Source organism: Fistularia commersonii, chromosome 20 (assembly GCF_037954325.1).
Source record: "Fistularia commersonii isolate RoL2024-O1a breed Wild chromosome 20, RoL_Fcom_v1.0, whole genome shotgun sequence".
Taxonomy (NCBI): Eukaryota; Metazoa; Chordata; class Actinopteri; order Syngnathiformes; family Fistulariidae; genus Fistularia; species Fistularia commersonii.
In genome coordinates, this window is record NC_141303.1 from 2677670 (window position 1) to 2732939 (window position 55270).

The window sequence follows — 55270 nt, forward strand, 5'->3', positions numbered from 1 at the left end:
GGGGGGGGAGGAGAAAAGAAGAAGGTCGGGTGGGTGGATGGATGAGGGGGGCGGGAGGAGGAGAGGCTGCGCCCCGGGGAGTCGAACCCCACCTCCCCCTTCCGCCTTTAAGTTCCGCGTGGATACCCCTTTAAAAGCCTCACCATGTTGCCATCACATGCCTCGGCGCTGAAGTAGGATGTGCATGTTATGTAAAAAAAAAAAAAAAAAAAAAAAAAATTGAAGAACCGTGCAAATTCAGGGGGAGACTTTTTTTTTTTTTTTTTGCAGCGGATTTCTCAACTTGCAGCAGAAAAAAAGGGGGCGGAGGTGTCCGGAGGGGAGGAGGCTCCGCTCGGCTCGGCTCGGCTCGGCTCTGCAGCCAAACGGCCGCCTTGAGCCGCTAGTTGTTGTTCGGCGCGCCGACGGGTGCGCAAAGTGAAAGCGGCGCGCAGTTTCCCCTTCGCACAGAGGAGGCGGGGAGGGAGGGAGGAAGAAGAGGAGGAGGAGGTACCGGATACACCGGAGAAGAGAGGATCGCCGCGGACGGACGGACGGGCCGGGGGCTGTGGATGGGATAGAAAGAGAGGAAGAGGAAGAGAGAGGAAGGAGGGCTGCCTCCGCCCGCGTCAACAGAGTTGTTGGCCGCTCCGTCGCTTTCCCCCCTCGACGATTTCTTTCTTTTTTTTAAAAAAAAAAAAAAAAAAAAAAAGGGGGGAGGAGGAGGAGGAGGAGAAGCGAAACATCGGCGACGGCCGTGCTCGTTTCCTGCGTCGGGATAATCGGACGTAACCGTTCCGGAGGAGCCCGGGGGGGGCGCAGAGGGGGAGGGGGGGGGGAGGGGGGACAAGGTGTAACACCGGAGCTCCGCCGCGCCGCGCCGGGACTACGTGACGGTGAGTAGCGGCCGCTCCACATTCTCCGCCCCGCAGAGCCGCCGCCGCTTCCCCGCAGATTCCCCGCAGATTCCCCGCAGATTCCCCGCCGCCGCCGCGTTTCCTTTATTTTGATTTCACGTCAGAAAAAAAAAACACGGCGGCTGCGGTGATGAAGGAGATTCCCAGGGAGTGGTACTCCGTCCTCTTCTTCGGAGGACTGCGTGTGTGTGTGTGTGTGTGTGTGTGTGTGTGTGTGTGTGTGCGTTATCTCACCCCCCCCTCCTTCCCTCCCAGCCACGTTCTCGGCCGCGCACGCAGCTGCGGCCGATAAAGTGGCAACGCAACACCGCGATAATAGCCCCCCCCCCCCCCGTGCACACACACACACACACACAAACACACACACACACACACACACACACCCATCCCCCCCCACGTCCGTGGAGAAGACCGGAACAAGGTCAACAAGAGGGGACACGGCGGCCCGGGAGCTCGTTACTGCCATGATTGGCTGGATGGAGGCACGGTGTGTTCACCTGTGTGTGTGTGTGAGTGTGTGTGTGTGTGTGTGTGTTTCACAATTGCATTATAAACTTTATAGCTCATCCGTCTTCCATCTCCCTCCTTTCTCTCTCCATCCTTCCCCACCTCGGCTCAGCCCGTGATTCTTTGGCCGCCTCTTTGGGTTCGAGAGTCGGGATTAATCCCGGTTTAATCCCGGTTTAATCCCGGGAGGCGCTGGGGTCGGGGGTCACCTGCACCTCCAGGAGCTCCTCAATCAGGGCGTGTCTAAACACTAAATGAACCTCGACTTCTCCAACGCCGGGCTGTCTGTGTCAGACGGTCGTTTTTCCACGTCCTAAAGTCGCTCTGTAATCTCAAAACTCTTTTCCTGCCCGTTTTAACTCATAAATCCAGATGCTGTTATTTTATTATTCCCACATCGAGAGGCGGGGATACTTGCATTTGCTGCAAAAAGCAAACTGATAATTTTTGTGTCATAATTGAGCACCGGTTATCTTGTAGATAGCGGGACGAACAGCGGTTCAGTGAAGCGGCCTGTGAATATATTGACTTCCCCTTTTCTTCTGTGTTGCCCCGTTTTAAATTCTAATTAAAGTGATCCCTCGCTATAACGCGATTTACTTTTCACGGTTTCGCTACTTCACGGATTTGCATCGTGCGTTGTGTTCTGCATTCCGATTGGCTAAAAAGTCACTCCGCTTTTTCTCTACCTGTGCGTCAATAACGTCGCAGTTTAATATGTACACGTACGTAAAACAGCTCGCCGAATTTACATGACGTACCTGCAAATTCTCTTGCAATTTCGAGTTTCTCTAAAACCCAAAATGCTCTGGACCGACAAAAGCACCTTGCAGGGCCCAAAAGGCAGCGGAAGATGCTATCTATCGCCGATAAAGTTAAACTTCTGGACATGCTAAGGGAAGGTAAAAGCTATGCGGCTGTAGGTCGACATTACGGAATGAATGAATCTTCCGTTCGTTCCGTAAAGAAGGAAGAAAAAAACATAAGGACGACAGCAGCGATGTATAATAGAGTATTTAATTGTATGATAATTGTAAAAAAAAAAAAAAAAAAAGATTTCTACCTCACGGATTTTGCCTATCACGGGTTCTTTTTGGAACGTAACCCCCGCGAAAAACAAGGGTTTACTGTATATGTGAAGAAGCTCCCCTTTTCCTCGGTTAACAAACGCCAGAACGCTGAAACGCCCGTCGCAATTCGCCACCCAGGGAATGAGCTCATAAGGGATGATGCCATCGTGACATCACGGATGAACCCCCGTCCCCGAGCACGGGTTATCGCAAAATGATCTGCAGCACATGTGTGTTTTTTCTTTTCTTTTTTTTTTTTAAAGCTATAGACTGTGCAAGTAGCGCAGATTGAGATGAAACAGAATGCTACGCGGTATTTTAAAATAGCCCTGCGTAAACACAGCTCCCCGTTTGTGTAGAGATTCCGCTTGAAAATTGAAATTGAAATCGCAAAAATGTGGATTTATTTGATGCAGGCAGTGATAAGAGAAAGCGTGTAAACAAGGGGTGTCCAAACTTTTTTTTGCAAAGAGGGACGCATTTGTTGAGGTCAAAATATCCGAGCCATTCAGACTGACATTCTTCGAGACATTAACATTAAATGCAAATAAAACTATTTCATGATTTATTTATTTATTTATTTTTTATTGCAAATGGCATAATTTTCCAGAATGATATTTAGATACCACATAAAATGAGGAAAAAGTGTGTTTGGGAAAAAAAAAAAAAAAAATCAAAAAGATGAAACATATCCAGGTTTTTTGGAAACATTACATATTATTCACAATTAAACACTCATCATGAACTTCAAAATTCAAAACGTGAACAGGAAAATAACACTAAAAGTAATATTATTCAGAAGTACAAAACATTGAGGGCCGTGTAAATCCTTCTATTACTGCAAATCAAAAAGGAGAAATGCAGTGTTTTTCATTATTTCAATTTTAGACTCAGATGAAAAATATGAAATAGAAGAACGGAGTGAGTTAGATTTTATTACTAATTTTACGACACAGGCTGCGGGCCCAGACTTTGGACACGCCCGACGTAAACGTTGATTTGGGCGATGTAATGTTGTTAAACATACTCGGCGTTGCCGCTGCGTTTGACGTGTCGTGACAAAAAGGACGACACGACTCGCGCCTCGACGCTTCTCATCTTAAAGCGAGCGGAGGTCGTAATTCTTTCGATTTAAAAAAAGCACGGCGTTTGCAGGCTTTTTTGCACAACGGTGACGGGAAAAGTTTTCATAAACCGCTTTCAGCGTCTCGGTTTCCGTCTCGCCAACTCGGAGTGTGATTGTTACTAGTTTGTGAATGTTGATGGCTTTTAGATGAAGTTAGTTTTCTATTATATGAAGCACCGGGAGTTGCTTGGAAAGCGACAGCAGACGTCGCTTTAACCTTTTATTATCATTATCGCTTTTTTACTTTCTGCGGCCGGATAACGCTCACGGCTCGGACTCGATCAGAAAAAGCAGCCGGCCGTTACATCGAGATCGACGGTCGCGAAATAATATAAAGAAACAGGCGGAGAAAAATAAAGGAATTCAAAAATTGGGATCGCATACATAAATACAAAACTTGAATAGGAATGGAATTGAATATTCTCCTGTAATTTGCACCTTGCAGCATATGTTTCTAGAAGGCTTCTGAACGCTGTTGATTTCTACAAATATTTAAAGAAAAGTTTGGCCGCGCTCTTCCTCAGAACTCCTGAGTAATGAGATGAGATGAGAACAACTTTATTTATCCCGAAGGAAATTGTTGTATTTTTATTTTTTTTAATTAATCCGTGTTTAGCGTTCGCCGTGACGCTTCGCACTTTGGCGGATATTGTGACACACGTCAGTATTTTCAGGCCAGCGCTCCTGGATATCATCGCCCCCCGGCCCTCTGACAGGTTTTCACCTTCCTCCGGAGAAAACGCTCGTCGCTCTCGGGGTGATAATAGATGCGGCATAAAAAAAATAAAAAAAAAACAAAGAAAAAAAAGAAGCGCCGCTAAGCAAATGTCTTTTTTTTTTTTTTTTTAAGCCCTGAGTCTGAAGCTCTTCTGGTTACACCTATTATTAATGTTGCATTACTGTTAATAACGGATCATTTCAGCTCGCGGTCGCGCGAGTGTTGCGAGCCGGCTGCAACAACACTTTTCTGTCAGAGGTCAGAGGTCAGAGGTCAGAGGTCAAGAGCCTGTCCTTTTGTTTTATTCCGTAATAGTGATCCACTGATTGTAAACAGGAGTAAATACAGAATCGTACGGGAGGAGTTGCTGGTTTACGTTTAAGCGGTTCATTTAAGAAATTTCTCGGAAGTCTCGCCTTTTTTTTTTTTTTTTTTTAATCCATTAATCTTTCTTCGCCTGTTGATACGCACCCTCCGCTAACAGCCACCTTTAGCCCGAGCGTAACTCTTCCTCCTCCTCCGCTGTCATAAATGACCCGCCTCGGTTTTCTGCCAAGTGTCGTATTTGTAGGCGGCCGCGAGGGTGATCCGGAGTGTAAAAGAGGGAGGAAAGAAAGAGAAAAAAAAAAGAAAAAGAAAAGAAAACAAATGCGCCGAGCCATTCTTTGACACTTTATTGTAGTTGAACATTAATCTTGCGCAGTTTCCCGAGCGCTCTCACATCTCGCCGCGTGTCTCCTCGACACATTTTCTCCTCCTTGATCTGGCAAATGGTTGCTCACGCCCCATCGCGCCGTCAGAACTGCCATCCGTTCAAATATGAACGATTTAATGACTGGCGTCTGATTTTTCTATTTCTTATTTTTTTTAATGACTCGCACCTTTCGATAAGTTTCCGCGCAGGACTGCAAAGCGTCGTAAAGGCAATTAAGCGATGAATTTCCCGCCACGCATTGATTTTAATGCTTAAATAATGCACATATTCAAAGCTATTACGGTTGATTGTTATCGCCGCACTTTGAGTTTGGATCGCCAAAGATGTATATTCTCAATAACGTTGACATATTTTGCACGTCAGTTATTCCGTCCGTCCCACCTTTTCCTCACATTGCACTAAAATACCGCATTGTTATTTATTTTTTTTTTTTTTGGTGATAAAACAGGGCATTCACAAAAGTTGAATTCCACAAATATTCCCATTTTTTTTTCTTTCTTTTATTTGGCCGATCCCGACCAACATCTCCATAAAGAATGCGGGAGAAAAACATGTTAATGGGGCTTGAAGTTCCCGTAGGGATTGATGGTTTTGAAAACGCAATTTAGCGCAAGGGCGGCACGTTAGCGCTTCCGCTTCACAGCAAGAAAGTCCCTGTTTGGATAATGACGGGGAGTTTTTCGGTGCGTCGCCGTCTGAAAAAACACAAGAGGTCGATGGCAGACCCTTAAATGTCCAGATATACGAGAGAGGCTGCATGTGTCTGTATAACGTGGGAGCCGTCCTTGTTTCTCCAGCACTAAAATCTACCGTTGTACCTGTGTGTTAAATCCGGTTGTCATTTTAGGCAGAAACAGAAGCTCTTAAAAGATGAGTCGCTTTTCATCGTTGGTTCGCCGCCGCCGTCGTCGTCTTCCCGGAGAAACCCGGGTTTCAGTTTCCCAAAAGAAGTTGACTTTGCTGTTTGAAAGAGCAGCGCTGAGGACATTTTACACCCGCTTGTAACTCTCAGCGTGTCAGCAGGACTGCAGAATATACAGCGGACGCGTGTGGAAAATAATGAGATTTTTTTTTGGCGGGGGTTTTCACATGACCCAAGTTTATCCACATGCAAAAGTGACAATAACAGTAAATCTTAATATGTAGGGCTGTGTCCTATCCCGAACGCGATGTATTTAATTCCGCTATTAACCTCTGGCGTCCAATAAGGCGGCGAGCCCCGACTACTGAATGCATTTTCTACGTCGCGCTTTCTCAGCAATCATTGCGCGCGGTGCTTTTCGTATCAGCTGTCAGATTCAGATTGCAATCGGGGGAAAGAGAAACCGAATTAAATATCGGCGGCGGAATTAATTGAACCGTTGCTACGAATCTTCAGCTCGGTCCCGTCGCGGTTCATACATTCACGGGCGATATTAGTATTCGTTTTCATAAGCGTCTTCTTTGACCTCATGTTATCTGATACGGCTCCCGCGCTATCTATGTAAATACACGAGTACATTAATAATCAGAATAACTGTATTCGCTAAGCTCATTGCAAAACGACGGCTGCGATGCGCAGAAAGGTTAACTGATGAACAAGAAATGTTGTCGCATAATTTGGTTGAATCTCAAGCACGGCATAACGGTGGGAAGAAAAAATAAAAACCCGTAAGTGACTGAGATTAAAATGTCTTTTGAAAGCGAAGCCAGAACACATTTCCGGTGCTTTTTAGCAGCAATTCACTCATGTCAAGTTAAAAGAAGAGAATGTCGGGTTGTGGATTAATTATGTCAGAAAGAAAACAGGGAGGGACGTTAGCGAAGCGTCTCCTCGCCGGCCCTTGCAAGGGAAACTGACCAAGATACATAGATGAGCACGTTGATATCATAATAAGGTAGATATCGATGAGCCCGATGTTTGTTTCGGATGGTCGAATTCGTCAGGCGCCAGTGCAGTCAATACTCTTTGTGAATCTCCGCAAGGGAATTCGATCGGGCCCGCAGGATAATTTGAAAGGGAAAAAATGCTTAAAAGACAAGGACTTATTTTTTTTAATTAAGTGCAATTCGAACAATCCGCGACAATCCGCATCACTGAGACGGACCAATCGGCAGACGTTATCAATGCACCACCTGTTGCTTGTTATGACGTTGTTTCTACCCTGTTCTCCACCTCCCCGCTACGCCCTCATTAGCCAAAATGTGGTTATCAAAATAGAGAAAAGTAGTTAAAGAGTGTAGAATTTTCAAACAAAAATTGACTACGTCCTATTTATTTACGGAGACGCACGGGAAACCTTTGTGCTTGGCGTGTTTGCAACAAGTTTCGGTATTTTAGGAATATAATATACGGCGCCGCTACGAGACTCATCAGAGCGAAAAATATGACAGCTTGTAAAGACGACTGAGAAGAGATAAGATCAACGAATTACTGTCGGGTCTGAGGAAACAGCGTCCACTTTCACCCTGAGCCGAGAAATCAGTGAAGCAGCGGTAAAAGCCAGCTAGCTAATTGCTAGCGAAAATGTGCAATTTAAAGTTAAGTCACCAGCTTCACTACAAACTAGTATGATGGAATTCTACTGTTCATGCAACTCCATACATTTTCAGTATGTATTGTATGTGTTTGCATGTTTCATGGATGACGTTTACACATTTACAGGACAGGTGAATACTCCAATCCTTACACATTTAATAGCACCCTTTTTAGTTTGGAGGGTGAAGGCAGGGATTCAATTTAGATTTTATATGCACATGTGTAAATAGTTTAAAAATCCCTTTCTTTATAAGTCTCATTTAATCTTAAAGTGCATTACTATATTTTTCAATACCAATTACTTGTTAAAGTTTTGTGCCTTTGTACGATCAGTGGGATCTCATGATCACATGATTGCAATTCATCCATGTGAATGATAAAAGTAAATTGCACTTTTGTCTAAGGAAATATGAGGTGTTTCATGAAATGTTTTGTAAAGGGATTGGTCACTAAATTCCAAGATTTTCTAATGCCCTTGTACTTCTTTACACCAAAAAAGAGGAAAGACATGATATTTTGTTTATTTATTGTTGCATATGCTATTATTTTAACGGTCCGGCCCACTTGACATCTACCTAGGCCGTATGTGGCCCGCCATGAGAAATGAGTTTGACACCCCTGCTTTAGACGCTTCAGAACTCGATCCGTGAAGAAAAACTGACAAACCGCCGTCGCCCTCAGAGCGCCGGTTTGAGTTGCGGCAACGATCACGGCTCCCGATCGCTTCAGATCTCGGATAGAAAAGTCGAAGACGACTCCTTCTGGATCGAGAATGAGACGTTTTCCGGCAACTTCTGCCACGTCCGTTTTGCTTTCACGAAAGCCGACTGCTGTAGTCTACACAGCGCTCCAGGCATCTGGATGTTTAGGGCTACGGTCTCTTGTCAAGGACACTTTAACATGAGGCAGAAATTATCACCAGGTCAGAGGAGGCCCTCTTTGTTTTGAGACGGCCAGATTTAGGACCAAATGCGTGTGCGGGAATCGCGTTTTACGAGTCAAACGTGTGTTTATCCGCAGCACATGCCTGTGTGGAAATTTCAGGGTGACAGTAAATCCCAGTTTGCCTCCGCTGGTTTCTTCAGTGAGTCACTGCCTGAGCGAGCTAAATCTCCAAACCATGAAATGATTTTTTTTAATTTTATTTTTTTCTTCTCTCAGCTTGAAGGTAGATTCCTCCCGGCAGAGACCGAAGCTGCAGGTTCTCTGGACAACCGATTCAATTGTAGATGCTAATATCAGAGCAACCGCAGAAACCTCTCAAGCAACTCCGTCGCTAATAACTCATTAACGTCAATGACAAAACCAAAAAAAACGCAGCCGCTTTACCGGTTAGCATTAAAAGTCGCGTACCTGTGGTTCGTTTTAATGAAATAAATCCAGTAAATTTAAGTTCCGGTGCAGTTAGAGAGCAGATACAAAAGCCAATAAGTGACATTAAACCGTCTCCGCCGATTCACGGCGACCGATTCGCCGGACTGCTCACGTTGAGGTCTTCAGATTATCCGGAGCTGCTTTCTAGAAAGAAACCGTTTTAATATCCCTTTGTTGACGTTCCAGATGGGAGAAATTAACCACCTTTTTTTTTTTTTTTTTTTTTGGAGACTGTTTTCAAGGCCGTGAACGCAGCGGCGTCCAACTTCGCCGGCTTCTTGTGAGAGAGGTTTTCCTTTTGTTCTTTGCATCTTGTATCCTGCGTGAGATAGTAGGAGTTTTTCTTTTCACCTCTGCGAAATTGATCAAGGGAAACCAGAACGGCCCGATCCGGGTTTTTAAACCGTTACGCTCAAAAAACAGTCGGGGAAAAGTGAGGCGCAACACATTGAGTGAAATACAAAAGGTAGTAAAATGAAACATAAAGAAGCTCCAACCCGATGAGCAGACCTCAACGGGGAGTTCTCAAAGTTCAGAGAGAGTGGTAAGCCTCTTCGGTTTAATCATTCGAAAACAATAACATTTCAGAATCAATTCCGGGATGACCGGGGAGCCGGCGAATAGAGCTCGCACGGGGGAAATACGGTTCCGCTTGTGTTTGCCGTCGCAGATCACGCTGTTTCGTTCTAGTCCAACAGCAGGCGTGAGAGGGGGAACCGGCTAACGCCGACAGAGGACGTTACAGCGGTCGAACAAGGAAGTCGCTTTCAGATTCGTTCTGGGAGACGAGGACGACTTGGTCTCTGACAAAACGTCCGAAATGGACAAACCGGAGGAGGCAGTCATGGCGGGGAGTTGGAAAGCAGAAATTCCCCTCGTGTTCTGAAGAAAGATAACAACGCTTGCGGTTTTTGTTTTCATTTTTTTTCGCTTATAAAACCATTCATTCAGAGCAGTGAAGATCTATAAAGACCGATAAGTGGTATCGATAGCGGCTTTGGTATCGATAGCATCCCTGGTTTTCCAGTCGGAATAATCTGATTGGATGAATCCACACTTCACAATGAAGGGAGGGTGAGTTTTAAGTCCGAAAGCATCGTCTCCCGCTGGTCTCTGTTGCGCTTCTTCCAGTTTGGGCCGTAACGCATCGATAATATTCTGGCGCTGTCCACAACGACCGGTCCGTCTCGAGTATCTAGGCCTCCTCCGGTTGTTTGCCGGCCTTTTTTCCTCTTTCGTCTCGTCCGCTCGAGGTCCGATTGGGTGATTCGCGAGCTGTTCGCTGGTATTTTGGACGCGGCTTAATCTCTGAGGCGAGATCTCGGCGACCGCCGTCGGAGCAGAGCTCGTCGTCTTGAAATGGTTCCAAGCCAGAAGATACGCCGAGGGGGATCTTTCACTGACAGCTGTTAAGTCATGTACAACAAAACTGGCCCGGCCAAGAGTTAAATCAGCGATCTGGGTTCTGAGAGCGGAGTCCAGATGTTACGGGTTCTCGCGTGGATGTCGTAAACTTCCCCCGAGCCTCTCAAAGCTCGATCCGAGCTCTTTTGCGTCCCATTTTGCCGGATTGTCAGACCTCCCTCGCGTAAAGTTGCCGTCGATGTCGATCGGCTCGTATTCGATCGCGACGTTTTCTATAAGTCGCGTTATCGTGCGTCGCTTGGGCTTTTGCCGCGTGGCTGACGAAGCCCGTTTATTGCGCATACTTTGCAAGTATCGCTTTTTTTTCATGCAGATGTTTTAAATTTGCGGAGAGGACAGCAATATCCTCTCCCAAGTTTTGATCTTGGCATACCTAATAATTTGCCGGTATGAGGAAATCTTTGGCCTTACCTCCAAATTCTTACCTTCTATCCCCAAACTGCACTCGTGCTGTACTGCAGACCAGCTGCTGCAGGATTGCCTGAGAAACTAATGCAACTACTGTGGACACTTTGACTAATGGAGAAGCCGGAGAGGTGAGAATTTGTGTGAGGATGTGCGTATTTTGGCAAAGTCATGCCCAAAGAGCAAGGGTGTGTTGAGTATTCAAACCACCAAATGAATCCCCGTCACAGCCTTCATTCATCAGGAGGAAGCAAAATAACTCCTTCCTGCCATTACTTCAAATTCAATATGTCTCTTCTTTAAACAAACAATCGTTGGCACCCCTGTGATGCCTATTTAGGCGCCGGTCTTGCATGTAAATGCTCAAAAATGGAGGTTAAAAAAGACATGGGACAAACATATCATCACCTTTTATTGGAACAATAGAACTGTATCTTGATGAAATGAAATGGGTAAATGTAAAAGTTTCTGAAAATGTATTCACCGGGAACTTTTGTGGCCCAAAATGAAAAACAAAAAAAAAGGGCGTGATTTGTTTTTGTTTTTTTTTTTCTTCCCCCTCGTATTTGTCCATAATGGATATTTTCGTTTGGATTTTTGGATAAGTCACGTACAGAGACCGTTCCCTTCCCTCGGTAACGGTGGAGCCAGATGGTATTTGTCTTCTATTGCCCACCACCCAAAGATTTCATTTGATAAACTTAGCAGACCCTGTCGTGAGCGCTTTCACGCGGATGATTGGGTTTATAGTTCGGTTAATCGACACATGAGAAATTCCGTTGGTTCCCATTGTATTACAGAAAAAGCTTACACCTCTACAACTACTATCTCCCAATTTCATCAACTCCCTCCAGAATGAGCCGGGCGAGAGCGCCGAGCGCGAGCCGTGCCTCCCCTGGGACGCTCCAGACGCTTCCAGGAGAATCGAAGTAAAAGAATAGTTACTTATCAAAGGACATCCTGTCAAAGTGCCTTAACATGTGGGATTTTCCTCTGGAAGTTCTCCGCAATGGGGGGGGGGGGGGGAACTTTGCCCTTTTTTTTTACACCGTGCCGGATTGGGGACGCTAAACCGGCGACGCTGCTCGCCTTCGAAAACGGTCGTCGGACTTTAACAACGTTGTGTTTTTGCGGGACGTTTTTGATGCCGCGGTGACGTCGGCCTTCGGCCCTTTGTAAATGACGACATCCCATCGAAATGTCGTGATGATTACTGAGTGAATTTTCCAAGGCGAGAGCACATCTTTAATGTTCACCTTGACCTTTGACAAAGCTACAACCGGTCGGCTGGCGCCAGATGTAATGAATTGGACGCCTGACCTTCCATCAGTTCAGATTGATCTTTGCTCCGCGACCGAGCTCAAGGTTTACCCTTCGGTCCAAGGGTCAATTTTTTTTCATGAGATTCCTGGTAACAACACATAACAACACAGAAACCCTGTTACTGTTTATCTCCAAAAAAAAAAAAAAAAAAGCTTCTTTAAACATTTTACATCATCTGAAAATATGAAACGGCCATACTGGTTTCATCGTTGAGTGTCTAATAACTTAAGGACGATACCATGAGCGTCCAGATATCCGAGTGCTTTTTCCGAATGTTTGCGGTGGAAGCTTAACCATCTCTAACTTTGAGAAACCCTGATTTAGATGGATAAATAATAGCTCTTCAGAAACTAGGAAAATGTGATTTTTTTTTTTTTTTTTTTTCAAGTTAATTATTATGACTATTATTTTGGGGTGAATGGTCCCTACAGCATGCTGTGCAGCTAAGACCCTTGTGGTTCTCCTTCCGTCCAACCTTCTAACTTTCCTGTTTTCCACATGCACGTGTCACGTTCGGGCCAAAAATAACCAGTTCAACGGGTTCGGCTGTAAACGGGGAACGATATTTTTCTCTTTAGGCGAAACTCGTCGTCGCCGGCGACGCCGGTCGATGTAAAACGCGGCCACCGGCAAGCACCTGAAGTCTGGGATGTTGAAAGGATAGTTAAAGCATTTTTAATCAGCTCTATTAAGTAGCAGTCAGACATGAAACATGTCTTTATTAGAGTGGGAGTACGCGGGTGTCTGCAGCCCCGAGGACCCGTCCATCCCACGGGAGACACCCACCGTCTCTCCTTAGTCTAATAAATGCTTTATATTGAAAACATGAGCAGCTGCGCCTTATTAAATACTCTTCTGTAACCATGTGCTCCGGACCCCATCGCCGCAGATCCCGCGTCAATCGCTCGCTCAGCCCGTCGGGGGGCTCCGTCTCCGCTCCCGCCAAGCGTTGATTCACGCCGATGAACGCGCCGTCGTCCGAACGGGGAAGCAGGCGCCCGCTAAACCGGGCGAGAGGTTCAACGGGGCCGTTACTGCCGCGCTTTTGATGGAGTTCCCAAAATACCGTTTTCTAAGAGAGGCCTCTTGCAAAACAAGATGGTTAAGTTGGCGCTGAAAAAATAACACCTGCTAAGGGGAACAGAGGGGCGCGGGGTCGGACTTAGTCACGATTTTTGCACAAATAGTATTCGATCATTGCAAATTGCAGACCGTTGCTTTGCTGAAATATTCAACTAAAATGACATCTAAACGACAACTAAAGTGATATCACAACAATAGCACTTTCAACTTGCAAAAGACATATTTTATTGCCTGTTTGTATATTGTAATCTGTATATTTTATATATATTGTCTATTTTATACAGTTTTATATTTGTATTGTACAGGACTACAGATGGAAATTAGCTATGAGCTATAATCTGGTACAAACATCTCTGCCTCTGTGCTTAATGCATTTGTACACTGTCCTAATAAACTTCTAAACAAACAAAAGATGTAACAGTTCAGATACATTGTTCTTACTCATGACAGTTTATTACCTTTTATGGTTTGGCATAAAATGCTTTGTAATAGCTTTTCAACCAAAAGGGAATCAAGTGGATTTTTTTGGATAGTTTGAGATAAATGACCAAAGTCTGTTGATCCAATTCAGGCTGTTTTATTTATCAACCTAAATCGAGGCAAAGTAGAAGCTCACGTAAGGTAAACATCACATTCATTTACCGCGCGGAACGGACAGTGTGAGCTGGGTGAATTTGACAAAGTGGAGTCACGTTTTCTTCGGTTTCGTACCGTAGACGTTGTTTTTAAAGAGACACGCGCTCACGCAATAGGCTAAAAGGTTCGTTTACTTTTGATGTGTTTTAAATCCGCTAACTTAATCTCCAAAGCTCGGTAAAGGAGGCAGAATAGATTGTTTAATGAGGCTTTACTTTTGTCAGGCGGGTATTTTTTCGGACGATTCGAGAGTTGTGGCCCGCTCGGCGTTAATCCGAAGATCCGAATCGCTCCGTTCTGTGTTTTCGGTCGTCCGAACGTCGTCCCCCGAGTCCGATCGGGCGAGTACCCGTCACGCTTATGGAATATCGTTAAATTATTAATTCATGAAGTCACAGCAGTTCTGAGAGACGCTGCCCTCTCATTTACATTCTGTTTCCTCGGTCCCTGAAGTAGCTCCGGTTTGGTTTTTGGTCAGCCTCTTTGTGATGCAGTGGTCTTTTAGTCTGTTTTCCAGGGTTTATATCGGCCTGTTTGTAATCAGTTGATTGACTCTAAAAATGCATATGAGGTTTGGATACAAGCCAAGCGTTCTGGAGGTAGCCTGGGAACCGGACAAAGTTGCTAGCTCATGTTTTATTTTCTCTGGCAAATTTGGTCGGGCCCAATTGAAAGCTGAGTGAGAAGTGGATTATGATTAATGCGGACTAGAAATAACGGACTCAAATGAAAACGCACCCACCGCCAAAGTACTTAATAACAGTAATCGGAGTATTTGTAATGTGCTCCGACGCGCTCCGCTAGCCGAACGGGGGTTTCCTGGCCCGTTCACCGGCCCACCTGCCTGCAGACTCACCCTGTCGATGCAATCTCATTTCCTGATTCGCGACCACCGCAAGTCGCTGGTTAGGTTCCCGCTAACACCGCCCCGTATTTAGGATGAAATTCACAAAGACAATGCCTTTTTTGGTCGGGTCCGCTGCTTCATGAACGATATTGACCCTTTAGCGCTTGCATCTGTGTTGACATTTATGTCGGCCGGCACGAAAATCTCCCCCGATTAACGCGTTACGCTGAAACCGCCGAAGACTTAGTTGTGTATTCCCTTCCAGCAGGCACCCAGCTGGACATCATCACTGCCGAGATGATGATAATTGGTCGAATGTAGGTTGCGAAGTCAACGCCAGGGCAACCGAGGCTCTTCTTATTCAGTCGGTCGTAAGTCTCACCCTTTTACGTGCAACAGAAATCTTATGTCTTTCTGGAGGAAAGAGGTGAACGGCTGTCCGGTGCAGCTGCCGGTTGCAGACTACTCAAGTGTGGCGTGCACTTTAAATGCAACCAAAACATCCCCGCTACCCGATATAACCGAACGACCCGCTAAAATCGAGGTACTTTTTCTCCTCTGTGCCGGAAATACAGACTGAACCACATTGATTCGACGACCACCGCGACCGCTTACTCTGCATGTAATTTAGGGTACATACAGAATACATGAAGGGCCGCGCTATAATTGAGATCACCGAGGTCACGTCCTTGATATTCATATTAAGAATTGATGTTTTAACAGCCGGGGGGAGTTTACTTTTTTATTCTTATTTTTTTTTTTCTAATCAAAATTCACACCGTGAACCCTTTACAAGTTTGATCCGAGTATTAAATATGAAAATACATTTAAATTTGATTGACATGGCGGCTTTAAGCGGCCACCGAATGCTACAGAATCTGCCAGCTCCGCATGAAACCGCAGACTATTAACGACATATTCAATAATTAGTTTCACTTTTCGACTAAACTGCAGCCCATGTGATGTTAAACGACGAACCCGAGTGCATTGTGTCGATAGCACTCCTGCACCTTCGCATATAACTCTTATCTGGCCAGAGTATTTAGCGTGGTACCTGAGTCTGAGCACTTCCTGCAGCCGTCAGTACGTTTATTATAATTACACACTATCAAACCCGCTCTCTCCCATTTAGATATTCAAGTAATTGCTGCAGTTATTAGTTCATCATGCTTATAATTGCTGTCAGTAATGGCGAGTTAAATAAAAACAAATGTAACGGCTGCTTCCATTTAGGGAGTACAGTAACAGACTAAATATATACCTGGGTAATTATTTTAGAAAATGTTCCCAGATTATTTCATTTCGGCTGCTCTTAATCATATCGTCTGTATAATTGCACGTCTGTCCGTCAACCGGGAGGATTAAGCCGAGACCACCTGGCTCATTTTCATGAAACCTGTTGGAGGGTTAGAGTGTGAACCCATTAAATTTGAGGGCAAATGTGGATGCGGCAAAAAAAACGGCGGGGGGTATGAGTGTTTGTGTGTGTGTGTGTGTGTGTGTGTCGATGGAGGGTGGACAGTGCAAGATCAGGTATTTTTTAATGAGTTCATTCATTATCCGGTTTATATAAGACGAGTGTATTTACCATGATTTGATCCATCAGTGTGTAGGGTTTCGCCCGAATCCTGACCGCGTGCTGATAGCGCTGCAGACCAGATGTGTGGTTTCCAGTGACAAATCTGCCTTTTGAATGCGCGGAGCTCATTTGTGCTTACGCGTCGTTTTACCGAAAAGTCGTGCTCGTTAATCATTTCAAAGCATTTGAAATTATTCCCGAATTTCCCTCCGCTCGTCCTTTCCTTCGTGCGAAATTTTCATTTTTTCGATACCGGTATTTGAGAAAATCACTTTTTCATGCCATCACGTGACACAGTTGAAATGTGAACATACGGGTATTAGTGATCTTCTCGGACACCGGTTTACAAGAGAGGCGTGGATTTAACGTCACGGCTTCAGTCGATCGGCGTTTTATCTCGAACCGATGCAGCGCACGCTGATTCTAAGAGCTGTGACAGGCCAACGGGCCGTGGTTTCAACAAACCAAACACATTTTCCAAACGTCGTACGGCAGCACTTTTGCAGTGACGGATTTTATGAGTGAAACAGTGCACATTGGTACTTTGTTGGTTTCATATCCTGCGTTGGCATTGAAAGTCATAACGATTATTTATATTTTATTTTATCGATATAACGAGACTTTCGTGTGGATTTTTACCTTTTTTTATCTAATTTTGCCAGACACCTTATCAGGACACTTCCTACCTTGTTGGATTATTTTTATTCGTGTATTTTTTTTTTCCTGCTAAGTGACTGCTTGTATGTATGCAGATGTGATCAATATGTTTGATCAGTGCAATGTGTATTCCGTGCATGCTTCGCCTTCATTTCCTTCGGGATCAATAAAGTATCTGTACTACTATTTTGCGGGAAAAAAAGTATTTTATGTTTATCATTTCAATTCATTTTGGTGGACAATAAGCATTTCCTTGGGTGGCGACCAACATGTTCTTTACCGTAGCTTACGTTCGGCATTTGTCCTCGTTCGTTTCGCATCAACGTGCGATCGCCACTCGTAGTGTTACTCTGCGCTGTTGTGTTTGTGTTAATTTGTCTGTGAAAATTTTTAAATTAATTTCAACCCCTGCTGTGATGCAGAAACGTTCGCCACCTTCCAAGGTACGCTAACCAGGGAAGAAAAATTGCAACTTCTCGACAGTCATATAGGAATTGCTTATAAGAGTAGGGGAAAGGTCGATTAGAGTGTGGGGGAGGGTCATAAAGCTTTAAAATATATCTAAATGATAACATAAAAATAGCGACGGCTAATTCCTGGATTTTCTTTTACGGCAGCTCGTTCTGGAACATAACCCCGGCGATAAATGAGGAACCACTGCGTATATATTTTATTATTATAGAGTGCGTCCGCCTCGCTGCGTGAAGGTTCCCAGTTTGATTCCAAAGGGGGACGTTTCTGTGTTTTTGCGTTTTGTGAAAACGTGGGTCTCCTCAGGGCTCTCCGGTTTCCTCCCACAATCCAAAAAACATGCCGATGATTGAGCGAACGGTTGGATATCTCTTTGTGTGGCCCCCGTGATGGACAGGTGAGCGGTCCAGGATGAACCCCACCTGTCCCCACCCCCAGTGACAGCTGGGATAGGCTCCGACGCCCCCGCCAGTGCGGGATAAGCGGTAAAGAGAACGGAGGATTGAATGACATGACAAAACGCAGCCGCCTGCAGGACTGACCAGAAGCGGAAAGGCAGCCGGAGGAACCGGGGCTGTCTTTGCGCCTTCTAAGGACCAGAAAATTCAAATTTAATGAGCAGAAGCGCCGCTCACACGTGACCTGACTGTCAGAACAGCTCGTGGAAAAAATAAAAAAAGCAAACTTTTTGAAATTGGCACTTGATTTACCCGGCCTCTGTGCAGGTGGAGTTGCAAGCTGCCCACCGGGTGCATGGAGGTGTCCGGCCTCAGGGGAGGACCTGCTCTTCTGGATTTTTTTTTTTTTTTTTTTTTCATCCTTTAAGTGAATTTGCGGGACACTGATGGTGCCTTATCACGCCTTTCAGCGGCGTGACGGCCTGGTTTGGTCACAGGGTGAGGCTGCCATGCATGCGTTTGCAGAGGAGGTGGAGGTGGAGGTGGGGTCGCTCGGTCCCTCATCCACCGACCGCGATGGGAGTTTTCACCCCGCATTCCGCGCGCGTTATCCGGTCTCCCTCCGCGGCCCCCGCGGCCGCCGGACAGCTGTGGGCCCGTCATTGGCGGACGGCGGCGTCGAGCGAGGGCCGGCCCGGCGTGCCAATTGGTTCGGGCCAAGTCCCCCCCCCCCTCCGCGAATCGGTGGAAGCCTCAACCAGGAAGGGTTGAGGCTTCGCCAACCGCCGTCCGCTCCTCCCCGGCTCTCCCAGTTACGGAGCTCCGCCGCCGCCGCCGCCGCCGCACCAGTCCTCCCCCCACCTCCGCCCTTCTCCTCCTCCGACACCTCCTCCTCCTTCCTCCCCCCTCCCGCGGCCGCTTCGCTCGACGGTTCCCGGCTGGCAGGAGGAAGTGTGTCGGCGAGTCGTAAGTTACCAGCTCCATTTTCGCGGTCGCGACGTCGCGCCGAATGTTTGAAGTTGTTCCGGCCGCCCGGCCGTCCAGAGCCGGCGGGGTGGAGGGGGAAGGGGGCGGACAGGAGCCCGTCCTCCGCCGCTCCCCCCGCACCCTTCCACACACCTCCCTCTCCCCCCTCAGCCGCCCTCCCTCTCCCTCCCCTCGGTTCCGTGCGGCGGCGATAGACGGACGACCGACCGTCCGTCCGTCCGTCCGTCCGTCCGGCCGCCCGACCCTCCCGAGCTCCCCCTCCGCCGGCACCGGGATCGCGATCAGCCGCGGCGAGGAATCCTGTTCGTGGAAGGGGGACCGCGGAGGGTGACTGCCCTTTTATTCCGCTCGGCGTTCGGGTGGCCCCTTCCTTCCTCCTCCTCTTCCTCCCCAGCCCCATATTTAGAGCCTGGCTCGGCTCCTTCGGATGGCCGGGCTACGTCAGCCTCCGCCGAATCCCATCCCGCCGTCTCCCTCGGTCGGCGGATCCGCCGGGGAGCGTCGAGGCGCGGGGAGGCGGAGGTGGTTGGAGGTGGAGGTTGTGGAGAGAAACCCGACAACTTAATGTTTCACATTCTTGCGGTCCTTTATCCTTCGGCGGAGCCCGTCGTGCCCGCGCCGCGTGTTCGCTTGTCTGTCACCGCCGCTGACGGACAGGCGAGCCGGGGGGGAGCCGGGGGGGCTCCGCCGCCCGAAGCCGCCCTTTACCGGCTCAATCTCCCCTCCGACGGCCCGGGCTCTCCGCGGCTCCCTGGAAGTTGGAGGTAGAAACGCAAATAGATGATGTGTACAGGTGTAACACATAGCTGCTTTGTGTGTGTGCGTGTGTGTGTGTGTGTGTGTGTGGGGGGGGGGGATTCTTGAAGCTCATGTGAGCATTAATGTGTCAAAAAGACAAAGTATTTTTTTGATTGATTTATTGATTGGTTTTATGTTTGGCTCATTTGTGTTTTTTTTTATAATCACTGAGGCAAAACTTCTCTCTTTTTTTCCTTTTTTGCCCATTGTGTCTTGAAAAAGTGTTAAAGTGTGAGCTGGGAGATTGTTCCAGAATTAGAGGATTGATGTGCTTGCCCAGGGGGGGTCTGCACAGGTTTGGTGTGTGTGTGTTTGTGTGTGTGTGGTTCCTGAAGCTCATGTTTGTTTTAGAGTGGTTCTATGAGTTAAAAGGATCTCAATGAAACCAAGTGTTTTTTTAAATGTATTCATTCATTGATCGGTTGATGGGTTTCATAATTGGCTGTTTGCTTTTTCTTTTTCCTCCTTTTCAACTTGAAAAAGTGGCAGATGAGAGAGTGCTCGTGAATTAGCGGATGGATGTGTGCTCAGGGTTTGGGTCCGCTCAGGTTTAGTTTGTTTGTTGTGTGATCCCCGATCCCCGATCAGACACTCTGTAGTTTCCTGGAGCGTAACCTGTTTTTTAATAGAACACTGTTTTTCATTGCGGATTTGTGCGTCGACCGGACGAGGAAATAACAGAAGACGTTGGCCGGGGTTTCCTGAAGCCCAAGATAGTGCCCAAAGATATTAAAATTACCTCTGTGATCAATGAACTGAAAGCAGAGGGTTGTAACCTTTAGTTTCTCAAAACGTGATTTAAACTGATGAATCGATTGCTGGCTATTTTATTAACGTAATCACACGCTGATAATAAAACCCTTTTATTATTGCAGTTCAAGCAGATGCTGAATATTTAAGAGTGTAGGAGATTTAATATTGGCGGTTGACATTCAAGGCTCATACTCGGAGAAAACATGACACCAAGGTTGACATTAACGCATTGAAGGCTGCCTCTGAGGTGACACGAGTTTGACAGAATCTCCGTCTGAATATTTGAAAGAAATGATAAGGACAGCTCATTGTGAAACAAAAGCTTAATTTTCCTTTGTTAAGTGTCTTAAATTTTAATGTGAAAAACCAGAGTATTGGAGACGGACGAGATGTTTTAAAACTTAAAAAAAAAAAAATCTCAACATTTGTCACAGATATACTACGGTCTCCAAAAACAGCTGTGAGCCCCCCACGTGGACGTTGAGCTGCCCGTAAAAAGGCTCGGCAAAACAAACGGACATTTTTTTTTCCAGTTATTATGTATTCATTATCACCTGCAGGAACAGCAGGAATGAAACGAATGGCGGCGAGACCGGAGATGTTGTCTGGTTTAGAAACGTAGAGGAAAAGACTGGAGGCAGAGCTGGAGGCGGCGGAGATGAGGATGTCGAGGTTCTCCTCGGGGGTGAGGAGGACCGAAAGGATCGGGAATGAGTCTGTCAGAGGTTCAGCCACTGTTTCGGGGATAAAGTCGGACCGAGATGGTTTGGATGTGTGCAGGAAGATCTGGGTAGAGGGATGCCGTGGTTGGAACTGCCAGGCAGGAGGTCTAGAAGACGGCCAGAAAGGAGATTTAATGATGGAGCAAAAGCGGACATGAAGTTAGCGGGTCTCAGAGGAGAGGGTTGGATGGAGGCAGATGATTGGCTGCGGAGACCCCTGAAAGGAGCGGCTGAAACACACACACACACACACACACTCACTAATGTGCTAGGATTTGCAATGTAACCCCTGTGGAGGAAAAAAAACAACAAAAACACAGAAAATATACCTATCTGCAGTAGTTGTTCCATTACTTAAAACTTGACTTGCTATATCACACAAAAAAGTTATGAAAGAAACAAAATAATTGAATAATTTATAAGGCAGTTTAAGATGACCAAAAAAAAGGAAAAGAGGAAATGTTCATATCTCTAAAGAGGGGGGAAAAAAAAAAGTCTTTTAAAGTGCAAATGTACTCATCGGATGAAAAGTTCCTATCGTGCGGAGGATATGTAATGTTTCATGACCGCTCTAATGGGAAGGAAATGTGTCCCACCAGTTGCTGCCTCAATAAATGACTTTTCTGAGTTCACGCTGGAAATCCAGGGCGACCTTTGCCGACCCGCCGCTCGGCAGGATCGACCCGTCCGTCCTGTGATGCGGAGATGGCGCAACTGTTTATCAACAGTCAATCTCTTCTTTATAATACTTTGATAAATCGGTGTAAAGATTCACCGGCATCTATCAGGAGGCGTAAGCGGAGGGGCCCTTTTACTGGAAAGAAAACAAATCCGCAGGAAACGGTGTTTATGTTCTTCGAAATACTGAAGGTGTAAATTCCTGCGGTTTCCCAGCAGTTTACACTCGAACATTTCTGGATCCTAAATGACTCATCGCTGCTTGTATGACCTTCCTCTAAAAGCGTAATAGGAAGCACTGAATTAAACAGAATCGCAGCCGCACAATCGTTGTAATCGCCCATTGCGCCGTTGATTTGACCGTAGCGCACTAAAGCCCGTGGTTTGTGGTTTATTAATAAATATTCATGGAATACTTGAAAGTGAACTTCATCTGCCTCTGAATTTCCCCGCGTTGCGCGTCGAGCGATTGTGTTGCACGTGTACATTTGGTCAGGATCTATGAGGAAGATCGCCAGGTGCGGTTCTAAGAACTCCCTTTTTAAAAGCGCTATTCAGCTCTGGTTTCGTTCCAGGAGCTTCCCACCTCCGGGGGAACTTTTTCAGTTTTGCATTCTCAGTGGTACCAACCGGTGTGTGCAGCACGCTCAAAAACAAACCGCCCCAAAGGGGAGGAAGACGACACGGACGATGTAGAGAGCGAAGTTGCCATAGCGTCCGTGTCCATGCATTGCGGGAGTAATAACCGTGGATGTGTTTTTATTTTCTCCCTGCACCGCTTTGCCGTTTGAAGAAAACGCGGCAGTTCGCTAACTCCAGTGCTTATTTTGGCCAAAATGTTAATGTTCCGCCGCGACCCCTGGAGCCTCGTCCGTGGCGGAGCAGGCATGAAGCGCTTGGACCTCCTCTTGTTCCATTCCTGGTTGTGTCCATTATGTCGCAAGAGAACAGCTGACCGGTGACCACAATGTTTTTTTTTTTTTTGTTTTTTTTTCTAAAAGCCAGTCCGCAAGATGTATCTGGTAATGGATGTGGTTTATGAGTCCCTATGGAATTGTAAAAGAGCAACCGAGGTCCACGATCCCTGTCCGAGTGCACGCAGAAGCGGCGTCGCCGGCGGAAAAGGTTCTGGTATCTGCGAAAGATCCGACGGTGCCAAAGCGTCTGTCGAGTTTGTACGGCAAACCTGTTTAGTTTGTTTCACAACCCCCCCACGCTTTCAGCTGAGAAATATTCGAAATGACCTAAAGACTGCGGTTAAATTGGAGCTGGATGTTTGTTTTGATTCGTGTGAGTCATTATTCAAATGCACGCTTCTCTTTTTTTTTTTTTTTCTTTTACGCGCTCCGTCCCCGGAGTCTTTTGCGAGCAGTCGGATTGGGAAAAAAAGCACCGATGTTTGATGATGGGAGAGGAGCCGATGATCTGTTTCCTAACCAATTAGAGATGAAGCAAAGGGTCATTGGTCTTACTGTAAATGTGAAATTACTTCCTGAGGAACACAAGGCCTAACTGTGTTTAAAGAGCCAAATTGCTGCTTCGCCAGAACGCTGCCCGTGTGAGATAATAATCTCGCAGGTTAAACCTCCTCATCTCTTTTCCATCTGAAACGCGCTCCTCAGCGCTGACCCGCAGCTGCTGAAAAATGGTTCTTTGTGTTCTTTCGTGAAAAAAAAAAAAAAAAAAAAATAGATTAGAGCAAAGCCTCCCCTAAAGCAGATTGGAGCCGATATTAGACTCCTGAATAAAGAAGGGCATATTGGCCAAATTTTGCGGAGTGCTGCAAAACCTCTCGATTTACACTTGGATTATCCGAGCCATCGAAAACAAATTGTGAAAGCGCATTAACTGCTTTTATTGAATTCAAACTCGGACGAGGTGAAACATTTTGGATGTGGAGTGTGCGACTACCAATATTGAGTTTTAGTTTCAAGCTGCAGGAAATTGTCCTTTAATTGTTCTCTGGGGGGCAGTACAGGGAGAAGGGGTGTGTGCAAGGGGTATTAAAACATAATAGTAAATGCCTAATGTGGGAGGGGGGGGTTTATTGTGATGTATTTTCATCGGGTCCAAATATTCCAACCGCACCCCCGGTCGTTCTTTTCCCGGAGCCATATTGGCTGAGTACGACCGGCAGAATCCGACATGTTTGGAAAACCGTGTGGCGTTTTGACTGCAAAGACGTCCTGAGTTCACGTTACAGTGGCGTTCTTCCGTCAGCTATCAGGCTTGTCTTTGTTTGCGTGCACACACACACACACACACACACGCACATACGCGCTTGTCTGAACGAATGACACCGCTTGTAATTCTCAAGCCTCAGCTCTGGACAAAATGAATGGCAAAAAGACCCGAGGTCTATTCTTTTTCTGCTCTGAAACAGATAGTATTTTTCTGTTAGGAAGCTAATTCATCTTACAACTTGTTGCAGACAAGCTTAGGCCGTAAATCTTCATGCTTTCGTGTCTCTGCAGGCACCGGGCACCTCGGCTCGCTTTAGACATCGACGTTTGCGCGAATGGAGGTTGCTGTGTCAATGTCTTAAGGTCTACCAGCCGCCATTTGATTTATAATATAACAATGACAACGGCTGATGTTGATGTTGTTCATAACCTGTCCGTCCAGTGTCCTTCTGATCTGTTAGTAAACGTACGACAATGTAAAAGCCCCTATACTTTGTTTTAAAATGCAGTTTCTTTAATTCCAACTATCAGCTCAAAATATCTGTTATCAGTCAAGCTGTAATTTAATGAAGACATAAGGACGCCCATAATTGATGGAAAAATATCATGCCACGTTTTAATTATAGTCGCACGTTGAACGATTCTAAATGCGGCACATTTTATTTGTAATGGAGCCTTTTTAGATGATATCCCACGGTGACAAAGCTGCCGGTTCATTAACTCGACGCCGCGTCGGTTTCATCTCCTCTTTCTTTAGAACGTAACTAACAACCGTTATTAGTGTCATTGTTGTCGGACCGAACGCGACGACGCCCGGGTAGCCGCTGGTGTTTAAAGCGTGCCGAAGAGGTCCTCTCTTCGGAGCCGGAGATTCACGGCTGGCTTGGTTCGGCGTGGCCGTCGTGGCTTTTGCTGCTCGTGAGAAACAACTGGCTTTAAGACTCCTGTGTGCAGTAAACACATCACATTACATGAAAGACTATAACTTGATTGGCTGCAGGCTTGTTCTGCATCAGGGCCTATTTTATGTACATATACCATGAATCTCCCTTGCCGCTGCTCAAATACATCCTCTTGAAGTGACTTCTTCTAAACACATGTATTCCCATCCCGTCACATGCTTGAGATACTTGCATTATCCTACAGTTGTTCTCGTTTTCATTTTCAAAATGAACTCTTTGTGTTCACCGAGTCAATTGTTTGTTTCTAAATGAATGTCATGCTTAGTGATTTCGCAATGGACGCGAGGAACTTTTCGCAGTGCCCAGAACCTTTTCAGGAACTAGACTGTTTCCGCGTGCACCGGGACGGCATAGGAACCACGGAGTTTGTCGCTACGACAATTTTAGCTCCTACTCCGAGGCAATGTCATTGACGGTTCAATAGCAGCTCTTACGACATAGGCGTTTGGAAATTTGTGGGACTCGTAGAGCCACGCCCATTCCCAGATACTTCTCGCAGACTGCAGATCACCATTTTAGAAATCTATTGTGGTCACTGGTCAGCTGTGTTTTCTTGCGACAAAATGGACCAGAGAGAAATGGACCGACAAAGAGGTTCAAGCTCTTCTGGCCTGCCGGGATTTCCAGGGCTCGCAGCGGAACATCAACATTTTGGCCGAAATCAGTGTGGCGTTAGCTAACAGCGGGGCTATTCACACGGCGAAGGGAGAAAATAAGATCACTTCATTTTATAGTCAATGGTTATTTATCCCGCCGTGGAGAACATGAACGCTATGGCAACGGTGTCGCTGTCCCTGCCGTGGTCCTCGCCAATGCAAAAGTAAAAAAATGTTCTCCTGGAGGAGGAAATTCAAGCCGGACAGTTCTTAGACCCGAGTTTTGACGTATCGTTGCATGGATCTCGTTGGTTTTGTCATACGGTCAGGCGTATGTCATAAGGAGACACTAAATTGATGGAGAACCATGTGTGGGTTTAAATAGCAACTTCGGGTGCCAGTTAATGATCCGTATCTTTTAAAATTTTCAAACTTCCCCAACAGACTCAAGTTCCACTCTAAAAAAAAAACAAAATTGGCTCTAACAAGCTGTTATTTGTATTCTGCATACGCACTACCCGATGCAGAGCGCGAATGATTCAACGTAAATGCACGCCGACGCGCGGACAACAAAAATAATAGCTTTGAGCGGGGACTCAGAATCTGTGTTCCAGACTTCGTTTCAGGCTTACATTATACCCATAGGTCAATACCTATTTTGGTCAGCGCTTTCTTTGTGCCAGAGATCTTCTCGCATTAGCGTACCGTAGCTCCTCCAGCCTTTCTGGAGCATAAATCAGGAAAGAAATGTGTTACATAATGCTAATGGTCCCTGCTCAATACTTTGTGCACCTCACATCATTTCCCCACTGTCTTCACTAATCACCAATCCTGCTCTGATTGGCCTGGTGCCTGCTGATCTTAACATCTGCTGTGTGACTAAGAGAGCCATGAGTAAAGATATTATGAGATTTTAAGGCCGGAACAAGACCGCTACTGTGTCGATTAATTGTTGTTGTAAAAGCGCTAAGCCTTAATTTTTACTGCTTGTCGGTCTATCTTGTCTCCAGGCCCTGTGAAGAAGCATGTGATGACTCACGCAAGGCAGAAGGGTTCCCCCAGGCAGAGCCACGCTAGCGGCGAGTGGCGGGACAACTGTCCTCTTTGGCCACATGGTGGCACGATGGGCAGCGGCTGGCTTGAGCGCTCGCTTCGATTCGGCAGGACAAAGAAGATAAGCGAGGTCGGCAAACAGGCGAAAGGCAAGGCCAAGAAGATGAGCGAGAAGAGGCCGACGGAAAACTGCAATCAGAGCAAGAGCCTGGACGGAAGGCGGGAAAAGAAATGGGACAGGAAGCTGTATCCCTTGCGAAGGAGGCCCGGGATCAGCGATGGCGAGGGGCTCAGCTGCCACGTCCTCCTCACAAGGTTGGAGGAAAGCCTTCGCGATCAGAGCACTTCGGCGGAAAACGACAAAAAGGTATCCGTCAAACAGAAACCCAGGAAAGGCAAAGGCGCCGTAAAAACGGAGACAAAATTAATACCCAAAGCAAAATCAAAGTCAATCAGCTCGGCTCAAAGCGAGTGCGTCCACGCCCCGCAACCACGGAAGCGGCGGCTCGCCTCTCTGAACGCCGAGGCGGTGAATAGCTTGCTGCTCGAAAGAGCCACCGACGCTCAACCGGCCGCCAAGCAGGCTAAGAGACAGGAGGAGCCTGCCAACGGCGGAGCTTCCCCGGAAGCCGATCCCCCGAGGAGCGGCGTCCCCGGGGGTGCGAAGGTGTTGCGCGGGAACGTCGGTAAAGCTTCCACAACACTGAAACTTGAACAGTGCCAAAACTCCAAGCAGGCCAGGAAGGCCAAAGCCGCCCGAGTAGACAAAACCAGCGGCGTGAGTCTGGAGATTTTGGACGCCCCGACCCCGAGACGATTGGCCGGGCTTAACGCCGCAGCGCTGCTGAAGTTAACCAGCTCATCTGCCGCGAGTAAGCAGCGAGCGAAGACCGCGTCCGCGGCCGTCGTCTCGACGCACGCCAAGTCCTCCGCCGCCGCCGCCGCCTCCTCGACCCCCAAACAGCACTGTAGAGTCAACCTCAAACACAAAGGGCAATGGCAAAAAGAGAAGGGGAATAAGAGCTCTCCCATCCACAGAGGTTGCGCCGCTTGCAAGAAGAAGGCAGACTTTGAACCCAAAGTGGAGTGGGAGAACGGCAGCTGCACACACAGACTGACCAAACCGGGCTACCAGCCGCGTAGCATGCTGGGCTATTCTCTAAACCACGTGAAAGAGGAGCAGCTAGAAACCGAACTGAGCCCGTACTACTGCTGTCCCCCCGAGGGCTCGATGGAATACTGCCACCGCGTGGCGTTCTTTGTGGGCCAGCAGCCTTACAGAGAGTCCGAAGATCAGCCGCTCAACACAGCTTTGACCCCCGTGAAGCGCGAGTGCCTCGTAACCTCACCGTCCCTGACGCATTCCCACCCGCACACCGCTCTGACCCTCAGCCCCCACCCCTGCCTCTGCACCGCCGACCACTGCTTCTCCAGCTACTACGTTCACATCGCCCACCCGACACACACTGGAACCACGTCGGCGGCTCTCACTTCGCGACCTCTGAACTTTGCGCCCTCCGGCTTGTGTCCTAATCGGATGACCGGCTCCAAGCTGCTGGGTCCGCAGATGGGGCAGGGGCTGCCCCACCCGACCTGCTGCAACTCCGTCACGTCGCCTTGTTACGGGGAAGCCTGCGGGCTCGGCGGTTACACCTACAGAGCGATGCCCCCCGTTAACAGCAGGGGGTGTTCGTTCAGTACGGGATGCACCGGCTGCACGCACGGCATCAAAACAGGTTTGTCGAACCTTTTTCAGCTCTCGGTGTTTCCGCCAATCCAAGGCGTACGTTTGATCCAGTCATATTTCCCGTACCGAGGGCGCAAAGAATAGGTTCCGCGATTGTAAATCTCTGCTACATGCTACGCTCACTTCTTTTGCTTTCTTTACGTATTCTCTTTTAGGAATAAAACAACTCACTGATCCTAGAATCCAGTTAGTGATTGCAGACCGAAAAACATCCTTTGTTGTTTAACATGTGCCTGGAGCTCTGTCCCAGCAAGTGTGAACGTTTCTGTTGTTTTGTTTTTGTTGTTGTTGTTTTTTTTTTTAGCAAAAGCTTTGGATCTGCGTTTAGCTCCAGGCGCAGATTTAGATCTCCCTCGATAAGGAGGGTTCAAGTTCAACTATTGTATTCTTTAACAATTGCGTTGCGTGTAGTTAAACTGATAAAAAGATAAAAGTAGCAAGTCCATACGGGGGCCGTGGAAATTGCCCATTTTTTTAAGTTCCAGTTGTATTTTATGCAACATGGACGCAGAGCATCCTTCCTAATATCGTTTCCGTAATAGCCACCTTTTTACAGCAACAGCAAAATAATATTGCATTAATTCACAGACACTTTTGTTTTAATTCAGCCCCTAGCAGAACTTTAAATGGGCAACACCAGCTCAAAAACTGAAAGTTTCCTCTGAATATCTGGCCTGGGTATATTTAAAAGACTGATTTTGTGGGGGGAAAAAAACACCAAGAAGTATAAGTCATGGACTTATCTGATCCAAATGATTAACCAGATTCTGTATTTTCACTTTTATATTTACAAGCATGATTCGCGTGGCGAATCTGAACCTGCAGGCATCCACGCCCTGCAACCAGCTGATCTCTGCAAAGCATAGAATTTATCGAGCTTCACTTGCACATCAGCTGTCCTTAACTTGTCGGGATAAACTTTTTTTTTTTTTTTTTTTTAAATCACATCACTCCCGCTTCCCACAACACACACCCACACACACACACACACACGTACGTCTCGCGCCCAGCAGACGAAGTCCCCTCCACTGTAACTGCTCTTCTACCTCATTGAGTCTACATGAAATGTCCTCGCCGCGTTGCTTCAAACCCTAATTTTGTCTTTTTATTCCAGAGGGTTATTCCTCCCCCCAGAGTGACCCCTCCCTCCTGGGTCCTCCCCCCTTACCCATCTCCAGCTGCCCTTTATCCAGCGTCCCCTCGTCCACCCAAGCCAGTCCCCACCTGCTGACCCCCCTGTCGGGTCGAGACCAGCCCCAGCCCAGGTTGAAGCTGGGTACAGAATGCCCGCAGAGCGCCAAACCCGCCAACGGCTCCATGTCCATGGGCCGCACGCGCCTGTCTCAGGAGCAGCCCTCACCTGTGTCCAGCCTCGGCAGCCCCAAACAGAAGAGAGTCAGCCGCAGACGAGCCACTAACGGCTGGCGGCCCGTCGGATTTCCCGCAGAGAGGGAGGTTTTTATTGCGGTGGGTTGTTTTTTTTTTTTTTTTGTGTGAGTGTTCCTGAATAGCAGTCGTTGAGTAAGAGATTAGAGAGATTTGCGATTGTCTCTCTGCCGAGACTTACTCTGCCGTACGAAACTCTGTCTGATAACGCTCTCGGAGCAGAAATCTCCACATCCAGGCAGCGAAAAGAAAAAAGGAAAACGTCAGCTCTCGTGTTCGGACCACACGGCATCATGCGATAGATTCCCCTTTTTTTTTTTTTTTGTTTTTTTTTGTAACGACAACTCCGTCCCTCTCCGGTAAACCCAGGGAGAGGAAGAGACGGCCCTGCGGCAGTGTTACGAAGGGGTGGAGAGGGACGGCGAAGTGATTCGTGTCAGAGACACCGTGCTGCTGCGATCCGGCCCCAGGAAGAAGTCCCTCCCGTACGTCGCCAAGATATCCGCGCTCTGGGAAGACCCGAAAACAGGTACGCGGGATCGAAATGACCTAGGTTGTTTACATTACATTACATTACATTACATTGCATTTGGCAGACGCTTTTATCCAAAACGACGCACAATAGAGGACATAGGGACTGCAAATACACTTGCAAATACACGATGCACAGGAATATACAGGACAGTAAGCTTTACGTGTGTGTGTGTGGGGGGGGGGGGGGGGTATATCGTGTGCTCACATGTCTCTTTTCCCCGCTTCAGGAGAGCTGATGATGAGTCTTTTCTGGTACTACCGACCTGAACACACCCAGGGAGGCCGAGATCCCAGCACACACTGTAAGGTGAGGATTTCACAAACACACACCTGCGGCCGCGAGTCCGTCTGCCAATAACGGAACACACACCGAGCTGATTCCACACGGATGCGCGCAGTTAATTCGGAAACGATTGTCTGGCACGCTTACAGACGACGACGTAAAAAAAAAAAAATGAATTATCACGGTTCGTCTAACGAGTGTTTTTTTTGATGGTCTCGCTTCTGTTTTGTAATGGATTCGCTTGCATGATGTTTGCATTTCATTTCAGCATAAACTGGACCAGTCCGACGTTGGCCTTGAAATGATAATGACGCTTAACCCGTCGGATGCCGTTATCGCACATTCCCGGATACATTTATAATTTCCATTTCACCCGAAGGGTCATTGTCTCAATTTGAGACTCGCAAGTTTGGCAAATAAACGCAACGATTATTGGACCAGGATTAGCTTTTTACAATGTTCGGTGATTTCGGTCCCACGGGCCGATACAAGCTCTCCTAATTCAAAAGAATGATCGCAGTCATCGACTGCCTGCAGAACGAGTCTTTTGATTTACTGCTGCAGTGTTTTGACCCGCAGAAACCCCAAATGAACCCAAGGTCTTGACAGATGTATTTTTCTTCTGAAAAATCACAACAATGACTTCATTCATCGCTGCCACGGGCTCTGAAAAAAAAAAGAAAACAGAGCAAAAACAACACATTGTCTGACTTTTGACTTTCCGATGAGTCACTCATGTGCAAAATGTGCCGGGGAATCGAACCGGGACCCGAACAGTGATATTTCAACGCTCACTCTATTTCTGATTTTTTATTTATTTTTTTTTTTTTAAATTGCCAAAAATAAATATGTTCTCTGGCAACATCTTTTTAACCATCATGCACACGTCAGTGCGACGTAGTAATATGACTCAGTGGGTTTTCTCACCAAAGTGGAAATGTTTTAATTCAGTCAATGCCTTTCCATGTTATCAGAGTAGTTTTTTATTAAGTTTATTATATTCGGCATAATTACCCGTCTTCTACCAAACAACAGACGTGCGTTTCCTCTTGGAATTTCACACCATTCTTTTGCGGTTTCCATCGAGTTCCGGGACTTGAAATGTGACAGAAAAAACACAACAGCCAAAAATTGATGGGACCTCAGAGAGCGTCGACGCACGGCGGCGGCGGCGGCGGTGGCGCCGTGGTTGGCGCTTCTTCCTCAAAGCAAGAAGATCCCCGGTTGGATTCAGACAGGCCTTTCTGAGCCGAGTCTCCTCCAATTTCCTCCAAAACATTCAGGAGTTTCATTGGACGCCCTAAATTTCCCAAAGTGAATGCTTGTACGGCTTCATATGTAGCGCCGGGATCGGCCAATGACAGCTGAGATAGCCCCCTTTCGCCTCCACAAACACACACACACACACACAACCCTTAAAGCAGTCTCGCTAATGAATGAGTCTAAATACACAAGCGCCGAAAACGTATTTGATTTTTCTCATTTTGTTTTGATAAAGACTATCTCTAGTTGCGTCTCAGACTAACCGCCCGCCGTCACGCTCCAGGTCACGCTGAATGCGGACGGACAGGTTCTGGAGCGTTCTAGTTCATTTCACGTCCGCCGCGGCGCACACGTTGGCGGACGCGGTGTTGTGGGCGTCCTGATGTCCGACGCGTACGGGGGAGGAACACAAACGGCGAGGCGTTCTAACCGCCGGAGACGTTATCTCGCTCCCGGCAGCTTTGGGACTGTTGAAAAACTGTTGCTTTCTGAAATAACCACAGCACCCGACTGATGCTATCTCCGCCACCTCCTCCTTCGGCGAACTAAGAATAAGAGAGGCGGCGGCGTCGAGCCGAGCCCGAGTCCTCTCGCCAGAGAGCTGAAGCGCAAACGCAACTCTCTCTTGCGCACGAACGATTACAGCTCCCTTTTGTGCTCGTCGGACAAAAAAAAAAAACAAAAAACTGTTATTTTCTTCGGGCCGGCGGCCCGCGCAATACGACAACGCGTGCGCCGATGTGACACTGTGCACCCTCTTCCCGTTTCAGAATGAGGTTTTCGCCTCTCGGCATCAGGACGAGAACAGCGTGGCCTGCATTGAAGACAGATGCTACGTTCTCCCATTAGCCCAGTACTGTAGGTGAGTACACACACACACACACACTTAATGAAACCGATGGACAATCATTGCCAGAAAATCCTTTCAGAGCCTCTCCTTTTTAATTAACACCTTGGTCTGTGAGATAGTGTGTGTGCAGGCGCGCTTCTTCAGAGTTTCCCAGCACACGCTGGTGACACTTCCACCGTTAATGAATTCCACTGACTCCCCGGCCACAAGTGTTTGCCTCGCCGCCGGTTTGTAAATATCTTCTCGGAGCTCGGTAGCTGGCTTTTTTAACTCTTCCCTCCACCAGCTGCTTTGAAAAATAACCCCCCCCCCCCCCCAGACATGAATATATAAATATGTAATCACGCATTATTAGCATAGACGGAACAAAGTCTTCGAATATCGTCAGTGAGCGGGGTTGTCAGTTTTTTTATTATTTTTTTTCAATTGCTGCAATTTAAGTGTTCAATGACTAATTCTGCCCTCCTGAGTATTCACCAAATTTATTTATTTTTTTTTCATTTTACTTTTTGTCGGATTTGTTTTAATTCACATAGACACTTAAATATCGGGGGACAATGTCGTGTTCTTTCCCAAAAGTATGGGTTGGGTTCATGTTATTGTTCAAGAGGTTAATATTTCCAACAAAATCATTTTGAAAATGAGGATTTTTCTAAGAGGAAAAAATATGAAATAAATATAAAATAAAAATAAAAGTACAAAACAAGCTCTGGTTTTAATCAATATGACTGCCCTTTCATTTATTCTGTTTATTTTCCCTTTGAATGATATTTTCTTCTGCCTATTGATGGAACAGTAAGTGATTTATTTGACAATAACAATCCCCGATAGAGACTTCCTTGCTCTTACAAGCAGAGAAAGATATTAGACAAAATACAGGACTGTCTCAGAAAATTAGAATATTGTGATAAAGTTTTTTATCTTCTGTGAAGCAATTAAAAAAACAAAAATTACTTTTTCATGATATTCTAATATTTTGAGATAGGATTTTTGAGTTTTCTTAAGACGTAAGCCACAATCAGCAATGTTAAAATAATAAAAGGCTTGCAATATTTCAGTTGATGAATCCAGAACATTTTTTGTTTTTGAAATTGCATGACAGAAAATAAAGAACTGTATCACAATATTCTAATTTTTCTGAGACAGTCCTGTATAAAAAAAAAATAAATAAAAAAAAACGCTGGCATGGGAAAAAATCATAAACAATTGTAACTAATTTTTTTTTTTTTTTTTTTTTTTTTTCCCCCCCCTCTCTCCCGTGTCTAGATTTTGTGCCTTGGTGAAGCGGCGTGCCGAAGGCGCCCCACCTGGCAGCGCCAGCATGGTGCCCTGCTGCCCGGACTTCGCCCCCCCCTCTCACCGCTGTGTGCCCACCGACGTCGACCCCGAGCTGGTGTATCTGTGCCGGCACGTCTATGACTTCCGCTACGGCCGCATCCTGAAGAACCTGCAGTAGGAGGAAGTCGGCGTTCGTACCCGTGAACAAATCGCCACATAATCTCCCTCCTACTCTGGGAAAGGGGGAGCAGAAGGACCCGACGCCTTCGTCCCGTCCGGCGGGGGGATCGAAGGAGGGTTTTAGTCGGCGGGCAGGGGCGGGGGGGGCAAAATTTGCAAATTTGTGACGAAGTTTGTGACGAAGCACAGATCCCTTTAGGTGAGCGAGGAGGCGCCGCGAGGTGACGGACGCGTCCGTCTCAGTCTCTTCCTCTTCTGGTTCGGAGGCGCGAGGATGCGCATGAATCGGCTCTGGTTTTAGTCTGGATGCGTCCCGTCCCGTCCCGAACCCCCGTCCCCCCCCCTTTGCCTACCGGGAACGCCAGCGCCCCCCTCCCCTCAAAAGCATCTTAGCACAACAATCACGTTTGTTCCATTTGTAAGCCGACGGCTTTAGGTCGGCGCGACGCTAAGGTGCTTCTGGGGGGGAAGCGCGAGTCTCCGCTGTCGGCCCGATGGAAGCGGTGTTCCAAGAAGCCAGGGTAAAGAAGCAGCTAATGGAGAGTGTCGTCTTATTTCTCCCGGTTTGTTGCGCTTATTCGTGTGCGTGTCTGTCCGAAGGAGCGAGTGGGAGAGCGAGTGTTGTCGGTGCGGATAAAAGCGGGGACGTGTGACGTGTTTTTAGGAGGCTTTCAGGCAATCAAACCAAAAAAAAAAAAAAAAAAAAAAAAAAAAAAAAGCAGCTTTAGAGGAAGCGGAGCTCTCTTTTCTGTCTGCCTCTTCTCTTTCTCCCCGTCCGACGTGGCACGGCGCACACACACACACACACACAGACACACACACCGACGGGAAGGTTTTCAACTGGAGCATCGCTCCGCACAATCTCAAATACTGTACGTGGAAAAGTGGCGGGGAGGGAATTCGTCCGACGCATCTCGTCCGAACCAAAGTGGACTCCGGAGCGGGGCTTCTGTAACTTCTGTTCAGGAAAAAAAAAAAAAAAAGAGGCTTTAAACATCTTGTATTCGTGAAACACACACAAAGTCCCGTCCTGGTTTGAAGACGCCTGGTTCTAGAGAGGCTTTTTGAATGCGCCGCCTCACAATGGTCGGCCGTTTTGTTTATATCTATATTTATCCGCTTCGGTTTCCTGTGATTTGCCTTATGACCTGCAGGTAGAGCTTTAGGCAGCTAGCGGTACCTCACCCAACCAGGAAGCAGTAGATCCCCCGTTCCGTCGTGCCGAGATCGATGCCGACCGACCGACGGATGTGACGCGATGACGTTTTAATAGCGTCCGTTGTTCCCCCGCGGAGGAAATGAGCATCGTCACGTCTGCAGAGAAGAAGCGGTGTTTGCCCTCCGCCGTCTAAATATTAACAGTTGGCATTTCAATAAATGCGCCAATGCTACGGTTAGCTGTGACTTGACATAAATAAAATAAAATAAAAATGACATTAACTTTGATTCCCTGAAAGGGGACTCAGAAACGGCTTGGGAAATGTAAAACGATTTATAATTAAATAATTTAATTTAGTTTGCTGTCATCCCAGTCAGCTTCCTGATATAATAGTCTGTTTAGACCCCAATTAATGTCAATATTACTAAGAGTATTTTCGCCCTCATTTGTTTACAGACTTGTTTCAAATCACTCATCGTGAGTCCAGGCTCGAGGTGGCACTTCTATTCAATTTTATTCTTCATTTTATTTTATTTTGAATTCCACCGTTCCACCTTTGGCCATGAAACACATGGCATTGATGTGCAAATATGATAAAACCTTTCAGTGCATTTTTGGCATTGTAATAAGAAAAAAAACAACAGATATTTATTTTCTAAATTATTATAAATGATTTCAATCCATTTATTTTAGTACGAGTAATTAACAAAAATCAGAATTGGGTGTAAAGTACCACTTAATCCTTCTATTTTATTGAAAAAAATGGTTAAATATGCAGTTATTCACTGGACAGATGATGTCTCCTCCCCCGCTCTAAATCTCGTATTTGGCCTCGATGAATATTCCGGTATCGACTGCGAATATATATATTTCTGATGTCACGCAAATCAAACTCGCGCGGTCACATCTTACATTTCCGCTGACCTCATTTGCACTTTGGCCAGTGAGCACGGCATCAAATATCAAACTACACGAACGGACGTTTTTAACCCGAAACGTCGGAACGGTTAATAAAAAAAAAACAAGAATTAAAAAATGAAAAAATAGGTATCGACCCCAGGGAGACATAAACAATACTCAAAGGGTTATTGATCGATCGGCGGGTGCGGTTTCCCCGCCGAGAGGCCGATAAATCATTATCTTATCGTAATAGTCGCTCGTTATTCGATTAATGGTCGCGGCCCTCGGCTGCTTTTCATCGCCGAACGTTTTTTCCCTCATCGCCTCTGTGGACGTCGCGATTATCAAATCCACATCAACCATCCCTTTAACCGTCACCCCCCCCCCCCCTCCTCCTCCCCGCCAACAAGACAAACCAAAGGATGCCACATAAGCCAGAGTCCTCATCTCAGCCCCCCAACACACACACACACACACACACACACACTCCATCTCCTCGCCAGCACCTCCTCTCGCTCCCTTCTTAAATTGCACTAATCCATCCTCCCCCCCCCCCCCGCACTCCAGACGACAAACGAGTTTTGCGTTATTTGTTTTTGTTTTGATCCATTTTATAAAAGTGTACTTGGGAGGGAGGGGCTGTGTGTGTGTGTGTGTGGGGGGGGGGCGTACGCGTGTGTGTGTGTGTTTGTGTTTGAGTGTGTGTCTGCAAGCGAAAGACGTGTTTACGTCTGCTTTTGTTTGTGTATATTTCTCGAATTGAACCAGTAGAGGAGTCGGCCGACGTGTTCACCGTGTTACCTGATGCACAACCTGTTGAATTCCATGGATCTACGCAGCATAAACACATATATATATATACATATATGTATATATATATATATAACTAGAGTCATTCCATTCGATCCTTTTAATCTGCGCAGACATGCTTATAAATATATATAATTATACAGTATATGTATGTATTGACACTGTTAATGTGATTAGATTTTGGAGAGGCATCTGGACTGAAGCCTGACTCGCCGTGCTGACAGACGTAGCACCACGTTAGAAGTGTGATTAGTTTTTTGGGGGGAGGGGGGGTCAGGAATGTTATACTGCGGCGGATATTTTGTTTTTTATTTTCCCCGCCGCACTCATTCATTGCCTTTTAACCTGCAAGTGTTTTACTGTCACTCGGAAGACGAGTTGTGCCGGAGCGTGTGTGTGTGTGTGTGTGTGTGCGTGCGTGCGTGCGTGTGTGTATATTTTAAGAATATAAAGAGTACCCGATTGCTTTCGAACGCCCACCCGCCCAATTTTCAACACTCTGAAGCCATCTTTTAATGTTATCTTAAGCAAAATCAGACCCCGACCATTTTATTTCTATTAACGCCCTGATTCTTCAAGAGTTAATATATATTGTCCTACTTTACAATTTCTCCGTATTAAGACTATTTTATTATGTCAATTTCCTAAGATGGCATATGCAATATATTTTTAGAATTACTATTTTTGGAAACGTGAATCGCGAGGAAAAAAAAAAAAAAAAAAAAAGAGGAAAAAAAATATACGTTATTTTTATTTTATTTCAAATCGAAAAATCACAGCAGCACGAATTCAGATTTGACCAAATGGAAACAAGGAGGAGAACTTGAAGGGACCTTCAGGTTTTTACTTCCTGATGGCGAGAAATTCCCTTCCAGACCATTTCTAATAATGTTGTACATAAAAAAACACCCTCACCCAGGAAGCACCGGGCACTCTTTAAGTAAGCGGACAGCCAATGCACAGTGTAGTATTTTTTTGCAAGATCTGTAATAATTATATTTAAATATGGAAAAAAAAATATTTAAATGGAGTAAACAGTACAATATATAAAGGTTCAAGTTAACTTATTTGGACATACTGTGTCTATTCGATTAATTATATCCTGTTTCTTGTGCTCCAGGATGAAATCTCTTTTTATTTTGTAATTTAATGATTTGGATGGTGAGTCGGTGGTTGACGGAGATGGAAACGCTTGTCGTCGTTCTTGTCGCGCGGCACAGACGAGACCGGAACTCGCCGCCGATAGCGGGGGGGGGGGGGTGGAGGCGCCCAGCGTAGATATTTCCCATTTAGAAGTCCAAACAACATCAGAGCTTTTTAAACTTTGTAATGGATGTCAAGGAAGTTGCTCTTTAGGCGCTAAACGTTTGAGTGAATATAGATTTATAAGTACTTTGTATTAGTGTACACACTCAGCATTAACCATTTGCCTATTAGCAGCATATTAGCTGTGTGTTAGTCATTATAAATCACTTATTCATGCTTAATTCAGCATGATCCCGGTCTACAAGTAACAAACCAGTAACGTTTCCTTATTACTGTCGACGGAGCTGCGATCGGTCATCCGGAATTTACCGTGGAGAAAAACGTTTGCCGAAAAAACGCCCGCAAACGCAAAGTGCACCCCGAATAAAAGCATACGCCAATCATCATTCATGCACAGAACTTACAGTATATATAAAAAATATGTCATTTAAGCAAAAAAAAAAACAAACAAAAAAAACACTAATTAGGACACAGATGAGGAGGAACTCCTAGTTACTGGCACATCATTGGTAGAATATGGTCGTGTAGTCAGGTGAATAAGTGCTTTATAACAACTAATATACGAGTGAAATGCATGTTAATGAGCTGCTTGTTAGCGGTGGATTTGTGTAGACTAATATTAAGTGTCGACGTGTGATTTAATGTTGTCCTTGTTCCCATCTGTTAGGAGGATGAGACACTGAAATGCGATGGAGTTCTATTGTTTAACCCAATTCTTTCAATAAAACCCGCCAATGAAACGCAGCGATGTGACGTGTTTCCACTTTGAGCGCCCCGTTCGGTTTGCAAAAAAGTCAACAACAAAAAAAAAAAAAAAAAAAAGCACCTCCAAACGCACTTTATAACACATTTGTGCACGGCCATTGTTTTACTAGTGCATCGCATGCTAGGTTGATGATGTATACAGGCTGTATTGTGTTAACTTTGGCTTTCCGCTAGTGTTGCGCTACCGTATATATGCTAATTATGCCACATTCTGCTGCTTCTGGGTGCAATTTCCAGTCCGAGGGAAACAAAAGGAGTGATGCTAGGCTACACACATTTCCAAGGGACGAGAAGAGAAGAAAGGAGTGGGAAATGGAAGAAACGCCACAGGCGGGAGACGCTGGATGTCAACAACCCGCTACTGCAGAAGTAGCATCCGATGAGGAAAGAGCAACACCGGCACGATCACGGAGCTGATAAACAAGTTGCCCGGTTTGTTAACACAGCCGTCCGTAAGTCTACAGCGAATGGCTGATGACAAAAAGTTGAACCTGTTAAAACATACGCTCTGTGTGTTAGCATGGCGAGGTAGTTGCTCCGGCGACTTTGACTGACTCTTACCTCTTCGCGTCTTGAAGCTCATTTGGATTTCTGTCTCCAGCGTCATTCAAGGCTCGCACAGATGATCTGCAACCTCGTGACGTCACTACCCGGACAGCATTGGGATGTAAACAACAATGGCGGCATATGAATAAAAGTTTTTTTTACTATTTTTATACAAACTAAGATATGTTGGTAGATTTTTCTAATCATTTTTATTTAGCTGGTGCAAATGGACCAATAATATCCTCCTAACCACGGTGAACCCTTTTAAAAACCCTAACTCTTCAAAGCATTGAAGTCAAACTCTGGCCTGCGGGCCAAATTTGGCCCGCAGTGTAATTATTTTTGTCCCGCCTGTATTAAAGCCTACAGCTCATGTACCGCTAACACTTCGCTGGTGTTTTGACGCAAAAATCACTTCAGGACCCATAAACTCCCTCTCCTCTGTTGACAGTAGTCACAGCGGCCTTATGCTAATACCGGCATCGTGCTAACCCTGGCGAAAAGAAAGGCACAAAACAGGAAATAAATATCAATATTGGCCCGCGACTTTGGCCCGGTATTGAACTTTGGCCCGCTGTGTATTTGAGTTTGACGCCCCCGCTTTAAAATGTGAGCCTGGGAGATTCGCCGTGGCAACATGGTGGCGTTAGCCTCCATTAGTTCCGACGAGGAAGAGATGCGGTCCCGGACCTCGGGTTGAAGCTCCCACCAGAGTGCGATCAGATTTCCCGTCTCTTGATTCTAGCCGGGCTCTACCAGGCGGGTCAGATCTGGAATCCGTCTTCCGAATCCACCGTCCGTCTCCCAGACGTGCACCCGCACGATTTGGCCTCTAGAGGGCAGAATTCCAATTTTCTACAACACCACCTCCACGCCGGCTCTCCTTCATCTTTCCAACTTCTGAGGAGATGCAGGAACCCCCTGCCGGTGAAGCAGATGAGGGGATTCGCCACGGGTCGTCCTCCCAGGTGCCGGCCGGCCGTGACAGATCTAGATTCTGCGCTCTTGTTAACGTGATGTCGTTTCAGAGCTTTTTTCACAGATACAGTTGCAACCGCCGCGGGGCCGACACTCTGGCCCGGGCCGGGTTTGCTTTTTCCCGTGAGGGATCAGAACTCCCGTCGACTTTTCCAACCACGTTCTGTTGCTTTCAGGATCCCACAAAAACACACACACATTAGATTTCAAAGAGACCAAAATGAATTGGCTCAGAATCAAAACCTGTGGAAATCATCAGCAACAAACAGGATGCAAGATGCATCATTTTTAATTCGGTATATTTATCTAAACTAACTTTAAATACATTTCCAACAAGAAGAAACTGATTGTCATCATTTTATGGCGAGATCGTTTATTTCAGTCCAGTCATTTCTAGGGTGGATTTTTCTCTGGGTTTGCAACGCCTCTTCCTGTCACATGGGTTAATTTCACCCAGCTTGTGGTCTGAAAGGACACGGCCCGGTCGTGTTCACTGTTAACCTCCATGATAAATCCCCCACGCTCTTTATTTTTGCTCGGTTTCTTTGATAGAAAAATTGTATTTTGTCATATTTGGCTCATCGCGTCTGAAAGCGGAAAAAGAAACACAATTTTTAAAGAGACAAAGAAAGAGCCTGACACATAACTGTAATTTGAGTTTGATTTATTCGCCTTCATCTCCCTTTTGTGTTGAGGCTGTCACAATCCCAAACCCCGTTTCTTCAGCTTCGTGATGTTTATCGTCGTCGTTTTTCACTTTGGCGTAAAGAAGAAAAACTCCTGAGAGCGAACCGGCTCACAAGGCCGTTCTTTGTCGGAAAGGGGGAAGAAAAAAAAAAAAAAGGGTCGTCGGTGATCTCCGTGCATCGCGCACAGGAAACACGTTCACACTCAAACCAAAACGTCCGCTTACCCGCAAGACTCTGCGGTCGGAGTCGGCGCCTGCTGTCAGCGCGTCTCCTGATATATTTGGCAAAACGTGGGGTTCCCGAGAAAGGTGTCGATTTGGACGTAGAGAATTACAACACGTCATCTTCCACTGAAGAGTATTCATACATTTATAATCCTGTTATGCAATTTCAGAATGCGAGATGGATTATTGATATTCTATCATGTGCCCAAAATGTGAGAAATTAAGGAAATGGAAAGGAAAACTTATATGCATATAAGTGAATACAAAGTAAGTTGTGTGCTTAAATTCCCTCACAGTCGTGATAATTCTGATATCATTTCTTAGTATTGCATTAAACGGCGGTTGTGTTATTTTGCAGAGATTGTCGGCGCAAGCATGGAGCTCAAATGTCTCGTGTGTTTCGAATTCCGGAGAGGCGAGAAAAGCAGGAAGTGCAGAATGGGCTTTGTGAGAAAGTAATAATCAAGTTTATGGAGGATTCCCCAAAAACACTTGTTGGTTTTAAACCGTCCTCCCAGAGCTTCCCCTCCGCCCGCCGCCTTATCTTCCACCAACGTGTCACGTAAACAAACCCTTTTCGCCGCATGTGATCAAAACAGGAAGTCCCCCGTTTCCTCCTCCACCCCCCCGGCCCAGTAAACGGCGGTGTGTCGGTCTCTCCACAGGGGGTCAGTAGCGAGAGTGCGAGCGCGAGCGCTTCAGGGTCAGACATCCTGTGACCTTTGCGGCTCCTGCAGGCGAAGATCAGGCCAAGCGTGAACCTCCGTCCCGTTCGGACGTCTAATCACGTCTGTTCCGCTTTTTAAATCAGTATAAAAAGATGACGGTGACTGGAGTGGAAAATTCAGACACTCTTTGAGAGACGGGGCGAGGAATTCAGTCGCTGGACGTCTGTTTTCCGAACGCGATTTCTCATTTTAAAGATGCAGAAAACACAATCCCTGCTTTTAATTCCGTTTAGGTTTTTGGATGTCGATGCAGACGTGACGCTCCGCGGTTCGTCCAAAAATGACGAGAAAGAAAGGGGACCGTTCGTCTCTCACTGGGATGAGAACCAGACGGGCGGTAAACACCTAAAAACTAATCCTTACTCCCTAACAGTGGCAGCTTCATGATGGGACGTCATTTTCCAGATCATTATTACACACTTATTACATATTAATAACACGTTAATAACCTACAATAAGACCGACGCTCGAGTTCGGTCCAATCCGGCGCCCGAGAGGCGGACAGATCAGCAGAGGGAAGCATCTGCTCGGGAGAATATCCATCCGGCGATTGCAAAATCGACAGAAAGCCAGCTTACGGCGGGGCGGGGGGGACCCCGACCCAATCTCCTAACTGGCTTTTCATCTGTTCCTGTTGTCTTTCTCCGACGCTCCGATTACTCTGGTCAGCTTATTGTTCTCTCGATGACTGTAATTAATCAAGTTTTGCCTCCTAATCTCTGGAGCTCATCACCCCCCCCCCCCCGCCCTCCGTGCCCACCGGATGGCGTCCTGAGGTAAGCTCCTCGGGGCGCAGGGGTGGGAGTTCGGTAGGGCGGAAGGTGAAAACGGGTTTCTGTGAATTTCTTCTCATTGAAAAGCGTCCGGATTTGCTTGGAGTCTTCGCCGTCGCCCGCCTGTGGGGGAAATAGGACTTGATTAAAAAAAAAAAACAACAACAAAACACTGCAAATACACAGACGTGTCTTTGAATGCAGCATGTTGTTGATGCTGCTTAAAAAAACATGATCTCATCCACCATATATTTATATTTATGCTGCATTTATACATTCTCTATACATTTTTATTTACTACCCACAACATGTTCACCCGCTATAACCATTCTATATCCCTGCACAAGCTTTTCTTTAATTTAGTCTTTTATTTCTTTAATTTATACTTTTTTTTTTCTTTTAATATTTTTATATTTTTCTTTCTCTATTTTTATTTTTTGTACTCCAGTGTTGAATTCCTCAGGGGATTTTTAAACCGCCTGAAACGTTGGCATACATGAAAAAATAATTTCCTTTTTTTAATATGATGATGTCAGCAATTGTACATTAAAATAAATGATAAAAAATAAAGTTAACTTGTAGATAACCAAGTAAAATGGGACTATTTTCATAATAGCAATTTTAAGAAATACGTTCAAGTGAACTTAATGTGACTTCTGATTAATTGTCAGTTGCATTATTGTAGAACAGTCTTGTTTTTCTGTCACACACATTTGATGACACATCACACACACACACACACACACACACACACAGACAAACCCATAGTCTTGTCATCCTCTGGCTGAAGGCCTCAAATGGGCTTACCAGGTTCTTAATCTGTTCTCTGAGTGACATCAACCCCCCGGAGGAGGCGGCGTCCGTCCCGTACTTTAGGGAAGGTGAATTATTTCCGAGCCTTCGAGAGACCGGGGACGGCAGAACCCGGGAGCCGCTTGGAAGACCATGGCAGCCGACGGGGACGCCAACATGTCGGAGCCGGTGGAGCCGAGCCTGGGGATGATGGAGGAGGAGGTCGACCACGGCTCGCTCCGCACACCATCGCTGAAGGACAGCTACCATAGCGACGCTCTGCTGCCGCCGGACTCCGACATCATGACAGGTAGACGGGACCCGGGCCACGTAAAGCTAACGATTAAATCTCAGTGTAGTATTTTTGAAAATATCTCCATGTTATGATGATTTTTTTTAATCCTTGTATCTGGAGTTCCAGTCTTTTTATTATTATTATTATTATTATTATTATTATTATTATTATTATTATTATTGTTATTTATTATTATTATTATTGTTATTATCATTATTATTATTATTATTATTATTATTGTTATCATTATTACATTTAAGGAGCCAGTTACGTGACTTGGTATGCATCAAAATATAATAATTTAATATATTTAAATAAAATGATAAGTTAGATAAACTATCTGTGCAATGTTAAATTTAATTAAGATGAGCTTTAATGAATTTATGTGTGTGTTTATATTGTTGTAGGCTTAAATGATAAAAAGTATAGGTGTCTAATTTAGCTTTTCACATAAATAATGCTTTTACAAAAGGTCAAGGTGTAAACGGTGCGTCGTCTTCATTGAAGAAATGAGAATATTCAGCGAATTTAACTGGAAGGAGGGATTTGTAGCAAAAGCCTCGACTTAATCCCGGGTTTGAAGTGAAAAGCTGAACGCGGCCCCCACAAAATGTCTCGCTTTGCTTTCCTCTTCCTCGCGCCCCAGGATTTTCACCGTAAGGCCGTCGTGCACACCTCTGGGTGCACGTGGCTCGGAGCAGACGGATGCCGCGCTTCTGTTCAGGAAAACCCAAACACTCCACACGCCTTGTGTGTCTTGAAATTACCAACATGCATAATAAGCAAATGAAGTGTGTGTGTGTGTGTGTGTGTGTGTTTCCGAAAAGCATCGTTTGTGTGCGTTTGCATGAAAGGACTGCAGGGAGGGTTGCTCCTGCTTTGTGGAGGCCGAGTTAGTGCAGAGATTGCTTGCTAATTCCCTTTTACAGTCCTGGGATTATGTGCTATTCTAATCCCAATCCCATATGTGTGGAGGTAGCACGTGGGGAAAAACAGGAAATCAGAGCCCCGCGAGGCATTACGACTCTTCATGAGAGCCAGATTATGGCGTGAATGATTAGATTGGAAGTCCTCATCCCGGACGGGGGGGGGGGACGGACAATCCCGGCCGCGACCCGAGAGAAAAGGTTTCCTGAACGCAGCTCGGTTCATCCGTTACCGTCGGACGAAACTCTGTCCTGTCACGCTTCCCTCGGGAACTGATTGAATCATTGATTTTAACCAGGACGTGTGTCAACAACCTTCACTGACGTCTTGAACTCGAGGGATAACCAGTAAATGTGTGAGTGGTGTATGGAAATGTGACGAAGATTATAAAAAAATTCCATTTTTTTTTCCCCCCTGGAAAACCGTGGAAAAAGTTGAATACATTTAAATAGCACATTTTTCATCTACATACATTGAAAAATGTGTGTTTATATCTAATGGATCCTTCTTATTTGTTCTTTCTTTGCATTTTTTTTTTTCATCTCAATTTATCTTCATTTTTTTTGCCAATTTCACAGTCGCCAATTGCATTTTTTCCTGCCGTGAGCTAATTTATTATTCATCAAAGGGTTTTGTTTTCAACTTTAAGAATTTTCAGTACTTTTACATCATCATTCATATATTTGTAAATATATTTATTTCAAATTTTTGAAGAAATAGTCCTATGTGTATTACCAGGTATGGCCACTAGGGGGAGCCATTGAGCACTTGAACCAATGCAAACTTCACGTGGATAAAATTATATTTCTGGAATTTTGTGATTTCTTCACTCACGCTTTTACTTTTATTTTTGATTCATGTATACATTTTTTTTTTTTTTTTATTTTACTGTCATTGACTCCAAATGCTGTTGGAGAAAAGAGAATTTCGATCTTTTCTTTTTGTCGAATGGCAAATGACTCCAATTCGAATGATCGGCGATGGATTTGAGGGCGAGGCTGCGTCGTGACGAATGGGAGCAGGGTCCCTGTGACAATAGTGTTGAATTTTTTTTTGATTGTGCTTAAATTTGCAAGAAATGAGTCATTTAATTTGGCTTGAATGCCTGTGAGAAAAGGTTTTTTTGTCAAGTTTTGAATGAATTCACCGTCAAGACCAGGACAGGGTCGTCAATTCAATCACATTAACCGAATCGTTATTCATTTCGCGGCTTTTCCTTGTCGAACTAAAACTTGCATTAGCGACGTTTCAGCGCCGAAACCCTCATCAGGCAAATGGTTGCGTGAATACAAGGATCCATCTTTAAGCCCCGAACACACACACACACACACACACACACACACACACACACACACACACACACACACACACAAATGTGTAACGGCTGTGTTTCCTCCAAGTGCAAATAAATCCAACTTGCCGCTTCCTTGAGCCGATATCGACGGATCAGTTGCTTTTAAATAATTGTGACTAACAGTAAAACAAAAGCAAGGTGGTTGTGTTTGCAACTTAACAGCATGCCGCGTGTGTTTTTACGCAATCTAGGGACTGGAAATGATTCACTAACACTTAACCGCCGATCAATAATTTGCTATTGATTTGCTATTGGGGAGCGTGCCTGTGCAGCAGGGTGGCTTTACTTGTGCTGATTTCTCTCAGTTTCCATTACTCACTGGGATATGGGGCTTATGCATGGGGGCGGGGCGAAGAGGCTCAGTCTGAGGGATTATCATTGTACTCTGTGTGCACATTGAAGGGGGGGGGGGGCATAAACACACATGCGTGCACATGCATGTGCATACACACACACACACACAAACAATTTAGGCTGATTTGGATTGCTGGTGAGTTATTAAGCCCCAGAGCAGGGGGCTTTAAGTGTTGACAGCCGCATCCCTGAATCCCAGTGTGTGTCAGGCGACCGCTGAGGAAAAGCAAAGGGATCAAAACATCGGCGCGCGTCGCCCCGGATGATGCAGGACCGGACGAGCGTGTGTGTGTGTGTGTGTGTGTGACAGCGGAGGAGATGAGATCTTAGCAGACTGAGCACGACGGATCACCATCAGATGGACGGGGAGGCGGCCAGAGGAGGGAAGAAAAGTGAGAGGGTGTGTTCCAGGGAGGAGAGGAAGAGGAGGAAGACATGTGGGGTGGCAGAAGAAGGCCCAGCAGGCCAGCGGGGACAACGCCACTCCTCGGCCGTGTCCAGCGTCTCCCACGGTATCGCAATTACCGGTGTGTGTGTGAGTGTGTGTGTGTGTGTGTGTGAGGTGGAGAGGGTTGCAGTTCGGTTGTGTCACCTTTGTTTACCGGCTGCTGTGTGACGACGGCGCAGATGATCTGCTCTGGCCAGCTGTGCTCTGACCTCATTAGCTTCACTTCCACAACACACGCAGGAAGGTGGTTGTGTTTTTTAAAGAGCTTACACCTTTCTTTGGAATTTAAAACAAAAGAAAAGAAAAGATTTAACTTCATTTGTGCTGTTTCTTCCTGCCGCTGTTATAGGTCGCATCAGGTTTTAACTGTATTTCAATCTCTTGGATATTGTTTATATTGCTTTTCCCTTTTTTTTAACGCTGAATTTAGTTTAGTCAGTTTTTTGACAAATTTCCAGATTATTTTTTTTTTTGTTAAAATTGCATTAAAGTTTTTGTATTTACAGATATTTGGACAACCTGAGCGATACAGGCAGGGCAAACAGTTGATGGAAAAGCAGAATAAATTTGTTTATTGTCACGTACTGGTGTCCAAAGACTGTCACAAACACTCGCCTTTAGTAATGGAGATATTTATCAAATTAAACACATTAAACAAATCCTAAATAAAAAAGCTGATGGAGACTAAAAATAATTGGAAAATCATTAAATATAGAAAAAAAAAAAAAATTATTTCAGCTGCAAATATCTACAGGGTTAATAGGAAAAAAAGAACCTAGAATAATAGAAATGGAAAGGAAGAATGTTTCCACTAATGATTAAAAATCGCATTTTGACAAGTCCAGTTTATTTTTAAAAGCCTTGAAATGCACTTTGAGGGAGGAATGTGAGCAGAACCAGGCGCTGGTCCGATGCGGGGCAGCGGTTGCGTAACGGATGACGTCTGTCGTCCCCAGATGATCGCAGCTCGGCGGCCAGCGGCCTGGACGTGGCTGACCGGCTGACCTACCTGGAGCAGAGGATGCAGATGCAGGAGGACGAAATCCAGCTGTTGAAAATGGCTCTCGCCGACGTTCTGAAGAGGCTCAACATCTCCGAGGAGCACCAGGCGGCGGCGGCGGCTGCGGCGGCGGTTGCCGCGACGGGGAGGAGACCGCCGGTGGCCAAAGGTGAGCGAAGGCTGGTGTTGTTTTTTGCGTTTCCGCTGCCGTCACAGTCGGCCTGTCGGTTTGTTCAAGTGATGCCCGCGTCGATTGTTGACCCGGATTACTAACCGGAGAAAGGCATTGATTTTTCCACGGGGGCCTGTTTTCATCACCTTCCTGTCCTGGTGATGCCGAAGAACTGCGGGTCTTCAGATTCAGAAGGGGAGAAACCCCAAATTTAAAAACATGTTTAAATATGAATTCTTTTTTTAAAAGACATGAAAAAGCCATAATTATACTGTATGATAATTAACATAAATAGACACATTTAGTTCCCGCTTTGGGCCCCAAAAAAATCAAATTATATCTATTTATCCTCTTTTTCATGCATTGTCACGTTGACTTCCCGTGGTTTGCCAATATATACATTTATAAAAATTATAATCTATTTGTGCCTCATACAATTTTTCTGTATATTATTCTGTGATTTTGATAAACTCATTCCCAGGTTGGTCAAATAGATTAAATGAACACAGTGAAAAAACATCCCATTTGATTCATTTTTCTATTTATTTATATTTACGTTTTCATCGTCATATCCACCTTATGTGGTTTCCCAGGCTATAAATGCAATAAAAGTATCATCTCCATTTTTGTAAATAGTGCTACATACAATTCCACTGCATGTTTGTTATTCGCAGATAAATTCAGAGAAATAATGTCAATAATTACATTTCTTTACTTTGAAAAATTGGTTTAATTTCCAACTATTTTGACTAACAGTCCAGGCATGTATGATATTAAGAGAGAGAGAGAGAGAGAGAGAGAGAGTGGATGCTCTCAAACAAATATAATGGCACGCAAATTTATCCTGTTTGTTATGCATGTGTGTGTGTGTGTGTGTGTGTGTGTGTGTGTGTGTGTGTGTGTGTGTGTGTGTGTGTTTTCTCACAGCCAGGCCAGTGTCCCTGGCTCTGCCCTCCAGAGCCAGCATGGTGACCTCCAGCAACCCCCTGAAGAAGAGCTCTACAGCGCCCTCTAGTGGCGCTGCCAGGAACTACAGCCCAACTCCACCCTTGAGGTATTCAATATCCCTAACAATTATATGCTGTGTTGATTTCACCGGTTGATGAGGAGAAACACCCTGTTTTATTTCATTCTCCTTCCTTTTGATTGATTTCACCATTCGCTGCTCTCTGGAAAATCAATCCCTTCTTCTATTGCCTCCATCAGACTCCATGAAACGCAACCCAGTGAGCGCCTCAATATTAATACGGGAACGCCGCTTTGATTCGGTGTCGCGGTCGTGCAGCAATTGGCAACTTTCGTCTTCGTGTCCGTGGAACACCTTGCAAGGTTGCCAAATGATTATCCCGGGGTCCTTTATTTCAAAGCCGCAAAGCGGAAAAATGTTTCCCGCTCATCACTTCCTCTCAATTACCTTTCAAATGATGCTGCCATTAGATACCATTAGTCACAGGACATCATAGTTTTCCCTCTTTATCCCCATAATAGGCTGCTTCTATATCCGGGCTCGGCTGATCTAAGATGCAGAGCGCACAGGCTGAATTTGGGCTTCATTAAGTTGTCGTCTCAGATTGGAGATCATCGGCGTCAACATTAGGGGGCAATTTAATATTTCTCCCCGGTATCATTTGTACCACCTGTCTCTCCGATTATTAACCACCTCTTCTATCCTGGTGTCGGCGGAAGCAAGACACAAAAACCAAAACGTTGGTTTTTCCTTCATCTTGAATCCGAGTTGTTCGTTTCATTTCCCTGGAGGGGTGGGTCAATCTTTCTATCAGATCGGAAGATCAGAAAATAATGCGGCGGGTTTAAGTTTGGGCGCAGTTGTTAGCGCTTCCACCTTGCAACAAGAAGGTCCCTGATTGGATGTGGAGTCTCCATGTTCTGATCGCGTCTTAGCGGGTTTCCTCTGGTTCCCCAGTTTCCTCCCAAAGTCCAAAAACATGCAGGTGGTTCACTGGAGACCCAAACATGCAAGAGAGTGCAAACGGTTGTTTGTCTATATATGATGTGTGAAAGGGGGGAATGTTTGTATGTCTCTTTATAACATCTGGTTGAATGCCTATATGACATGTGAATAAGAGGGTAAATGAATGAGTTGAATATATCGCGTGTAAATGAACCAGTGAATGTTGTGTGTTTCAATAAATGTGAGGGTGAATGGTTATTTGGCTGTTCGATGTGTAAATGAATGGGTGAATGTTGTATGTCTCTATCTATCATGTGAATGAGTGATTGGTTGAATGTCTATATGATGTGTGAATGAAAGAGTGAATGTTTGTGTGTGTTTAAATGACACGTGAATGAGAGGGTGAATGGTTGCATGTCTCTATATGAGGTGTAAATGAATGAGTGAATGGCTGTTTGTATCTATATGATGTGTGAATGAGAGGATGCATGTTTGTATGTCTTTATGACACGTGAATGAGTCAAATGTCACTATATGGCATGTGAATGAATGAGTGAATGGTTAAATAGCTATATGAGGTTCGAATGAGTGAGTGAATGGTTGGATGTCTCTCTATGTTGTGTAAATGAGATGGTGAATGTTGTGTGTTTCAATAAATGAGAAAGTGAATGTTGCATGTCTATATAATGTGTGAATGAAAGGGTGAATGTTTGTTTGTATTTATATGACATGTGAATGAGTGAATGGTTTTGCGTCTGGAGAGTCATCCAGGTCACGGTAAATTCTTGTCAGAACTGAAGAAGCCTCTCGGATGAAGGGGTGAAACGCCTTCAAGTCAAGAAAAATCAAGATCGGTTGCCACAAGAAGAAGATTTTTACATGTGAATAGCTGCATATCACTATATGGTATGTGAATGAATGAGTTAATACCTGTATGTCTATATGATATGCAAATGAGAGAGTGAATGTTTGCATCTATATGATGTGTAAACCAGGTGGGTGAATGGTTGTATGTCTTCATATGAGCAACAGGGTGAATTTTTGCGTGCCTCTATATGTCAGATGAATGAATGAGTGAAAGAGTTTAATACATAATTGTGTGGCAGAAAACAATTTGCACATGAAAAAAGAAGGAGTTGCTCAAGTGAGATGCAGCTCGACTGTGAGCGCTCGGTTGAAATGGATGTGCGGCTTCAGAGGAACGCGGGGCGTGCCTGGAAAGTCTAATCCTGGTTTCACTCCAGAAAACGGAGCCGTTAAATCCAACGTTATTTGCATTTGATTGTTATTTCTGGCGAAGACGTGGCGCTGCAGACAGCGCTGCTCCTCAGGAGAGCACAGAGAGAAGGTCGCAGATGTTCTGAAGGAGGGAAATGAGTCATTTGCTACTTTAAACCTACAGTCATGAGCCAGTTTGAGATGATCATGTGTTAAAATAAAGGGTGGGAGGATGGATGCAAAGATGCATGGATAGATAGATGGAAAACATGCCTATATTAGAGTTAGCATAACCTAAAATAAACCAGCACAGGTATATATATTTCAGAATGAGCTGTGTGTGTATACATATATATATATATATATATATATATATATATATATATATATATATATATATATATATATATATACATATACGCTGCTCAAAAAATAAAGGGAACACTTAAATAATACATCCTAGATCTGAATGAATAGAAATATTCTTATTACATACTTTGTTCTTTACATCATTGAATGTGCTGACAACAAAATCACACCAAAATGATCAATGGAAATCAAATGTATGAACCCATGGAGATCTGGATTTGAAGCAGAAAAACATATTACAGGCTGATGCAATTTTGATTTAATGTCCTTAAAACAAGTCAAAATGAATCAGTGTTGCTTCCCAAGTGGACACTTTGATTTCACATAAGTGTGATTGACTTGGAGTTACATTGTGTTGTTTAAGTGTTCCCTTTATTTTTTTGAGCAGTACACACACATACATATGTATGTATATATATGTATAAATATATGTACATGCATAGATATATGTACATATATTTCTATACAAGAAACATTTATCGGCATGAAACACCGAAAGAATGGGATGTATTTCATACATATGATAATAGATATATATTTACATCCCACTTTCCATCCAAGTGCTATACAAGTGCTCAGATGCAAATCATAAAAAAGACTCATATTCAATTCATTTGTACAATTCTGTGTACAGAATGAGATATATATATATATATATATACATTACATTTAAATCTAATGAGTGGAAAATGGATGACAATTTTGAAATATACATATTAAGATACGTATATATTAATTGTAATGATGCGTTCAAGGACCCGAGATGGGATGCTGTCATGTGTCTCAGCAGGAGGAAACGCTGTTATTTACAGAAAGAGTCACATGTCTCCTCTTGTTTCCGTTCCGTGTGCGCAGCGTGGTGAAAAGTCCACCGGGCAGCTCGAAGGACAGTCCTTGTAAGACTTCCAAAGCGCGTCCGTCGTCCTCGGCCTCGTCCTGCAAGACCGTCCACGAAGGGTGAGCATCTGTCCCTGAAAGCACCATTTCCATGCGCAAACATGAGCACGCTTAAAATATGATTTTGTGTGTTTCTTATTTCTCCTCTTGTTTTCTGGTAACAGAAGCAAGTCCAAGGAGGGTGCAGTGAATTTAGGTGAGATCTCTTCTTCCCAACGCTTGTGTTTATTACTCCGTTCACCCGTTTAAAAGACCGGCTTGACGACAACAGTTTGTTTGTTACGTTCCTGCAGGGACCAGGAGGGTGACACACTGCAAAGGTAGGATTTACACCTGACCATAAATCTAATTAACGTCCTGCTTTTTACCCTCGAGCCGCTGTTTTCTTTATTCCACACAGAAAGGGAGGAAATAGAATTTGATTTTTTTTTCATCATCTTCTTTCATTTGCCACATCTCACCATGACCTCCCTTCTCTTCCTTTTCATTTTTTTTGCCCCTCCGCCTCACCTCTGACGCGATCACTTCCATCTCTGCCTCGTCCTCCTCACCTCATTTCACCACTTCACTTAGTGACTATGCAGATCTATCTGAGCCCCCTAACAAGAAAGACTGGGTCTTCTGAGACGGCGAAATCGACCAAAACCGTGCCTGCCAGCAGCAGGCCGGTTGTCGCCCCCGACAAGCCGCAGGTGAAGGGCGGCGCCAAGGCGGAGGCCAGGAAAAGAAACCCATCCTTCAGTTTAAACCTCCAGAAAACCAGCAACAGCCAGAACACTCAACAGGAAAATTCCAGTTACAAAAGCCCCCTCAAATCCCCGAGCCAGTACTTTCAGATTTGCTACTGAGGCGGCGGGAAATCTCCTCGACGAGTCCACGTCAGATCGAACCGGAACGAAAATCAGCTCTTTGTCACGCTGTTGAGTTTTTAAGGAAGGGCCGCAACGTAGAAATAATATGACGTCTCGCTCGTCGTTAGATCAGCTTTTCGTTACGTTTTCATTAGAGTTTTCAGCCAAACAAAAGCAACGGCTTCATCCGGCGCAGGCGTTTCATTTCCAAATCTAGTTTTTAAGTCACTGCTTTGCATTTTTTGAGCACGGTTTCTCACATTAGCAGCCGTCTCTGCATTCCATAGCTTAAATGTTTTCTTTACCTTTTCTCTTCGTCACAATCTTTAGTCTGTCTGTGAGGTTAGTCTCTCTGGGAGTCTTGATGTGTCTCGCCTGCTGTTTTTATTGTCGGTGTTCAGTTTTAGTGATAGCTGAGACTCGCTGCATGTCAAAAAGCTTTGCTACGAAAATAATGGATAAATAAAACTCGGCCGCTGTCACATAATAAACTACTGTGTTACGATCAGTGAGGTGGTGAGTGTTTCTTGCATCGTCCGCTTTTTGAAAACAAAGTGAATTCAGCCTAAAAATGAGAGCGGAGATTTATTTGGAAACGCTGACTGAAACAGTTTGATGAGCTGGAAAACGTTCAGAATCATGCACAATGACTGTTTTACTTGGATAAACATTGGAATGGAAATGTGCGGAAAAACAGAGCGCCGCTTGGCATAACTGTTCCACTGTTGCTGCGAGCGAAACTCCACGGGATGAACTTTTCAGGAATAGAGCTCATCCAGAAACTCTCAGCTTGAATCCTAAAGAAAGAGACGCTGGTTAAACACCCCTTTAGTGGATGCGGATTTGATTAGATTAATCGGGCAGTTGCTGCACGTCAAAGGTCAGCGTCAGTCATGTTTTTTTCCACATTAGTACCACAAACTTGTCAGACGTGGCGGGAAACCTGAACATGATGCCTGAGTCATAATAAAAATGAATAAATAAAATAGAAACCAAAAAAAAATCGTATGATAACAAAACAAATACAACAATTTCTATGTAAAAATGTATTATTATTATCGTTTCCATTTATTGCAGTCTATCAAAATTAGGGCGCCCTCTAGTGGTGAGAAGGGGGAACTACAAATTGTTCCTCCAAGGAACTCCTGGGATTTCAATCAGGAAAGTAGATTTATTTTGTGCCGAGGTTAAATGCTTCTGAAAAGAAATTATTATAACTATATCAATCTTGATTTTCTTTAATTTTTCCCATTACTGTCTTTCCCTCTCTTTTCTTTTATTTAACACTATTAGTGGTAATATAATGTATTATTTTTGTCATGTGTTTTTATCAGACCACAACCAGCAGTTTCTGAAAAAAGAATCTTTTGGTTATTTACCCCTTTTCTATCCTAGACCAGGGAAGCTTCCATTTAGCAGATTAATTTAACGTTGGTGTTCTTTGGGTTGATACAGAAACAAATGGATTTCTGGAAATAACTTAAAATCGCTTCATGTCTCCCCTCCTTTCCACTGATTATAGTCTCGACTACATTAAAATAGATCGTCACAAAGACAAAACTTTACGCGACACAATTAGGAACATGGGTTTAAAATTGAACATAGGTCATTTTAAAACAGTCATCTGGGTTTGTAAAACATCAAATCCTTTGTTAAATCTCAGACAGACACTGAAACCTGAGGAGAGATTAAATCATCCGAAATCCTGCCCGGAGGAGAGAGCACAGCCTGATCAGATATAAAGCTCCACGCTGCATTTGTATGGAGCTCCGTAAACAGATGGGGGGCAGAAAATAGTCCGAAAACACACATTCATTAGGCAGCTGGTGAACATTTTGTACA

The 55270-nt window shown here is 45.2% G+C and overlaps 2 protein-coding genes across 5 annotated transcripts; both read left to right on the top strand.

The window, feature by feature from the left end:
• Window positions 1-248: 248 nt before the first annotated feature.
• LOC147222579 (bromo adjacent homology domain-containing 1 protein) lies at window positions 249-38880 on the top strand. Of its 2 annotated transcripts, none has more exons than XM_086167684.1 (7): window positions 249-875; window positions 26438-28216; window positions 29342-29694; window positions 29983-30142; window positions 30375-30454; window positions 32464-32555; window positions 33810-38880. In XM_086167684.1, exons 2-7 carry the CDS (start codon window positions 26458-26460, stop codon window positions 33997-33999), a joined length of 2634 nt encoding a protein of 877 aa, XP_086023810.1. In that variant the 5' UTR covers window positions 249-875; window positions 26438-26457; the 3' UTR covers window positions 34000-38880. The 2 variants fall into 2 exon arrangements, with proteins under 2 accessions (XP_086023810.1, XP_086023811.1); XM_086167685.1 differs by lacking the exon at window positions 249-875 and adding an exon at window positions 18598-18714.
• Window positions 38881-43679: 4799 nt separating this feature from the next.
• On the top strand, window positions 43680-53570 carry LOC147222580 (uncharacterized). Of its 3 annotated transcripts, none has more exons than XM_086167509.1 (7): window positions 43680-43941; window positions 47966-48178; window positions 49109-49235; window positions 52536-52637; window positions 52742-52773; window positions 52871-52897; window positions 53151-53569. In XM_086167509.1, exons 1-7 carry the CDS (start codon window positions 43785-43787, stop codon window positions 53423-53425), a joined length of 933 nt encoding a protein of 310 aa, XP_086023635.1. In that variant the 5' UTR covers window positions 43680-43784; the 3' UTR covers window positions 53426-53569. The 3 variants fall into 3 exon arrangements, with proteins under 3 accessions (XP_086023635.1, XP_086023634.1, XP_086023636.1); XM_086167508.1 differs by lacking the exon at window positions 43680-43941 and adding an exon at window positions 46726-47088 and having other exon boundaries at window positions 53151-53570; XM_086167510.1 differs by lacking the exon at window positions 43680-43941 and adding an exon at window positions 46728-47073 and having other exon boundaries at window positions 53151-53570.
• Window positions 53571-55270: the final 1700 nt, after the last annotated feature.

What these genes read in the sequence shown, in the direction of transcription:
- LOC147222579 (XM_086167684.1), top strand. Translation starts at nt 26,458, where the DNA reads ATGACTCACGCAAGGCAGAAGGGTTCCCCCAGGCAGAGCCACGCTAGC. An exon ending in CTGGGAAGACCCGAAAACAG is followed by an intron (nt 30,143 to 30,374) that starts GTACGCGGGATC and finishes TCCCCGCTTCAG; the next exon opens with GAGAGCTGATGATGAGTCTT. An exon ending in CCATTAGCCCAGTACTGTAG is followed by an intron (nt 32,556 to 33,809) that starts GTGAGTACACAC and finishes TCCCGTGTCTAG; the next exon opens with ATTTTGTGCCTTGGTGAAGC.
- LOC147222580 (XM_086167508.1), top strand. Translation starts at nt 46,920, where the DNA reads ATGGACGGGGAGGCGGCCAGAGGAGGGAAGAAAAGTGAGAGGGTGTGT. An exon ending in TGCAAGACCGTCCACGAAGG is followed by an intron (nt 52,638 to 52,741) that starts GTGAGCATCTGT and finishes TTCTGGTAACAG; the next exon opens with AAGCAAGTCCAAGGAGGGTG. An exon ending in GAGGGTGACACACTGCAAAG is followed by an intron (nt 52,898 to 53,150) that starts GTAGGATTTACA and finishes CACTTCACTTAG; the next exon opens with TGACTATGCAGATCTATCTG.